Source organism: Oncorhynchus keta, chromosome 28 (genome assembly GCF_023373465.1).
Source record: "Oncorhynchus keta strain PuntledgeMale-10-30-2019 chromosome 28, Oket_V2, whole genome shotgun sequence".
In the NCBI taxonomy this organism is placed as follows: domain Eukaryota; kingdom Metazoa; phylum Chordata; class Actinopteri; order Salmoniformes; family Salmonidae; genus Oncorhynchus; species Oncorhynchus keta.
The window spans coordinates 9,353,960-9,426,048 of NC_068448.1; the positions used below are offsets into that span (position 1 = coordinate 9,353,960).

The 72,089-nt window shown below is 42.7% G+C and overlaps 3 protein-coding genes and 4 long non-coding RNA genes across 14 annotated transcripts; 2 read left to right on the forward strand and 5 right to left on the reverse strand.

Moving 5' to 3' along the window:
- Window positions 1-17,718: 17,718 nt before the first annotated feature.
- LOC127912996 (uncharacterized) lies at window positions 17,719-20,595 on the reverse strand. 3 transcript variants are annotated; one of them, XR_008084331.1, is made up of 5 exons: window positions 20,533-20,595; window positions 19,250-19,376; window positions 18,969-19,045; window positions 18,017-18,152; window positions 17,719-17,812 (listed from the first exon to the last, which is right to left on the reverse strand). It is a non-coding gene; the product is annotated as an uncharacterized LOC127912996 (long non-coding RNA). The 3 variants fall into 3 exon arrangements; XR_008084333.1 differs by lacking the exon at window positions 18,017-18,152; XR_008084332.1 differs by lacking the exon at window positions 17,719-17,812 and having other exon boundaries at window positions 17,999-18,152.
- Window positions 20,596-24,416: 3,821 nt separating this feature from the next.
- On the forward strand, window positions 24,417-32,420 carry LOC118374215 (protein-L-isoaspartate O-methyltransferase domain-containing protein 2). The gene is made up of 7 exons (XM_052484743.1): window positions 24,417-24,561; window positions 25,070-25,141; window positions 25,358-25,700; window positions 27,399-27,501; window positions 27,635-27,806; window positions 28,452-28,581; window positions 29,470-32,420. Exons 3-7 carry the CDS (start codon window positions 25,394-25,396, stop codon window positions 29,940-29,942), a joined length of 1,185 nt encoding a protein of 394 aa, XP_052340703.1. The 5' UTR covers window positions 24,417-24,561; window positions 25,070-25,141; window positions 25,358-25,393; the 3' UTR covers window positions 29,943-32,420.
- A 134-nt stretch (window positions 32,421-32,554) lies between these two features.
- On the reverse strand, window positions 32,555-34,091 carry LOC127913169 (uncharacterized). The gene is made up of 2 exons (XR_008084955.1): window positions 33,357-34,091; window positions 32,555-33,313 (listed from the first exon to the last, which is right to left on the reverse strand). It is a non-coding gene; the product is annotated as an uncharacterized LOC127913169 (long non-coding RNA).
- Window positions 34,092-34,109: 18 nt separating this feature from the next.
- Window positions 34,110-34,585, forward strand: LOC127913170 (uncharacterized). Its single transcript, XR_008084956.1, has 3 exons — window positions 34,110-34,246; window positions 34,332-34,389; window positions 34,440-34,585. It is a non-coding gene; the product is annotated as an uncharacterized LOC127913170 (long non-coding RNA).
- Window positions 34,586-35,242: 657 nt separating this feature from the next.
- Window positions 35,243-44,347, reverse strand: LOC118374214 (kinesin-like protein KIF3B). Of its 3 annotated transcripts, none has more exons than XM_052484744.1 (9): window positions 44,190-44,347; window positions 40,842-42,360; window positions 39,387-39,488; window positions 38,290-38,412; window positions 37,976-38,094; window positions 37,296-37,412; window positions 37,014-37,119; window positions 36,208-36,416; window positions 35,243-35,955 (listed from the first exon to the last, which is right to left on the reverse strand). In XM_052484744.1, the coding sequence occupies exons 2-9, from the start codon at window positions 42,264-42,266 to the stop codon at window positions 35,850-35,852; spliced, it is 2,307 nt and encodes a 768-aa protein (XP_052340704.1). In that variant the 5' UTR covers window positions 42,267-42,360; window positions 44,190-44,347; the 3' UTR covers window positions 35,243-35,849. The 3 variants fall into 3 exon arrangements, with proteins under 3 accessions (XP_052340704.1, XP_052340705.1, XP_052340706.1); XM_052484745.1 differs by lacking the exon at window positions 44,190-44,347 and adding an exon at window positions 43,938-44,098; XM_052484746.1 differs by lacking the exons at window positions 35,243-35,955; window positions 36,208-36,416 and adding an exon at window positions 36,514-36,617.
- On the reverse strand, window positions 38,541-39,378 carry LOC127913171 (uncharacterized). Of its 4 annotated transcripts, none has more exons than XR_008084958.1 (3): window positions 39,233-39,378; window positions 39,059-39,110; window positions 38,541-38,805 (listed from the first exon to the last, which is right to left on the reverse strand). It is a non-coding gene; the product is annotated as an uncharacterized LOC127913171 (long non-coding RNA). The 4 variants fall into 4 exon arrangements; XR_008084961.1 differs by having other exon boundaries at window positions 38,541-38,754; window positions 39,009-39,136; XR_008084959.1 differs by lacking the exon at window positions 39,059-39,110 and adding an exon at window positions 39,111-39,187 and having other exon boundaries at window positions 38,541-38,779.
- A 2,053-nt stretch (window positions 44,348-46,400) lies between the features above and the next one.
- On the reverse strand, window positions 46,401-56,016 carry pofut1 (protein O-fucosyltransferase 1). The gene is made up of 7 exons (XM_035760586.2): window positions 55,834-56,016; window positions 55,504-55,625; window positions 55,164-55,346; window positions 54,629-54,741; window positions 54,198-54,390; window positions 53,794-54,036; window positions 46,401-47,504 (listed from the first exon to the last, which is right to left on the reverse strand). The coding sequence occupies exons 1-7, from the start codon at window positions 55,970-55,972 to the stop codon at window positions 47,310-47,312; spliced, it is 1,188 nt and encodes a 395-aa protein (XP_035616479.1). The 5' UTR covers window positions 55,973-56,016; the 3' UTR covers window positions 46,401-47,309.
- Between the last annotated feature and the right edge of the window lie 16,073 nt (window positions 56,017-72,089).

Genomic DNA, 72,089 nt, shown 5'->3' on the forward strand with positions numbered 1-72,089 from the left:
GACCATACAAGGGGAAGCAGAGTTTGGCTCGCAGGTTACTGGAAAGAACTGACTAAATCTGCATAATAATATGATACTGGGGCATTAGCCAAAGCCTGCGGCGATAGCAGGGATTGGATCAAGCCCTCCAAGTGAAAAGAGAGGAACGTGTGGGAGTGGAGATTGAATTGCTGCATTAGAGGTCTCCCTCTTGGTTTGGAAGAGGTGTTTGTTGCATAAATATGTGTCCATTACTCAGAATGGCAAAACCTGTTTAATGGCTTCTCCTCTTCTGTAGTGTGTAACCTTTACTCAGGAAGGAGTTCTTGATGCATTTAGTTAAGAAAGTAGCGTATTCTTCCCCCAACCCTTTAATGCATGAGTGTACAACACTACGAGAGTATGAAGGTTGTGATTATTATCCTATCTTTTTTGATATGGCATGACCCCTTTTAAACTAGTTGAACAGCACTGAGATACTGAGATTAAATAGCAAAATGACAGTCCAACGCATTTCTAAAGATTAGGTACAGAACTCAATGTAATCAAGAGTGTTATCAACAACAGCTTGTCCGTTTGATAGGGAGTGATGGACATATTCTTCATATTAAGGAGTTTATGTCTTCCGTATTCGTAATGGTTCAGTATTTTCTAAATGGTCGATTGGGATGGGATAGAAGCACTGAAGCTGGACTGTGTTCCATTGGCAGGGACCAGGGTGTTTGACTGGTCGGTTAAATGCATGGTCATGTGTTAACGTTCATGACTGCTGATGAAATGTGATGGAGGAACATGGATGGTATGTGATTGTACCATGGTATGTGATTGTACCATGGTATGTGATTGTACCATGGCATGTGATTGTACCATGGCATGTGATTGTACCATGGTATGTGATTGTACCATGGTATGTGATTGTACCATGGCATGTGATTGTACCATGGTATGTGATTGTACCATGGTATGTGATTGTACCATGGTATGTGATTGTACCATGGTATGTGATTGTACCATGGTATGTGATTGTACCATGGTATGTGATTGTACCATGGTATGTGATTGTACCATGGCATGTGATTGTACCATGGTATGTGATTGTACCATGGTATGTGATTGTACCATGGCATGTGATTGTACCATGGTATGTGATTGTACCATGGTATGTGATTGTACCATGGTATGTGATTGTACCATGGTATGTGATTGTACCATGGTATGTGATTGTACCATGGTATGTGATTGTACCATGGCATGTGATTGTACCATGGCATGTGATTGTACCATGGCATGTGATTGTACCATGGTATGTGATTGTACCATGGCATGTGATTGTACCATGGTATGTGATTGTACCATGGCATGTGAAAATGATCCTTTTCAGTTGATAGTTGTGAATGATGTGGTCTCATGTAGTGGTTGTAAAAACACAGTGTGTCTGTTTGCTCTGATAAACAATGATCACATAGCTGTGAATCTCCCTGAATAATGGTACATATATTTAAAAAATATTTAAAAAACAATGACCTAATATGTTAGTCTGTGACAGGCCAGGATACACAGAGATCCCGTGTCTTCTCTTTCCAGGCCTGCTTCACCAGTTAAAGGGAGGACAGGCAAGGCCACATTCGAGTACCCTGTGAACACGAGGGAAGATAGCCCAAAGTTCCCTATTCCGAGCTAGGTGCTGTACACACCTGGAGGCCCCTGAGAATGGTCCCCTGATTCTGTTCTCTTCAGGGAAAGACAAGGGAGGGACCCAATCGTTAGGTGCCTATACTTCAAAACATTCTCATCCAATTCAGAAACTCAAAAATAAAAAATCTATTTTAAAAAATCAAAGTAGATCACATGAAAGGCAGAAAAGCATGTCTAGTAGAATGGTATAACATGTAATTGAGCTAATCAAACCAAAACCAAACTCCCTCTGTAGGTACTGTAGCTTAAAGCTGTGTGCTTTTATCATGTGTGCCTTTCTCTCTCCACTCATTGCAGGCAAATGTATGTTTACATTTAAAGAAGCTGGTACAAAATCCTGCTCAAAAGGTTGGCAGGGGTGAAGACGGCTTTTTCAGGGGATAAGGGAGGGTTTGGGTGGCTATTCTAAAAAAGCTGATTAAATATGTCTTTGACAGGCAGGAAGGCCTGTTGCCGTGGTGACACATTCACACTGTTACAGAGACACAAAACATCAATATGTTATAATGGTAAAGAAACTGTGACCTAATTACGACGATTCAGGTACCAAACTGCATGGACAGTTTCTGTGAAGGAAAAAAATGTAATGAAAATCAACTTTATTATAGACAATGCATTAGTGTGTAGGGCATTATTTTTGAAACAAGTTGAAACCTCTGTATATATTTGTATTAAAGAACAGTGTTATTGTTGTTGTATTAAAGAAAAGTTCAACAAAAAAAAAGTACATAGAGTTAGTGACAAAATGCACAGCCAAGGGTTGTCCTGCGAGCCCATTTTTACAGAGAGATTTCTACTGGCCATTTTCTAGGCATTCATATTATTAATATCCTTTTGGAAATTACAAACTTCCAAAATTACAAGCACTTCCACAATGATAGATAGTAAGGATTTTTGTTACTTTTGTAGAGGCGGTTGTTCCTTTGCTACCAGACAACTCTTGGCTATGTGTTCTCTGGTTCTCCTGTTATGTTTTGGAAGTTAACTCTGTAGTTGGGCTGAAATTGTGACTCGGCGTTTGTTCCCATGTTCCTGTGTCAATGTCATAAACTAGAGAAGTGATGTCAGTTATTGTGGGCGTTTTAATGTTATCAATAATAAAAATAAAATAAAAAACATTAATAAAGAATTATAGACAATAGTATCTGTCGCTTTCATTTATTTGTGTGTGTGTGTGTGTGTTTGGTTTCACTATTCTTGTGGGGACCAGAAGTCTGTCTTCACACAAATAGTAAAACAAGAAGAATTCAGACAACTGGGGAAATTTCGCAGGTCCCCACAAGGAAAAATACTATTTTAGGCTAAATCGTCTATCTAAATCCAAAACGTGTACGCACAGGAGTGTTTTAGAATATTGGACCGTTGGCTTTCATACTTTTCGAATTCTCAGCGTAGCTCAAGCCATTTCTCTAACTGTCAACACATTCAAATGACAAGAGGAAGTTTACCGGATTGTGGGGAATTGCGGGTTCGGGCTGTATGTCCCCTTGGATAATGATCTCAGAACCCAGTAGCTATGTCACAATGGGACTCCGGCCTTTCGCGCTCTAGCATCTGTGGACTATGACTTACGCTTAACGGGGTTAGGTTTAGGGTTAGAATTAGGGTTAGAATTAGGGTTAGGGTTAGGGTTAGAATTAGGGTTAGGGTTAGGATTAGGGTTAGGGAAAATAGGATTTTGAATGTGAATCAATTGATTGGTCCCCACAAGGGTAGTAAAACAAACGTGTGAGTGTCTATGTCTATATGTCTGTAGGTGCCATACACTATATTCTATGTCTATATGTGTGTAGGTGCCATACACTGTGTTCCATGTCTGTGTCTATATGTGTGTAGGTGCCATACACTGTATTCTGTGTCTATATGTGTGTAGGTGCCATACACTGTATTCTGTGTCTATATGTGTGTAGGTGCCATACACTGCATTCTATGTCTATATGTGTGTAGGTGCCATACACTGTATTCTATGTCTATATGTGTGTAGGTGCCATACACTGTATTCTATGTCTATATGTGTGTAGGTGCCATACACTGTATTCTATGTCTATATGTGTGTAGGTGCCATACACTGTATTCTATGTCTATATGTGTGTAGGTGCCATACACTGTATTCTGTGTCTATATGTGTGTAGGTGCCATACACTGTATTCTATGTATGTGTCTATATGTGTGTAGGTGCCATACACTGTATTCTATGTCTGTGTCTATATGTGTGTAGGTGCCATACACTGTATTCTATGTCTATATATGTGTGTAGGTGCCATACACTGTATTCTATGTCTATATGTGTGTAGGTGCCATACACTGTATTCTGTGTCTATATGTGTGTAGGTGCCATACACTGTATTCTGTGTCTATATGTGTGTAGGTGCCATACACTGTATTCTGTGTCTATATGTGTGTAGGTGCCATACACTGTATTCTATGTCTGTGTCTATATGTGTGTAGGTGCCATACACTGTATTCTGTGTCTATATGTGTGTAGGTGCCATACACTGTATTCTGTGTCTATATGTGTGTAGGTGCCATACACTGTATTCTGTGTCTATATGTATACACTGTGTCTATATGTGTGTAGGTGCCATACACTGTATTCTATGTCTATATGTGTGGTGCCATACACTGTATTCTATGTGCCATACACTGTATTCTATATGTGTGTAGGTGCCATACACTGTCTATGTCTATATGTGTGTAGGTGCCATACACTGTATTCTGTGTCTATATGTGTGTAGGTGCCATACACTGTATTCTATGTATGTGTCTATATGTGTGTAGGTGCCATACACTGTATTCTATGTCTATATGTGTGTAGGTGCCATACACTGTATTCTGTGTCTATATGTGTGTAGGTGCCATACACTGTATTCTATGTCTGCGTCTATATGTGTGTAGGTGCCATACACTGTATTCTGTGTCTATATGTGTGTAGGTGCCATACACTGTATTCTATGTCTGCGTCTATATGTGTGTAGGTGCCATACACTGTATTCTGTGTCTATATGTGTGTAGGTGCCATACACTGTATTCTATGTCTGTGTCTATATGTGTGTAGGTGCCATACACTGTATTGTATGTCTGCGTCTATATGTGTGTAGGTGCCATACACTGTATTCTGTGTCTATATGTGTGTAGGTGCCATACACTGTATTCTATGTCTGCGTCTATATGTGTGTAGGTGCCATACACTGTATTCTGTGTCTATATGTGTGTAGGTGCCATACACTGTATTCTATGTCTGTGTCTATATGTGTGTAGGTGCCATACACTGTATTGTATGTCTGTGTCTATATATGTGTGTAGGTGCCATACACTGTATTCTGTGTCTATATGTGTGTAGGTGCCATACACTGTATTCTATGTCTGTGTCTATATATGTGTGTAGGTGCCATACACTGTATTCTGTGTCTATATGTGTGTAGGTGCCATACACTGCATTCTGTGTCTATATGGTTGTAGGTGCCATACACTGTATTCTGTGTCTATGTGTGTGTAGGTGCCATACACTGTATTCTATGTCTATATGTGTGCAGGTGCCATACACTGTATTCTATGTCTATATGTGTGTAGGTGCCATACACTGTATTCTATGTCTATATGTGTGTAGGTGCCATACACTGTATTCTGCGTCTATATGTGTGTAGCTGCCATACACTGTGTTCTATGTCTATATGTGTGTAGGTGCCATACATTGTATTCTATATCTGTGTCTATATGTGTGTAGGTGCCATACACTGTATTCTATGTCTATATGTGTGTAGGTGCCATACACTGTATTCTGTGTCTATATGTGTGTAGGTGCCATACACTGTATTCTATGTCTATATGTGTGTAGGTGCCATACACTGTGTTCTATGTCTATATGTGTGTAGGTGCCATACATTGTATTCTATATCTGTGTCTATATGTGTGTAGGTGCCATACACTGTATTCTATGTCTATATGTGTGTAGGTGCCATACACTGTATTCTATATCTGTGTCTATATGTGTGTAGGTGCCATACACTGTATTCTATGTCTATATGTGTGTAGGTGCCATACACTGTATTCTATATCTGTGTCTATATGTGTGTAGGTGCCATACACTGTATTCTGTGTCTATATGTGTGTAGGTGCCATACACTGTATTCTGTGTCTATATGTGTGTAGGTGCCATACACTGTATTCTTTGTCTATATGTGTGTAGGTGCCATACATTGTATTCTATATCTGTGTCTATATGTGTGTAGGTGCCATACACTGTATTCTGTGTCTATATGTGTGTAGGTGCCATACACTGTATTCTATGTATGTGTCTATATGTGTGTAGGTGCCATACACTGTATTCTATGTCTGTGTCTATATGTGTAGGTGCCATACACTGTATTCTGTGTCTATGTGTGTAGGTGCCATACACTGTATTCTATGTATGTGTCTATATGTGTGTAGGTGCCATACACTGTATGCTATGTCTGTGTAGGTGCCATACACTGTATATGTGTGTGTAGGTGCCATACACTGTATTCTATGTCTATATGTGTGTAGGTGCCATACACTGTATTCTGTGTCTATATGTGTGTAGGTGCCATACACTGTATTCTGTGTCTATATGTGTGTAGGTGCCATACACTGTATTCTGTGTCTATATGTGTGTAGGTGCCATACACTGTATTCTGTGTCTATATGTGTGTAGGTGCCATACACTGTATTCTGTGTCTATATGTGTGTAGGTGCCATACACTGTATTCTATGTCTATATATGTGTGTCGGTGCCATACACTGTATTCTGTGTCTATATGTGTGTAGGTGCCATACACTGTATTCTATGTATGTGTCTATATGTGTGTAGGTGCCATACACTGTATTCTATGTATATATGTGTGTAGGTGCCATACACTGTATTCTATGTCTGTGTCTATATGTGTGTAGGTGCCATACACTGTATTCTATGGCTATATGTGTGTAGGTGCCATACACTGTATTCTATGTCTATATGTGTGTAGATGCCATACGCTGTATTCTGTGTCTATATGTGCGTAGGTGCCATACACTGTATTCTTTGTCTATATGTGTGTAGGTGCCATACACTGTATTCTTTGTCTATATGTGTGTAGGTGCCATACACTGTATTCTTTGTCTATATGTGTGTAGGTGCCATACACTGTATTCTGTGTCTATGTGTGTGTAGGTGCCATACACTGTATTCTGTGTCTATGTGTGTGTAGGTGCCATACACTGTATTCTATATCTGTGTCTATATGTGTGTAGGTGCCATACACTGTATTCTGTGTCTATATGTGTGTAGGTGCCATACACTGTATTCTATGTATGTGTCTGTATGTGTGTAGGTGCCATACACTGTATTCTATGTCTGTGTCTATATGTGTGTAGGTGCCATACACTGTATTCTATGTCTATATATGTGTGTAGGTGCCATACACTGTATTCTATGTCTGTGTCTATATATGTGTGTAGGTGCCATACACTGTATTCTATGTCTATATGTGTGTAGGTGCCATACACTGTATTCTGTGTCTATATGTGTGTAGGTGCCATACACTGTATTCTGTGTCTATATGTGTGTAGGTGCCATACACTGTATTCTTTGTCTATATGTGTGTAGGTGCCATACACTGTATTCTATGTCTATATGTGTGTAGGTGTCATACACTGTATTCTATGTATGTGTCTATATGTGTGTAGGTGCCATACACTGTATTCTGTGTCTATATGTGTGTAGGTGCCATACACTGTATTCTATGTCTATATGTGTGTAGGTGTCATACACTGTATTCTATGTATGTGTCTATATGTGTGTAGGTGCCATACACTGTATTCTATGTATATATGTGTGTAGGTGCCATACACTATATTATATGTCTGTGTCTATATGTGTGTAGGTGCCATACACTGTTTTCTATGTCTATATGTGTGTAGGTGCCATACACTGTATTCTATGTCTATATATGTGTGTAGGTGCCATACACTGTATTATGTGTCTATGTGTGTGTAGGTGCCATACACTGTATTATGTGTCTATATGTGTGCAGGTGCCATACACTGTATTTTATGTCTATATGTGTAGGTGCCATACACTGTATTCTATGTCTATATGTGTGCAGGTGCCATACACTGTATTCTATGTCTATATGTGTGTAGGTGCCATACACTGTATTCTATGTCTATATGTGTGTAGGTGCCATACACTGTATTCTATGTCTATATGTGTGTAGGTGCCATACACTGTATTCTGTGTCTATATGTGTGTAGGTGCCATACACTGTATTCTATGTCTATATGTGTGTAGGTGCCATACACTGTATTCTATGTCTATATGTGTGTAGGTGCCATACACTGTATTCTGTGTCTATATGTGTGTAGGTGCCATACACTGTATTCTTTGTCTATATGTGTGTAGGTGCCATACACTGTATTCTGTGTCTATATGTGTGTAGGTGCCATACACTGTATTCTGTGTCTATATGTGTGTAGGTGCCATACACTGTATTCTATGTCTATATGTGTGTAGGTGCCATACACTGTATTCTATGTCTATATGTGTGTAGGTGCCATACACTGTATTCTGTGTCTATATGTGTGTAGGTGCCATACACTGTATTCTGTGTCTATATGTGTGTAGGTGCCATACACTGTATTCTATGTCTGCGTCTATATGTGTGTAGGTGCCATACACTGTATTCTGTGTCTATATGTGTGTAGGTGCCATACACTGTATTCTGTGTCTATATGTGTGTAGGTGTCATACACTGTATTCTATGTCTGCGTCTATATGTGTGTAGGTGCCATACACTGTATTCTGTGTCTATATGTGTGTAGGTGCCATACACTGTATTCTATGTCTGCGTCTATATGTGTGTAGGTGCCATACACTGTATTCTATGTCTATATGTGTGTAGGTGTCATACACTGTATTCTATGTATGTGTCTATATGTGTGTTGGTGCCATACACTGTATTCTATATCTGTGTCTATATGTGTGTAGGTGCCATACACTGTATTCTATGTCTATATGTGTGTAGGTGCCATACACTGCATTCTATGTCTATATGTGTGTAGGTGCCATACACTGTATTCAGTGTCTATATGTGTGTAGGTGCCATACACTGCATTCTATGTCTATATGTGTGTAGGTGCCATACACTGTATTCAGTGTCTATATGTGTGTAGGTGCCATACACTGTATTCTGTGTCTATATGTGTGTAGGTGCCATACACTGTATTCTGTGTCTATATGTGTGTCGGTGCCATACACTGTATTCTATGTATGTGTCTATATGTGTGTAGGTGCCATACACTGTATTCTGTGTCTATATGTGTGTAGGTGCCATACACTGTATTCTATATCTGTGTCTATATGTGTGTAGGTGCCATACACTGTATTCTGTGTCTATATGTGTGTAGGTGCCATACACTGTATTCTATGTATGTGTCTGTATGTGTGTAGGTGCCATACACTGTATTCTATGTATGTGTCTATATGTGTGTAGGTGCCATACACTGTATTCTATGTCTATATGTGTGTAGGTGCCATACACTGTATTCTATGTCTGTGTCTATATGTGTGTAGGTGCCATACACTGTATTCTATGTCTATATATGTGTGTAGGTGCCATACACTGTATTCTATGTCTGTGTCTATATATGTGTGTAGGTGCCATACACTGTATTCTGTGTCTATATGTGTGTAGGTGCCATACACTGTATTCTGTGTCTATATGTGTGTAGGTGCCATACACTGTATTCTATGTCTGTGTCTATATGTGTGTAGGTGCCATACACTGTATTCTATGTCTATATATGTGTGTAGGTGCCATACACTGTATTCTATGTCTGTGTCTATATATGTGTGTAGGTGCCATACACTTTATTCTGTGTCTATATGTGTGTCGGTGCCATACACTGTATTCTTTGTCTATATGTGTGTAGATGCCATACACTGTATTCTATATCTGTGTCTATATGTGTGTAGGTGCCATACACTGTATTCTATGTCTATATGTGTGTTGGTGCCATACACTGTATTCTATATCTGTGTCTATATGTGTGTAGGTGCCATACACTGTATTCTGTGTCTATATGTGTGTAGATGCCATACACTGTATTCTATATCTGTGTCTATATGTGTGTAGGTGCCATACACTGTATTCTTTGTCTATATGTGTGTAGATGCCATACACTGTATTCTATATCTGTGTCTATATGTGTGTAGGTGCCATACACTGTATTCTATGTCTATATGTGTGTAGGTGTCATACACTTTATTCTGTGTCTATATGTGTGTCGGTGCCATACACTGTATTCTTTGTCTATATGTGTGTAGATGCCATACACTGTATTCTATATCTGTGTCTATATGTTTGTAGGTGCCATACACTGTATATGTGTGTGGTGCCATACACTGTATTCTATATGTGTGTAGGTGCCATACACTGTATTCTATGTCTGTGTCTATATGTGTGTAGGTGCCATACACTGTATTCTGTGTCTATATGTGTGTAGGTGCCATACACTGTATTCTATGTATGTGTCTATATGTGTGTAGGTGCCATACACTGTATTCTATGTCTGTGTCTATATGTGTGTAGGTGCCATACACTGTATTCTGTGTCTATATGTGTGTAGGTGCCATACACTGTATTCTGTGTCTATATGCGTGTAGGTGCCATACACTGTATTCTATGTATATATGTGTGTAGGTGCCATACACTGTATTCTATGTATGTGTCTATATGTGTGTAGGTGCCATACACTGTATTCTGTGTCTATATGTGTGTAGGTGCCATACACTGTATTCTGTGTCTATATGTGTGTATGTGCCATACACTGTATTCTGTGTCTATATGTGTGTATGTGCCATACACTGTATTCTGTGTCTATATGTGTGTATGTGCCATACACTGTATTCTGTGTCTATATGTGTGTATGTGCCATACACTCATTGCCGATTTTAGCATGTAAACCTTGGTGGGGCGAACTAAAAAAAAAGATAAAGTTTTAGATGCATGCCAGCAAAGCCACTACACAACAACATTAAACAATACATGAATTGTACTATAACGGTGACAAGTGGTTCCCACAAACTGGGCCTACATAAATCTGTCCCAACAGCAGAGCTAGATTTTCAGCGGAGTGAATCCTTACCACCGCTACACCTGGCTATCAGCGGAGCCTTGTCTGGCAGCGAAACAGTTCATTCCTCCTCATTTACTGCCTTTTTAAAAACATAGCTGATATGGCCGCCCATTTCTCCCTGGTATATTACATAAATTCTGCAGCAGCATTTAAGACCTTTTTGGTCTCACCTCGTTGTGCGCCGCGGTCCTTCGTCTGCAAATTTTGTCATCAAAGAAAAAGATTTACAATTCCGAGTTGGATGACTGTCACCAAACCACTCAATGTTGAATTTGCGTTACACAACTTGTTGTGTAATGTTTATGTCTAATGGCCGATGAGCACCGATACATTTGAGCTATAATTTATCTTCATTATTTATCTTCATATGACAAGGATTAAAAAGGATTTGCAGGTAGATTGTCAACTTGATTCATGATGATGACTGCTAGCTAAGATTTAAAAAGTATGATGTTGACATGATCAGTCCAATCAAAGCTACTGTAGATATAACGTGATTTGACGTCATTTTATCTGTGGCCAATGGCCTTCTTGGATGGGCATTCTAATGTAACTCTATGGCAGCACCCAAAGGGCTCACATTCTTGATGTCTACCCTTACTAAAGGCGGGAGACAGTGTCCCCATGAGTGACAGAACACTGAGCCAATCACGGTGCAATGCTGAGCCAATCACAGTGCAATGCTCCTATTTTCTGCTGGCCTGCCCCACCACCACTGAAAGCACTAAGCTAAGCTGAAACACCTGCATTTTGGAGCTGTACGCGGCTTTATTAACTCAATGATATATCATTGTTTTACATTGTTTACAAACTGATATGTGACACGTATTAAAGCCAAAATAACATGCAAAACAGGCAAGCCCCCCCCCCCCCAAAAAAAAAATATATATAATGTGGGGCTCTGCCCTGCCCTGAATGACAGGTCGCCACTGCACACACTGTATGCTGCCTGTGTCTATATGTGTGTAGATGCCATACACTGTATGCTGCCTGTGTCTATATGTGTGTAGATGCCATATGCTGCCTGTGTCTATATGTTGTAGATGCCATACACTGTAGGCTGCCTGTGTCTATATGTGTGTAAATAAAACAATTTAAAAACTCTCTCTTTCTTTGTTGATTGCCAAAATGGAGGACTATATGTTTTAGATGTCACTGTATGCTGCCTGTGTCTATATGTGTGTAGATGCCATACATTGTAGGCTATGGGTTGCCAGAAATAAAACAATTTAAAAAACTCTCTCTTTCTTTGTTGATTGCCAAAATGGAGGACTGTTTTTGATGTCATGTTGCGCACTGACCTGAATGAGCACTGAAGTGGATGAGCACTGACGTGGATGAGCACGGACGTGGATGAGCACTGACATCTGCTGGGCTACATGGATTCTACAAGTAGTAGAATCTCAAATGATGTGTGAACTGGGATATTTGAATCAGATATTTGAGTCAGCGGTAGAAATCATTTAGGATCTATAAAAATAGAAATGACCATAGGCAATTTTTCTTAGGCTGCTATATATAAAACAGGACATCATACATACTGTAATCTTGGGGTAGAGGTAGCCTACGACATCATTCAGCTCTTATATGATGTCCTAACTAACAACCCTAACCCTCTATGTCAAGCTGTGTCAGAGGTAGGCTCTCTATATCAGGAGGTGTCAGAGGAAGGCCCTCTATACCAGGCTGTGTCAGAGGAAGGCCCTCTATATCAGGCGGTGTCAGAGGAAGGCCCTCTATATCAGGCGGTGTCAGAGGAAGGCCCTTCTATATCAGGCGGTGTCAGAGGAAGGCCCTCTATATCAGGCGGTGTCAGAGGAAGGCCCTCTATATCAGGCGGTGTCAGAGGAAGGCCCTCTATATCAGGCGGGGTCAGAGGAAGGCCCACTATATCAGGCGGGGTCAGAGGAAGGCCCTCTATATCAGGCGGTGTCAGAGGAAGGCCCTCTATATCAGGCATCAGGCTGTGTCAGAGGAAGGCCCTCCATATCAGGCAGTGTCAGAGGAAGGCCCTCTATATCAGGCGGTGTCAGAGGAAGGCCCTCTATATCAGGCGGTGTCAGAGGAAGGCCCTCTATATCAGGTGATGTCAGAGGAAGACCTCTATATCAGGCGGTGTCAGAGGAAGGCCCTCTATATCAGGCGGTGTCAGAGGAAGGACCTCTATATCAGGCGGTGTCAGAGGAAGGACCTCTATATCAGGCGGTGTCAAAGGAAGGACCTCTATATCAGGTGATGTCAGAGGAAGGCCCTCTATATCAGGCGGTGTCAGAGGAAGGCCCTCTATATCAGGCGGTGTCAGAGGAAGGCCCTCTATATCAGGCGGTGTCAGAGGAAGGACCTCTATATCAGGCGGTGTCAAAGGAAGGACCTCTATATCAGGTGATGTCAGAGGAAGGACCTCTATATCAGGCGGTGTCAGAGGAAGGCCCTCTATATCAGGCGGTGTCAGAGGAAGGCCCTCTATATCAGGCATCAGGCTGTGTCAGAGGAAGGCCCTCCATATCAGTCAGTGTCAGAGGAAGGCCCTCTGTATCAGGTAGTGTCAGATGAAAAGGCCCTCAATTTCAGGCTGTGTCAGAGGAAGGCTTAGGAAGATTGAGGTGAAGCCACGCCCACACGTCTGGAACACCTGTAACCAGCCCAGGTGACAGACCCAGGTGACAGACCCAGGTCGATAGTAGTCAAGTTCCTAAGATTCAAGAACAAGATGGCTGTTCTGGAAAGAGCCAAGAACTCCGATATGACAAGCTTGTTGTCCACCTTGAGTGAGAGCCAAACTTCAGGTTCAGTAGCTTCAGCCAAACATCACACGCACGCACGCACACATACATAAACTAACTGACACTCACAAGTACCTGACTGACTGACTGACTGGATTAGCTAATATTGGGCCTAAATTAATTTAAAATGTCTTCTCAGGACACTTGTTGAAGACGTAAAGAAATGCATGTTGGTCTGATGTGAATGAGGAAGTCAATCCAGATGTGTATGAGGAAGTCAATCCGGATGTGAATGAGGAAGTCAATCCGGATGTGAATGAGGAAGTCAATCCGGATGTGAATGAGGAAGTCAATCCAGATGTGAATGAGGAAGTCAATCCAGATGTGAATGAGGAAGTCAATCCAGATGTGCATGAGGAAGTCAATCCAGATGTGCATGAGGAAGTCAATCCAGATGTGCATGAGGAAGTCAATCCAGATGTGCATGAGGAAGTCAATCCAGATGTGAATGAGGAAGTCAATCCAGATGATGGAAGTCAATCCAGATGTGAATGAGGAAGTCAATCCAGATGTGCATGAGGAAGTCAATCCAGATGTGCATGAGGAAGTCAATCCAGATGTGCATGAGGAAGTCAAACCAGATGTGAATGAGGAAGTCAATCCAGATGTGAATGAGGAAGTCAATCCAGATGTGAATGAGGAAGTCAATCCAGATGTGAATGAGGAAGTCAATCCAGATGTGAATGAGGAAGTCAATCCAGATGTGCATGAGGAAGTCAATCCAGATGTGCATGAGGAAGTCAATCCAGATGTGAATGAGGAAGTCAATCCAGATGTGAATGAGGAAGTCAATCCAGATGTGCATGAGGAAGTCAATCCAGATGTGCATGAGGAAGTCAAACCAGATGTGCATGAAGAAGTCAAACCAGATGTGAATGAGGAAGTCAATCCAGATGTGAATGAGGAAGTCAAGCCAGATGTGAATGAGGAAGTCAATCCAGATGTGAATGAGGAAGTCAAGCCAGATGTGAATGAGGAAGTCAAGCCAGATGTGAATGAGGAAGTCAATCCAGATGCAGCACTGGAAGGATTTGTAAAATTATTCATGCCACTTGTTGACAAGCAAGCAGCTGTTAAGAAATTAGCTGTGAAAACTGTGAGAGCCCTCTGTTTTGATGATTAATAAAAAAATAAAAATAAAAGAGAGATGGATCAAAGAAATTATGCAAAAGAGATGACAAACAAGTCAGGCTGCTCAGCTGATTGGTTGACATACTATAAAGTGAGAAACGGTGTGACTAAACCTAACAAAAAAGAATAATAAATTATATTCCCAAACCAAGATAATTGACATAAAACACAATGGAAAAATACTTTGGAGTACCCTGTAACTGATTTCATGGGCAGAAAACCCAATTCAGCTCCATCGTTCGTTGAAGTTAATGTTTCATTTATAACAAGACCTTCAAATATTGCCAATCATTTCAACGATGATTTCACTAGTAAAGTGGACAAATGCAGAAGTGAAATGACCACGTTGAACAGTGAACCATACTATTTTGTATGAAAGATCTAAGATCATATACCACAAACCTGCGGTGCCTTATTACCATTATAAACTGGTTACCAACGCAATTAGAACTAAAAATAAATGTTTTGTCTCAAATAAAAGGAAGGATTTCTGTTTTGAATTTGTTCAAACTAATGTGGGAGAGGTGCTAAACTGTTGTTATCCATCAATAATGATAAGCCACCAGGTATAGACAACCTAGATAGAAACTATTGAGAATGGGAGCAGGCTGTATTGCCACCCATATTCGCTATGTCTTTAACCAAAGACTAAAGGAGTGGCGTGGAAGGAAGCTGAAGTACTTCCACTGCTTAAAATAGTAAAGCACCCTTTGCTGGCTCCAACAGCCACCCAATCAGTTTGAGTATTTTATTTGTATTTTATTTAACGGGGCAAGCTTACCCCGGGCCAAACCCAGACAACACTGGGTCAATTGTACGCCACCCTATGTGACCCTGATGTGATGCAGCCTGGATTCGAACCAGGGACTGCAGTGACACCTCTAGCACTGAGATGCAGTGCTATAGACCGCTACACCACTCAGGGGCCCAAGTTTATTTATTCTTGCTCACAGATGAAACTGAAGAAATGCATAATTTACATGACTAATAATTGCAAAACACTCATTTAAAACACATAACACACAATACGTGACATAAATAGAATATTGAACAATTGTAAACATGAAATTTTAAAATGTGATTTAAAAAAAATAGAATTAACTGTTGAAGTTGAGACTGGTGTTTTGTGGGTAATGTTTTAATGAAGCTGCCAGTTTGTGAGGCTTGTGAGGCATCTGTTCCTCAAACTAGACACTAATGTACTTGTCCTCTTGCTCAGTTGTGCACCGGGGCCTCCCACTGCTCTTTCTATTCTGGTTAGAGCCAGTTTGCGCTGTTCTGTGAAGGGAATAGTATACAGCGTTGTACGAGATCTTCAGTTTCTTGGAAATTTCTCTCATGGGAATAGCCTTCATTTCTCAGAAAAAGAATAGACTGACGAGTTCCAGTAGAAAGTGCTTTGTTTCTAGCTGTTTTGAGCCTGTAAACGAACCTACAAATGCTGATGCCCCAGGTACTCAACTAGTCTAAAGAAGGCCAGTTTATTGCTTCTTTAATCAGAACAACAGTTTTCAGCTGTTGTTTTCTAATGATCAATTATCCTTTTAAAATGATAAACTTGGATTAGCTAACACAACGTGCCATTGGAACACAGAAGTGATGGTTGCTGATAATGGGCCTCTGTACAATTCCATTTTTAAAAATCTGCTATTTCCAGCTACAATAGTCATTTACAATGTCTACACTGTATTTCTGATCAATTTGATGTTATTTTAATGGACAGAAAATGTGCTTTTCTTTCAAAAACAAGGACATTTCTAAGTGACCCCAAACTTCTGACCGGTAGTGTATGTATGCAGAGGATTCCACACTCTACATGTCAGCACCCAAAGCCAGTGAGCTCATTGAAATTTTAAATAAGTATTTAGAGTCAGTGTCAGAATGGGTGATTCATAATAAACTGGTCTTAAATACATCTACAACTAAAAGCACCGTATTTGGTTTCAAAAACATTCTCGAAGACCTCAGTTTTTTTTTATTTTTTAAATATTTGGACAATTAAAAGGCTGACACGTTACTTTTAGCTACATAATATTTCACCACTGTGAGTTTCCATCAAATCAAAGTTTATTTGTAACGTGTGCCGAATACAACAGGTGTTGTACAGTGAAATGCTTACTTACAGGCTCTACAAAAACGGTATTAGGTGAACAATAGGTAAGTAAAGAAATAGGGTTAGGGTTAGGGTTAGGGTTAGGGTTAGGGTTAGGGTTATTTGGGCTGATTGAGGTAGTATGTACATGTAGATATGGTCAAAGTGACTATGCATATATGATGAACAGAGAGTAGCAGTAGCGTAAAGAGGGGTTGGCGGGTGGTGGGACACAATGCAGATAGCCCTGTTAGCCAATGTGAGGGAGACTGGTTGGTCGGGCCAATTGAGGTAGTATGTACATATGTACATGAATGTATAGTTAAAGTATAGTTAAAGTGACTGTGCATATATGACTGTGATGAAGAATCCACATTGTCTGCATAATCAAATAACATTCAGCTCAGACACCCGTACATACGCCACAAGACATGCCACCAGGGGTCTCTTCACTCACAGTATCATACAGAGCCGTGGTCCCATGGAACTCCCTTCCATTTACAGTTACTCAGCAAACAGAAGAATTACCGTTATTTTTTTAAAACAGATTAAACAGCATCTCATGGAATAAAGGAGACTGTGAGGTGACACACACACACTAAGACACACTCCAACACACAGACACACCGACAACACGCACGCCGACAACACACACACCGACAACACGCACGCCGACAACACACACACCGACAACACACACGCCGACAACACACACGCCGACAACACACACGCCATTTGCTGCTGGTCCGCTGTTCTTTAAGAAGAAACTTCACCCTGCCTTCATGTACATATCTACCTCAAATACCTTATTATTATCTATCCTGATGTCTAGACACTTCACCCTGCCTTCATGTACATATCTACCTCAAATACCTTATTATTATCTATACTGATGTCTAGACACTTCACCCTGCCTTCATGTACATATCTACCTCAAATACCTTATTATTATCTATCCTGATGTCTAGTCACTTTACCCTGCCTTCATGTACATATCTACCTCAAATACCTTATTATTATCTATCCTGATGTCTAGTCACTTCACCCTGCCTTCATGTACATATCTACCTCAAATACCTTATTATTATCTATCCTGATGTCTAGTCACTTCACCCTGCCTTCATGTACATATCTACCTCAAATACCTTATTATTATCTATCCTGATGTCTAGACACTTCACCCTGCCTTCATGTACATATCTACCTCAAATACCTTATTATTATCTATCCTGATGTCTAGTCACTTTACCCTGCCTTCATGTACATATCTACCTCAAATACCTTATTATTATCTATCCTGATGTCTAGTCACTTTACCCTGCCTTCATGTACATATCTACCTCAAATACCTTATTATTATCTATCCTGATGTCTAGTCACTTCACCCTGCCTTCATGTACATATCTACCTCAAATACCTTATTATTATCTATCCTGATGTCTAGTCACTTCACCCTGCCTTCATGTACATATCTACCTCAAATACCTTATTATTATCTATCCTGATGCCTAGTCACTTTACCCTGCCTTCATGTACATATCTACCTCAAATACCTTATTATTATCTATCCTGATGTCTAGACACTTCACCCTTCCTTCATGTACATATCTACCTCAAATACCTTATTATTATCTATCCTGATGCCTAGACACTTCACCCTGCCTTCATGTACATATCTACCTCAAATACCTTATTATTATCTATCCTGATGCCTAGTCACTTTACCCTGCCTTCATGTACATATCTACCTCAAATACCTTATTATTATCTATCCTGATGCCTAGTCACTTTACCCTGCCTTCATGTACATATCTACCTCAAATACCTTATTATTATCTATCCTGATGCCTAGTCACTTTACCCTGCCTTCATGTACATATCTACCTCAAATACCTTATTATTATCTATCCTGATGCCTAGTCACTTTACCCTGCCTTCATGTACATATCTACCTCAAATACCTTATTATTATCTATCCTGATGTCGAGACACTTTACCCTGCCTTCATGTACATATCTACCTCAAATACCTTATTATTATCTATCCTGATGTCTAGACACTTCACCCTGCCTTCATGTACATATCTACCTCAAATACCTTATTATTATCTATCCTGATGTCTAGACACTTCACCCTGCCTTCATGTGCATATCTACCTCAAATACCTTATTATTATCTATCCTGATGTCTAGTCACTTTACCCTGCCTTCATGTACATATCTACCTCAACTACCTTATTATTATCTATCCTGATGTCTAGACACTTCACCCTGCCTTCATGTACATATCTACCTCAAATACCTTATTATTATCTATCCTGATGTCTAGACACTTCACCCTGCCTTCATGTACATATCTACCTCAAATACCTTATTATTATCTATCCTGATGCCTAGTCACTTTACTCTGCCTTCATGTACATATCTACCTCAAATACCTTATTATTATCTATCCTGATGCCTAGTCACTTTACCCTGCCTTCATGTACATATCTACCTCAAATACCTTATTATTATCTATCCTGATGTCTAGTCACTTTACCCTGCCTTCATGTACATATCTACCTCAAATACCTTATTATTATCTATCCTGATGTCTAGACACTTCACCCTGCCTTCATGTACATATCTACCTCAAATACCTTATTATTATCTATCCTGATGCCTAGTCACTTTACCCTGCCTTCATGTACATATCTACCTCAAATACCTTATTATTATCTATCCTGATGTCTAGACACTTTACCCTGCCTTCATGTACATATCTACCTCAAATACCTTATTATTATCTATCCTGATGTCTAGACACTTCACCCTGCCTTCATGTACATATCTACCTCAAATACCTTATTATTATCTATCCTGATGCCTAGTCACTTTACCCTGCCTTCATGTACATATCTACCTCAAATACCTTATTATTATCTATCCTGATGTCTAGACACTTTACCCTGCCTTCATGTACATATCTACCTCAAATACCTTATTATTATCTATCCTGATGTCTAGACACTTCACCCTGCCTTCATGTACATATCTACCTCAAATACCTTATTATTATCTATACTGATGCCTAGTCACTTTACCCTGCCTTCATGTACATATCTACCTCAAATACCTTATTATTATCTATCCTGATGTCTAGACACTTCACCCTGCCTTCATGTACATATCTACCTCAAATACCTTATTATTATCTATCCTGATGCCTAGTCACTTTACCCTGCCTTCATGTACATATCTACCTCAAATACCTTATTATTATCTATCCTGATGCCTAGTCACTTTACCCTGCCTTCATGTACATATCTACCTCAAATACCTTATTATTATCTATCCTGATGCCTAGTCACTTTACCCTGCCTTCATGTACATATCTACCTCAAATACCTTATTATTATCTATCCTGATGTCTAGACACTTTACCCTGCCTTCATGTACATATCTACCTCAAATACCTTATTATTATCTATCCTGATGTCTAGACACTTCACCCTGCCTTCATGTACATATCTACCTCAAATACCTTATTATTATCTATCCTGATGCCTAGTCACTTTACCCTGCCTTCATGTACATATCTACCTCAAATACCTTATTATTATCTATCCTGATGCCTAGTCACTTTACCCTGCCTTCATGTACATATCTACCTCAAATACCTTATTATTATCTATCCTGATGTCTAGACACTTCACCCTGCCTTCATGTACATATCTACCTCAAATACCTTATTATTATCTATCCTGATGCCTAGTCACTTTACTCTGCCTTCATGTACATATCTACCTCAAATACCTTATTATTATCTATCCTGATGCCTAGTCACTTTACCCTGCCTTCATGTACATATCTACCTCAAATACCTTATTATTATCTATCCTGATGTCTAGTCACTTTACCCTGCCTTCATGTACATATCTACCTCAAATACCTTATTATTATCTATCCTGATGTCTAGACACTTCACCCTGCCTTCATGTACATATCTACCTCAAATACCTTATTATTATCTATCCTGATGCCTAGTCACTTTACCCTGCCTTCATGTACATATCTACCTCAAATACCTTATTATTATCTATCCTGATGTCTAGACACTTTACCCTGCCTTCATGTACATATCTACCTCAAATACCTTATTATTATCTATCCTGATGTCTAGACACTTCACCCTGCCTTCATGTACATATCTACCTCAAATACCTTATTATTATCTATCCTGATGCCTAGTCACTTTACCCTGCCTTCATGTACATATCTACCTCAAATACCTTATTATTATCTATCCTGATGTCTAGTCACTTTACTCTGCCTTCATGTACATATCTACCTCAAATACCTTATTATTATCTATCCTGATGTCTAGACACTTCACCCTGCCTTCATGTACATATCTACCTCAAATACCTTATTATTATCTATCCTGATGCCTAGTCACTTTACCCTGCCTTCATGTACATATCTACCTCAAATACCTTATTATTATCTATCCTGATGTCTAGACACTTCACCCTGCCTTCATGTACATATCTACCTCAAATACCTTATTATTATCTATCCTGATGCCTAGTCACTTTACCCTGCCTTCATGTACATATCTACCTCAAATACCTTATTATTATCTATCCTGATGCCTAGTCACTTTACCCTGCCTTCATGTACATATCTACCTCAAATACCTTATTATTATCTATCCTGATGCCTAGTCACTTTACCCTGCCTTCATGTACATATCTACCTCAAATACCTTATTATTATCTATCCTGATGTCTAGACACTTTACCCTGCCTTCATGTACATATCTACCTCAAATACCTTATTATTATCTATCCTGATGTCTAGTCACTTCACCCTGCCTTCATGTACATATCTACCTCAAATACCTTATTATTATCTATCCTGATGTCTAGACACTTCACCCTTCCTTCATGTACATATCTACCTCAAATACCTTATTATTATCTATCCTGATGTCTAGACACTTTACTCTGCCTTCATGTACATATCTACCTCAAATACCTTATTATTATCTATCCTGATGCCTAGACACTTTACCCTGCCTTCATGTACATATCTACCTCAAATACCTTATTATTATCTATCCTGATGTCTAGACACTTCACCCTGCCTTCATGTACATATCTACCTCAAATACCTTATTATTATCTATCCTGATGTCTAGACACTTCACCCTGCCTTCATGTACATATCTACCTCAAATACCTTATTATTATCTATCCTGATGTCTAGTCACTTCACCCTGCCTTCATGTACATATCTACCTCAAATACCTTATTATTATCTATCCTGATGTCTAGTCACTTCACCCTGCCTTCATGTACATATCTACCTCAAATACCTTATTATTATCTATCCTGATGTCTAGTCACTTCACCCTGCCTTCATGTACATATCTACCTCAAATACCTTATTATTATCTATCCTGATGTCTAGTCACTTTACCCTGCCTTCATGTACATATCTACCTCAAATACCTTATTATTATCTATCCTGATGCTTAGTCACTTTACCCTGCCTTCATGTACATATCTACCTCAAATACCTTATTATTATCTATCCTGATGTCTAGACACTTCACCCTGCCTTCATGTACATATCTACCTCAAATACCTTATTATTATCTATCCTGATGTCTAGACACTTCACCCTGCCTTCATGTACATATCTACCTCAAATACCTTATTATTATCTATCCTGATGTCTAGACACTTTACCCTGCCTTCATGTACGTATCTACCTCAAATACCTTATTATTATCTATCCTGATGTCTAGACACTTTACCCTGCCTTCATGTACATATCTACCTCAAATACCTTATTATTATCTATCCTGATGTCTAGACACTTCACCCTGCCTTCATGTACGTATCCACCTCAAATACCTCGTACCTCTGCACATTGATCTGGTACTGGTACTCCCTGTATATAGCTCCACATTGATCTGGTACTCCCTGTATATAGCTCCACATTGATCTGGTACTCCCTGTATATAGTTCTGATTTACTATTTGTATTTATACTTAAATTGTTTAACTATGCATCATTGGGAAGGCTTGTAAGAAAGCGTTTCACAGTTTAGACTACACCCGTTGTATTCAGGTTGATAAACCTAACCCTAGTTTAATGTCCACATCCCAGCTCAACCCTAAACCTAGTTTAATGTCCACATCCCAGCTCAACCCTAAACCTAACCCTCATTTAATGTCAACATCCCAGCTCAACCCTAAACCTAACCCTAGTTCAATGTCCACATCCCGGCTCAGCCCACCAGTGCTAAGCTTACGCTTCATCTCTTCTCCGGCCTGTGTCTGGCCACAATACTTTGTCCACATCACAAGTTTAGTTCTCTTGCCAAACATCGAGGGAAGTATCTCCTAGCATGGCGTATCCAACCTTGGACAGAGGCAACCTCTTTGTCCCCACATGGAGGAAAGTATCTCCTAGCATGGCATATCCAACCTCTATGTCCCCACATGTAGTACAGTATGATAACCAACCTCATTCATTCAATGCAGTGCAGTAAATGGATGGCTTAGAGTCACAAATGTTTATACAATACTATGCAGTCATACGTATTTTACAGTACATTACTGTAATGCTAAAAATTGTCATTATATATTTGCATACCTGGTCTTATTATCTTTTGTTTCTGAAATATTGACGCCATTGTAAATCGACTCAAGTTGGGCTGGACTCTCAGTCCAGTCTCTCTCATGGTCAAACCGGGGTTGATCACATGATCAACAAGTGTTGCCCTAATCTCATCAGAGATGGCTCTCCTTCCTTCTCTTCTTTGCCCTCATCCTCTTCTTCATCTTCCTCTTGCTCTCTGTCCATTGTTGGCATCCATTGTTCAAAACAGGTCATCCTTTGACTATTTATAGGCCTATGCTACAGTAAAGCAGTGATTGGTTAGTGATCAGTTAAGCTATTATTGTTTGCACATGTGAGGAGTGTGTGTGTAACCTGGTGAATAAGTGTAGCATTTTGATTGGTTGTGTTTGGAAAAGGAAAGCAAGTCACTTCCTGTTAGATTTTTGTGTTTTAGGTAGAGAATTGTGTGTAGTGTTTTGAAAAATGTGTTTTATGTAATTGACAACTGAGTCAAAGGCTGAGAAATAGCTTATGGTTTTGGATATTTGGTGTGTAGTTTTGCACTTTGAGTGAGAGGTTTCAAAAATTGTGACATGAAAATATTTTGTGTGTAAGCAGTTGGAAAAAACTGTAATGTCCACATCCCAGCTAAACCCTAAATCTATAGCTTCATGTCCACATCATCCCAGCTCAACCCTAATCCTAAAGTTAAGTACAAAAATCGTATTCAACTGATTGGTGTGCTATATTAATCAGGAGTGATGAAATGTGAGCAATCATATAGCACTACAATATACTGATGCTCCTTCTGGAAAAAAAAAGTTATTCTCTATCACATTCACTTTAGTAATGTGCTTGTTTAATTACTATTTTATGTTTAGGCCAATTATTTTCAGAAATGGTATTAATCAATAACCAATCAGAACGTTTATTCGATTGTAAAAATATATTTTTTAAAGTAAAAATGTGTCGGATTTACATAACGTACGTGTGACGTAAGTACGTCGGCTGGTTGAACGTTTACGTGTAGCTAGCGGTGCACACTGTGTGAGCGTTTCCGAACAAAAGCCTGAAGACAAACAAATCAATAGCAGCAATCGGCATTTTAAAACAAAACAATTGATTATCAAATTGTAGGTAATTATATATTAGAGTTATTTTGGTGGCTGTATGTGTATTGTCTGTCGTCCTTGCCTTGTACCGAATCTTTGTTTTGCTGTCTGCGTGCGTGGAAGACTCAGATTACGATTGTTGTTGCCTGTTTTGTCTTTTTTCAGATTTCCAATGTGACAACCAATTTTTAAAAAACTATGTAGATAGTAACTAAGCGATTTAAATGACATGGGTTCGCGCATATGTTATTGATATATTCTGGTCAGAGTTGGATTGGGTAAGACTTTTCTCTTGACCCAAGGCACAGGTCCGTCAGGTTCTACAGCGCCATCCTATGGTCGTGTTTTTTTTTTCATATCTGAAAAATTCGTACCGAATGTTATTCTGAAATAGTTATTACCATCGAGGAAAATATTCTCCTACATTTCACACTTTATTTATTGTGCTTGCATGAGTCATTTGGCAATCAAACACAATGTCTCGTGGGCATCATCAAGCTCCTTTCTTCTCTATTGCTTTATGACACAGCAGGCCCAGTAAACATTTGGCTGGTAGTCCTATCATCTCCCCATTGGCGTCGTTCACAGGTACAAGCCACAGGTACGGCGATCACACCTAATGTGTTGAGGAAGACTTTTTAGGTAGCTCTTTCAGTATTGGTCATTCTAATGCAAAAGGGGATGGCTGGTTTAATCTGAAATGTACAAGATATGACAAGGAGGCGGTTTTGTTGAAGTTTTTATTTAGTTAGTCGTCGCAATGCAAGAGACACTTTTGAATTCAATTGCAGATAACTTAAAAATGTCTCTTCTTCAGATAAAGGCCCAGAAGTGACCCTTCTCTCCAGCTAAGATGGGAGGAGCTGTGAGCGCTGGGGAGGATAATGACGAGTTGATTGACAACCTGAAGGAGGCACACTACATCCGTTCGGACCTGGTGGAGCGGGCCTTCAGGGCCATCGACCGGGCCGACTACTACCTGGAGGAGTACCGTGACAGCGCCTACAAGGACCTGGCCTGGAGGCACGGCAACATCCACCTATCAGCACCCTGCATCTACTCTGAGGTGATGGAGGCCCTGGACCTGCACCCGGGCCTGTCCTTCCTCAACCTGGGCAGTGGGACGGGGTACCTCAGCACTATGGTGGGACTCATACTGGGTGAGTTACTGTAGCAGGTGGTACAACCACTCTGGGCCTCATACTGGGTGAGTTACTGTAGCAGATGGTACAACCACTCTGGGCCTCATACTGGGTGAGTTACTGTAGCAGATGGTACAACCACTCTGGGCCTCATACTGGGTGAGTTACTGTAGCAGATGGTACAACCACTCTGGGCCTCATACTGGGTGAGTTACTGTAGCAGGTGGTACAACCACTCTGGGCCTCATACTGGGTGAGTTACTGGTACAACCACTCTGGGCCTCATACTGGGTGAGTTACTGGTGGTACAACCACTCTGGGCCTCATACTGGGTGAGTTACTGTAGCAGGTGGTACAACCACTCTTGGCCTCATACTGGGTGAGTTACTGTAGCAGATGGTACAACCACTCTGGGCCTCATACTGGGTGAGTTACTGTAGCAGATGGTACAACCACTCTGGGCCTCATACTGGGTGAGTTACTGTAGCAGATGGTACAACCACTCTGGGCCTCATACTGGGTGAGTTACTGTAGCAGATGGTACAACCACTCTGGGCCTCATACTGGGTGAGTTACTGTAGCAGGTGGTACAACCACTCTGGGCCTCATACTGGGTGAGTTACTGTAGCAGATGGTACAACCACTCTGGGCCTCATACTGGGTGAGTTACTGTAGCAGGTGGTACAACCACTCTTGGCCTCATACTGGGTGAGTTACTGTAGTAGATGGTACAACCACTCTGGGCCTCATACTGGGTGAGTTACTGTAGTAGATGGTACAACCACTCTGGGCCTCATACTGGGTGAGTTACTGTAGTAGACGGTACAACCACTCTGGGCCTCATACTGGGTGAGTTACTGTAGCAGGTGGTACAACCACTCTTGGCCTCATACTGGGTGAGTTACTGTAGCAGATGGTACAACCACTCTGGGCCTCATACTGGGTGAGTTACTGTAGCAGATGGTACAACCACTCTGGGCCTCATACTGGGTGAGTTACTGTAGCAGATGGTACAACCACTCTGGGCCTCATACTGGGTGAGTTACTGTAGCAGGTGGTACAACCACTCTGGGCCTCATACTGGGTGAGTTACTGTAGCAGGTGGTACAACCACTCTGGGCCTCATACTGGGTGAGTTACTGTAGCAGATGGTACAACCACTCTGGGCCTCATACTGGGTGAGTTACTGTAGCAGGTGGTACAACCACTCTTGGCCTCATACTGGGTGAGTTACTGTAGTAGATGGTACAACCACTCTGGGCCTCATACTGGGTGAGTTACTGTAGTAGATGGTACAACCACTCTGGGCCTCATACTGGGTGAGTTACTGTAGTAGACGGTACAACCACTCTGGGCCTCATACTGGGTGAGTTACTGTAGCAGGTGGTACAACCACTCTGGGCCTCATACTGGGTGAGTTACTGTAGCAGATGGTACAACCACTCTGGGCCTCATACTGGGTGAGTTACTGTAGCAGATGGTACAACCACTCTGGGCCTCATACTGGGTGAGTTACTGTAGCAGGTGGTACAACCACTCTGGGCCTCATACTGGGTGAGTTACTGTAGCAGGTGGTACAACCACTCTGGGCCTTATTGGGACTGGAAATGGGGAAATCAGCAGGCCAGCTGATTGGAAAAGTGTATTTTCTTTATTAAAATTCATTGTGGATTGTACAAAACTCGCATGGTTGTTCTGTTGTTATCCTGGTTCCAGGTCCATTTGGTGTGAACCATGGGGTGGAGTTATATGCTGATGTGATTGAGTATGCCTACCAGAAGCTAGACTACTTCATCAAAACCAGTGAAAGCTTTGACAAGTGAGACACTTTACCTCTGATTTCCTTCCCCATCTAGAGCAGTCTTGTCTGTCTGTCGACATCAGTGACTTCATGTGTAGCCTGCATAAGAATTTTTTTGTCTCTTTGTTTATGCTGTATTTGTGTTTTTTAGGTTTGAGTTCTGCGAGCCTTCCTTTGTGGCGGGGAACTGCCTGGAGATCCCCTCTGAGTGCAGACAGTATGACAGGGTGTATTGTGGGGCGGGGGTGCAGAGAGACCACGAGGAATACATGATGAACCTGCTGAAGGTGGGGGGTATTCTGGTACTGCCCCTAGAGGAGAAGGTGTGTATAAACACCAACACACTCACGCTGAAATGCATACATGTTAAATGAGTGCTATTACCTGACCCTTACACAAAAAGGATGTACCCTAATATAGGGGTTACCAAACTGTTTTACTCAGGCCTCCTTTCTAGCATTGGGGAACCCCCCACACACACACACACATGTCTAATTCTACAGGCACAAGCACTGTTCATGACACAAACTGTTCACACCCCTCTTGTTGGTAGAGAGAAGTTTCAGGTTTAAATCCCATTGTCTTCCAATTCTATACATTTGACCATGTCTAATGTTTATTCATGTGATGATATCCGAGTGACTCACACATTACAACAACATTTAAGGGTTAAAAAAAATGAAACAGCTGACATGGGCTTGTTGATCTGGACATTTCTCTAATGGTCTGTAATGACTGACATAACAAGAGGAACTGATGATGTAATACCCAACTACAAAATGTCACCTTGTGCATTCTACTATTACAACTTTCAACAGTAAATTGAAAGCCGGGGCTGAGTTCCTTTTTTGAAAATACATGTTTTTATTATTTTTTGAAACCATTTGGGAGGTGGCACAGTTTGAGAACCACTGCTGTGATGTACCCTCTTGTATTGCACTCATAACCTCTTGTTTTCCCCTTTCTAGCTAACCAAGATCACTCGTACAGGCCAGAGCAGCTGGGAGACCAAAAAGATCATTGCTGTGTCCTTCGCTCCCCTGGTGCTCCCCAAAGATTACACCAGTAACATCAAAACATCAAAGACCGCCCCACTACGTGAGTGCCTCATCAGTTTGTTGTACATGGGAGTCAGTTCAAAGGACATGACTCGCCAGACCGATTGTCGCTCTGCACAGTCCGGGTCCGTTCGCTTGCTTTCCGGTGCGGCGCGTTATAAGGACTGACAGCCCTCATTTCGCCCATTTCTACATGTAGAATCAGTCTGCAAATTTCTACCGGCACTGTTTAGCGGTGATAAGTACTGTTTAGCGGTCGATAAGTACTGTTTAGAGGTGCTAAGTACTGTTTAGCGGTGATAAGTACTGTTTAGCGGTGATAAGTACTGTTTAGCGGCGATAAGTACTGTTTAGCGGCGATAAGTACTGTTTAGCGGCGATAAGTACTGTTTAGCGGCGATAAGTACTGTTTAGCGGCGATAAGTACTGTTTAGCGGCGATAAGTACTGTTTAGCGGTGATAAGTACTGTTTAGCGGTCGATAAGTACTGTTTAGAGGTGCTAAGTACTCTCTACCGGCGCTGTTTAGAGGTGCGAGTTACTCTCTACCGGAGCTGTTTAGAGGTGCTAAGTACTCTCTACCGGAGCTGTTTAGAGGTGCTAAGTACTGTTTAGAGGTGCTAAGTACTCTCTACCGGAGCTGTTTAGAGGTGCTAAGCACTGTTTAGAGGTGCTAAGTACTCTCTACCGGAGCTGTTTAGAGGTGCTAAGTACTGTTTAGAAGTGCTAAGTACTCTCGTCCGGCAGACACTGCCATTCTAGTGGTCTGTTTGTACCTTCTTTTTTTTTAAAGAGTTGAGTGACGATAGAAAACCCCCAAAATAACTTTTTGTCACCATGGAAACAATTCTCATGTTAACCGTTTTCTAACTTTCCCATCATTCTCTGTGTCCTTTCCTTTCGATCATCTCTGGTGACCCACGGAGCAGCCACGTTTGAGGTGCGGACGCTGCAAGAGCTGGCTCGTATAGCCATCCGCCACACCCTGAGAGTGACCACGGACAACAGGGGGGGTCAGCAACGAGGCCGGGGCTCTTTTGGAGGAGGCAGGGGCCTGGGGGTCAGTGGGCTCCACAAGTACGGCCCGCGCTTTAAACGTCGGCGCATTCATCGGCGCCACTGTAACTCTGTGGTACTGAGCAGTGCCCTCCCTACCTCCGCCCCCCTGGACAACAACAATAACCGCGGGGGCCAGAAGGAGGAGGAGCAGGGAAGGGCAACCCGGGGAGCGGGAGAGGAGGCTGCGGCGGAGGAGGAGGAGGAAGCAGAGGAGGAAGCAGAGAGGGAGACAGGGGAGCTTCTCCGGGCAGAGCCACCTATAAACATCCTGAGAGAGAGGATTCTCTGCCTGCCCCTCCCGGAGCCTCTGAAGATGTACCTGCTGTACTACCGGGAGAAATGACTTCTCCACAGATAGAACTAACAGCAGAAAACTACCAAGCAACCAGCCTTGGCATCTACAACCCCTGACCCCTACCATTCTTCTAGGCAGGGCAACAGGCCCCCTGTTACTGACTTAGTGACTGGGTCTGTATCCCTCTTGTCCTCTACATCATCCTCTCTCTCTCTGTGTTTTTCTTACTCAATGCCTTTTCTGTATGTGTAAGAAGCATATATATTTGACCAGTGTAATGGTAAGAGTTTCACCTCTGTGATAGAACGGCTCCCTGTGAATCTGAAGCTTAGCTTTCTCAATGGCACAGATATCTTTCTCTGACAGCCAAACAGATCCATTTTAACTCAGAGTTGGGTGGGTGTGAGTTTGTGATCTATCATTCTGTGCTGTGATTGAGCCCTGGACATATGGTGGTGTGTTATCTTGTTGGAAGACTTCTTATTGGTCGTTACGTGCAGCCACAGGTTCCAGAACACGTTGGTTCAGGTCTTCAATAAAGGTAAACCACTGGATATTGCTTTAGAGCCTTGTGCTTCATAAATGGCATAGCGTCCGAGCCGGAGGGGAAATAGTTTGTAATTTCAGTCGTGTCCAGAAGCCAGAGAGACTTTGTTTGGTATAGTGGACAGGGATTTGAGACCACACAGCTTGGATTTTCCCTATTAGACCCCCCCCAAGACATCATAGATCTGTTCAGGGGAGCTGTTTGTGTGGAGTTGGAACTCTGTAAATCAACAGAGCTTGCACAATGAGTATCATGTAGGATTCCACAGTGAGGCCGTTTTGTTTTTGATATTGCACATCGTAACATTGGTCTGATCTGGTGTGGCTGAGTGGAGCTGGTAGAGCTGCCTGTTGAAGACGTGTGGGTGTGGAGCTGGTAGAGCTGCCTGTTGAAGATGTGTGGGTGTGGAGCTGGTAGAGCTGCCTGTTGAAGACGTGTGGGTGTGGAGCTGCCTGTTGAAGACGTGTGGGTGTGGAGCTGCCTGTTGAAGACGTGTGGGTGTGGAGCTGCCTGTTGAAGACGTGTGGGTGTGGAGCTGCCTGTTGAAGACGTGTGGGTGTGGAGCTGCCTGTTGAAGACGTGTGGGTGTGGAGCTGCCTGTTGAAGACGTGTGGGTGTGGAGCTGCCTGTTGAAGACGTGTGGGTGTGGAGCTGCCTGTTGAAGACGTGTGGAGCTGCCTGTTGAAGACGTGTGGGTGTGGAGCTGCCTGTTGAAGACGTGTGGGTGTGGAGCTGCCTGTTGAAGACGTGTGGGTGTGGAGCTGCCTGTTGAAGACGTGTGGGTGTGGAGCTGCCTGTTGAAGACGTGGTATGTCTGAAACTGTTGACCTACATTATGATGAGTGTGGTTTAGAGACATATATATCTAAAGTGATGCTATTGGTTGACTCTATTCTGTTAGCAGGTTGACCTTGGTAGACTGGCAGTGAAGACTTGGTGTGTTTTTGAGAGTCAACATTCCAGAGAATAACTGTAGTCGACACTATGATATGATTAAGTCCAGAAGACGTTTCAGATTCAACATGATCATGAGACTAAGGTTGGCGATGCCTCTTCAATTGTTATGACGGATTCTGCTCATTTCCAGATTCAAAAGCACCTACTAGAGATCAAATTCTCTTTTTATGTTTAGTAGATTTATTTTCCAAGAGGTCCTATGAATATTTCTTTGCTCGTCCGTGTTGGGACATTTTTAATTGTCAATTCGGGGGGGGAAAGTAATTTTTAAATTGGATTCATAGGTGGATTTAAATTTGAGTTGAATTGCATTAGCTTCGGAATTTATTGGATAAAGTTGAAATTGACTCTAACCCTGGCATGTACGTTGATCTAAATATGTTAATTTGGTTTACTTCATAATCAATAGTGAAAGGATCATGTTTTTTTCCCCTACATACTAGTTGTGTTTTCCTATTGGTCGAAAACAGCATGAAATTGTAAACATTTTTTTTACTGGTTGATGATGCCAATTAATTTTGTTGATGTGTGAAGGGTTGCTTTTCTTTTCTCCTGTCATTCAAAACTAACATTTGAAGTGGAGTTGTGGTGTTCATCAACACATGGGACATTTGTGTGTAGATTTTGGTTTGTAATGCAACAGGAAAATTAAAAACGGACTAAAATATATATTTTTTTAGCTCTTAATCGCTACAGATATTCCTTAAGTTAGACTGGATGTTTTACCGTTTTTCGTCTCGACTCAAACTTTCACCCTTCAGTGCCAAACCTACAGTATGTCGCATGAAACTTGCATTCTAGTTAAACTATTCTGATTTGTCCTTTTTTTAGATATGCTTTCTCATTGATCAAATTATCGATAAATCTTTATAGTGACTTGGTCGTCCGACTGTGTAACAGTACAAGTCTTGAGTTTTGTCATGTTCATTTTCAATATTGTGGTAGATGAAAGGCTTAAAGTCTTTCCCAATCTGCCTTTTATTCTGTGCTGTAGGTCAAAGGTTATCATTTTGTGAATTTATTTGTTGTACTTCTGCAGTTTTGTAAGGATGTTTTGGAATTTGAGCTGTACTATTGAATGCTGTTAATAAAATCCTTTATGCAAAGTTGAGAATGTATAGCACTTTAGTGATTTAAACACCAGATTCACATGGAACAATTTGTAATTAAGTCTTTAATAAAAGAAATGTACAAGGAAAAAGAGGACTTCTGCATTCCCAGTCAGCACCAGCACACTTCGCTAAAACAATATCAGAGATTCATCTCGGTCAAACGTCTTCTACACAGATACATGAGTCTGGGTGTGGTGCGGTAAAATTTAGGGATTATCAAGCAAATTGAACATTCACATTTACCAAATTCTATGGCTTGGTGACAATTTTCTAAAATCATGCAATATGTAGTGTAATTGTTAGCTTTCATAAGTAATTTAATCAGGGGCTAACCATATGTATAAAGACTCATGGCAAATGTACACAGTGTACAAAACCATTAGGAACACCTGCTCTTTCCATGAGACTGACCAGCTGAACGCTATGATAAATCCACTTCAGTGTAGATGAAGGGGAGGAGACAGGTTAAAGAAGGATTTTTAAACCTTGAGACATGGATGGTGTGTGAATGGGAAAGACAAGAGCCTTTGAACAGGGTATAAGGTAGTAGGTGCCAGGCACACCGCTTTGTATCAAGAACTGCAACGCTGCTGGGTTTCACACAACAGTTTCCCGTGTGTATCAAGAATGGTCCACCGCCCAAAGGACATCCAGCCAACTGGACAACTGTGGGAAGCATTGGAGTCAACATGGGCCAGCATCCCTGTGGAACGCTGTCAACATGGGCCAGCATCCCCGTGGAACGCTTTCAACACCTTGTAGAGTCAACACGGGCCAGCATCCCTGTGGAATGCTTTCAACACCTTGTCAACACGGGCCAGCATCCCTGTGGAATGCTTTCAACACCTTGTAGAGTCAACACGGGCCAGCATCCCTGTGGAATGCTTTCAACACCTTGTAGAGTCAACACGGGCCAGCATCCCTGTGGAATGCTTTCAACACCTTGTAGAGTTCATGCCCCGACGAAGTGAGGGATGGCTGCAACCCAATAAGTGTTCCTAATATTGGATATACTCTGTGTACACATGTCCCAACATATGCTTTCACACACACACACACACAATCTGAGTGAACATCACATTAAGAGCGCATATAAAACATTGCAGTTGAGCCAACCTTAATTTATATTTAAGTTAACCTAAAGATTTGAACTAGAGCCATTTATTAAGTGTCAGATTAAAACAAAAAGTATAAACCAATGAAACAAAATGTGTACATAAAGTTGAAATTATACAAATCCAAAAATAAAAACTTTAATCTACACTTGTCTATAAAAATGAAAAGTGGTAATAAGTTAACTTCACAAAATATTGAGACCTATTTACTTGTATCATTTCTACAACTGTGAAAAGGTGCCGCAGGATTATCTATGGACATGTTGCTCTCTATATATCTTTGTATATACTATGTCACGGGGTAGTAGAACCCAGTAGTAGCAGCAGCAAGCGGCAGCACAGCCCTCACAGTGACAGGAGGTGCAGCACAGCCCTCACAGTGACAGGAGGTGCAGCACAGCCCTCACAGTGACAGGAGGTGCAGCACAGCCCTCACAGTGACAGGAGGTGCAGCACAGCCCTCACAGTGACAGGAGGTGCAGCACAGCCCTCACAGTGACAGGAGGTGCAGCACAGCCCTCACAGTGACAGGAGGTGCAGCACAGCCCTCACAGTGACAGGAGGTGCAGCACAGCCCTCACAGTGACAGGAGGTGCAGCACAGCCCTCACAGTGACAGGAGGTGCAGCACAGCCTCACAGTGACAGGAGGTGCCCCCTCACAGTGACAGGAGGTGCAGCACAGCCCAGCCCTCACAGTGACAGGAGGTGCAGCACAGCCCTCACAGTGACAGGAGGTGCAGCACAGCCCTCACAGTGACAGGAGGTGCAGCACAGCCCTCACAGTGACAGTGACAGCCCTCACAGTGACAGGAGGTGCAGCACAGCCCTCACAGTGACAGGAGGTGCAGCACAGCCCTCACAGTGACAGGAGGTGCAGCACAGCCCTCACAGTGACAGGAGGTGCAGCACAGCCCTCACAGTGACAGGAGGTGCAGCACAGCCCTCACAGTGACAGGAGGTGCAGCACAGCCCTCACAGTGACAGGAGGTGGGGACAGTAGTCACGCCGTGCAGGTTTCAACCGTGTGAAATAAGACTGCATATTTATCCAAAACACGGAAAGATACCTTCATTGTCCACACCAGGTCTATTTCATTTTGATGTAGTAGGTAGAAGAGCTGCTTTTTTTGTACAGTATTTCAGCCTGCTCTTGTTAACCTATAAAATGTCTTACGGACAAGTATGTTTTACATTAGTTATTAGTCCCAACATTCAACTCCATTCAACCCCTCCAATCTCTCTCAAGTACAAGAAATGGGTTGATTCCAAGGAACACAGCCAGACGGGAGGTTGATAAAGATGAGGCTGGGGAAACGATACAACCCCTCCATCCTCTCCTTTAGCCTGTCCCTGTAGGAGAATATAAAGGCACCTTGGAACCCTGATAGATTTGGTTTGTGTTGACCTCTAGTTCCCCACTATCCTCTCGTCATCCTCCCCCGTCGTCATCCTCCCCCCCGCCCCCCCCGTCGTCATCCTCATCCCCGCGTCGCGTCGTCCTCCCGTCGTCCTCATCCTCCCCCGTCGTCATCCTCATCCTCCCCCCGTCGTCGCGTCGTCCTCATCCTCCCCCCGTCGTCATCCTCATCCCCCCGTCGTCGTCGTTCCCGTCCCCCCCTGTAGTCATCCTCTCCTTGTCGTCGCGTCATCCATCATGTGCGCCAGAAAGAACAGCATCTATTGATTCCAGCAGCAACCGGTCCCCACCGCGCGACAGAAACGTGTTGTAGTGTGCTTCACCCTCCGGCCTGTACACTTGCACCATGCAGTACAGACAGTACCGACACTTATCTAGGGCAACAGACAAAGCTCAGACAGACCTCCTGGATAACAGCATTCCATTGTAAACCTAAAGTAGGAAGCACAACCACTTCTGAACAGACATGCAGCACAGAAACACAGCATGTCAATGACATGTAACAGCTGTCATGTGCCCCATCATGTCAACCCCCCATGTCCACATCCCATCATACTGCAGACCTGGGAGGGGCCCAGGAGGAAACGTACAGCTCAGAAAAGTATTGGTCCAGAAACCATTTGGGATGGTAAGATTGTAACAAATCTCTTTAAAACGCAAACATAAACAGCTACTTTCTCAGGTAAAATAAAATGAGCTTGAATCTGAGTGTCCTTCACTTTCTCTGCAAATCAGTCTGCAAGACTCAGCAGAAAAACTAAACAAAAAGCAGTCTTCGGGGTCCCAAAACAGAAAGGTGTGGGGTGATCACTTGGGCACCAGCCCACGGGATTGTGGGTATAAAGGATGTCCTGGGCTGGAGGGGCTGTATGGAGAGGTGGGGGTGACAGTCTTCTTACCCGTTTTAGGTCGGCTGGAGGAGATAGGAAGATCAATATTTTGTTGGGGGGGGTTGATGTGGAAACATTAGTTTTTAAATCATGATTATTGCTTTATACCCCTGTGGTATTGAGTGTAGCATTTCACTACAGACATTAACATCTGCTAACCATGTGCATGTGACTAATACAATTTGATCTGTGACACAAAACAGGCAGAAACACTCCCTACTGAAAAAACTGACAAAACCCAGTGCTGATTTGTACAGAACAGGACAGACTCTTACCCAGACTTTGGTTTCCTTCCGGCCCCGGTGCTGGTGGTCTGGGTGGGTCCGAGACTGCTGTGGAACCCGGAGGCGTCCACCTGAATCTCATCTTCTTCACGCAGAGCATCCTCCAACGCAGCTGCTACCATGGGAGCTATGACCGGCTCCTCGTACTCCTTAGTGGTCCGCGCAGGAAGGTCCATCTCCAGCATCAGGATATTCTCAGCCTGGGGAAGAGACAGAGAGAAAGGAGAGGTCAGGAAGGTCCATCTCCAGCATCAGGATATTCTCAGCCTGGGGAAGAGACAGAAAGAAAGGGGAGGTCAGGCAGGTCCATCTCCAGCATCAGGATATTCTCAGCCTGGGGAAGAGACAGAGAGAAAGGGGAGGTCAGGCAGGTCCATCTCCAGCATCAGGATATTCTCAGCCTGGGGAAGAGACAGAAAGAAAGGGGAGGTCAGGCAGGTCCATCTCCAGCATCAGGATATTCTCAGCCTGGGGAAGAGACAGAGAGAAAGGGAGGTCAAAGGGTCCATCTCCAGCAGGATATTCAGCCTGGGGAAGAGACAGAGTCCATCTCCAGCATCAGGATATTCTCAGCCTGGGGAAGAGACAGAGAGAAAGGAGAGGGTCAGGCAGGTCCATCTCCAGATATTCTCAGAGAAAGGTCCATCTCCAGAGGTCAGGCAGGTCCATCTCCAGCATCAGGATATTCTCAGCCTGGGGAAGAGACAGAGAGAAAGGGGAGGTCAGGAGACTGCTACTGCCCAGAGGACAAGGACTAAGTCACCTTCACCGAGGAGAGAGAGGACAGAACATCATACCTTGTATCTGACGTCAGCCTTCATCACCATGGAGGTGCGGGCGTGCTGACTCAGGGGTCTTCTGTAGCCCACCGCTGACACTGGCCTGGTCATCATCCGCTGGTCACTGTGATAGGAGACAGAGAGAGACAGTTATTAAGAAGACAATCTGTGTGTGTTCCTACACACACACACAAGGGATTTACCAACCACTTCTTCCAAACCCTGCGTTTGTATTCAGGATGGTTTTCAGCATGTTTGTATGTCTAAATGTCTCTACTGGATAATTAAATGCGAATATACTCCTCTATGCGTGTGATGGGACGCATCTTCCAGTGGTCGTCCTCCTCGTCGAACAACGCCCTGTTCACAATCTTATTCTTCTCCTCCATGGGGATGAAGTTCTCAATGATGAGATGCCTGGCAGACAGAACAACAAGGTCAGTTCTGCTGTGCAGCTGACAGGGGACCTCTTAACAGCTTGAGGGTACTATCATTGATAATAGGAGGTAGTCTAGGCAGTCATGGGGGATGAGGGAACTACAGTACAGTCTGCTAATCTGGACCAATCAATAACTAGATCTGACAGCTAAGTTAGAGGAACAATGCACTTAGTATGACTGATGTGTGGGTGTCTCACCGAGCTATCTGAAGACGAACGCACTAAGTAAGTCTCTGGATAAGATCGTCTGCTAAATTACTCAGAAGTAAAAACGGGGCGCATGCGCTCCTCGTCACAACGGGGCGCATGCGCTCCTCGTCACAACGGGGCGCATGCGCTCCTCGTCACAACGGGGCGCATGCGCTCCTCGTCACAACGGGGCGCATGCGCTCCTCGTCACAACGGGGCGCATGCGCTCCTCGTCACAACGGGGCGCATGCGCTGCTCATCAGAGGGCAACAACCAAAATACACTATATTGATTGTTTGTTTTCTTTTTCCTGCGTGTGAGAAATGCGAGGTGCGGCCGGGCGGCTCCATACTTGAGTTTGAGCTCTCTGGTCAACTCGTTCTGGGTCTGCTCCAGCTCCTGTCTCTCCTTACTGTGCAGCTCCTGGACGTCATGGATCTCTGTTTTCACTGCCTGCAGCTTCGCAAACAGCTGAGGAGAGAAAAACAGGGTAGTGAGGCAAAGAGAAGAGACAAAAACACCTTGATTCAGTGCAGCAAACACATTTACAAGGAAAAAGTTATGCACAATTTCCTTTGAACTTTTTGTAAGCTAAACTGACAACGTAAAGGACTGCTTTCTAAGGAATCATATACAGTCGTTTGTTATGGTTTTCTAATGTCCTACCTTTTTCAGCTTCTTGGTCTTGATGTCTACTTCCTGTTGTAGAGAGCTGTATGTCTCCTTCAATTCCAGGGTCTCCTCGTCACGATTCTCCACCTGCTGTTTCATCTCTCTCTCTCTGCGTTTCTGCACACAAACACAGAGCGTCACGGTAACAAGGGCAAGGCTGTGTAAATCACACAAATTAGTCAAATGTTTGTGTCGGCGAATCAATATTATTAGATAGAGAAATAAACACTCAATAGAATGTCTAAACACAAACGTTACCTGCCCAGTCTAACACAAACGTTACCTGCCCAGTCTAACACAAACGTTACCTGCCCAGTCTAAACACAAACGTTACCTGCCCAGTCTAACACAAACGTTACCTGCCCAGTCTAACACAAACGTTACCTGCCCAGTCTAACACAAACGTTACCTGCCCAGTCTAACACAAACGTTACCTGCCCAGTCTAACACAAACGTTACCTGCCCAGTCTAACACAAACGTTACCTGCCCAGTCTAAACACAAACGTTACCTGCCCAGTCTAACACAAACGTTACCTGCCCAGTCTAAACACAAATGTTACCTGCCCAGTCTAAACACGTTACCTGCCCAGTCTAACACAAACGTTACCTGCCCAGTCTAACAAACAAACACAAACGTTACCTGCCCAGTCTAAACACAAACGTTACCTGCCCAGTCTAAACACGTTACCTGCCCAGTCTAAACCAACGTTACCTGCCCAGTCTAACACAAACGTTACCTGCCCAGTCTAACACAAACGTTACCTGCCCAGTCTAAACACAAACGTTACCTGCCCAGTCTAAACACAAACGTTACCTGCCCAGTCTAAACACAAACGTTACCTGCCCAGTCTAAACACAAACGTTACCTGCCCAGTCTAACACAAACGTTACCTGCCCAGTCTAACACAAACGTTACCTGTCTAACACAAACGTTACCTGCCCAGTCTAACACAAACGTTACCTGCCCAGTCTAAACACAAACGTTACCTGCCCAGTCTAAACACAAACGTTACCTGCCCAGTCTAAACACAAACGTTACCTGCCCAGTCTAACACAAACGTTACCTGCCCAGTCTAAACACAAACGTTACCTGCTCAGCGATTTCCTGTCTCTTCTGTTCCAGGATCCTTTGTTGTTCGTTGGTGTGGTCCACTATGTTCTTCCCGCCCATCAGAAGCTTACTCTCCATCGCCTGGGAGACGACACAATCGTGAGGCGCGAGGGGGAAACACAATCGTGAGGCGCGAGGGGGAAACACAATCGTGAGGCGCGAGGGGGAAACACAATCGTGAGGCGTGAGGGGAAACACAATCATGAGGCGTGAGGGGGAAACACAATCATGAGGCGCGAGGGGGAAACAATCGTGAGGCGTGAGGGGAAACAATCATGAGGCGCGAGGGGGAAACACAATCATGAGGCGCGAGGAGGAAACACAATCGTGAGGCGTGAGGGGAAACACAATCATGAGGCGTGAGGGGAAACACAATCATGAGGCGTGAGGGGGAAACACAATCATGAGGCGCGAGGGGAAAACAATCATGAGGCGTCATGAGGCGTGAGGGGGAAACACAATCATGAGGCGTGAGGGGAAACAATCATGAGGCGTGAGGGGGCGTGAGGGGAAACAATCATGAGGCGCGAGGGGTGAGAAACAATCATGAGGCAATCATGCGTGAGGGGAAACAAATCATGAGGCGCGAGGGGGAAACAATCATGAGGCGTGAGGGGGAACAATCATGAGGAGCGAGGGGGAAACAATCATGAGGTGCGAGGGGAAACAATCATGAGGCGTGAGGGGGAAACAATCATGAGGCGTGAGGGGAAACAATCATGAGGCGTGAGGGGAAACAATCATGAGGCGAGGCGCGGGGAAACAATCATGAGGCAATCATGAGGCGTGAGGGGGAAACAATCATGAGGCGCAATCATGAGGCGTGAGGGGGAAACAATCATGAGGCGTGAGGGGGAAACAATCATGAGGCGTGAGGGGGAAACAATCATCATGAGGCAATCATGAGCGTGAGGGGAAACAATCATGGGGGAAAACAATCATGAGGCGCGCAATCATGAGGCGGGGGAAACAATCATGAGGCGCGAGGGGGAAACAATCATGAGGCGCGAGGGGAAAACAATCATGAGGCGCGGGGAAACACAATCATGAGGCGCGAAAACAATCATGAGGCAATCATGAGGCGCGAGGGGAAACAATCATGAGGCGCGAGGGGAAACATCATGAGGCGGGGGAAACAATCATGAGGCGTGAGGGGAAAACAATCATGAGGCGCGAGGGGAAAACAATCATGAGGCGCGAGGGGGAAACACAATCATGAGGCGCGAGGGAGGCGCGAAACAGGTCATGAGGCGTGAGGAGGAAACACAATCGTGATGAAACACAAAAATGGTTTGGGTAAAGGGGAAACACAATCGACCATCAAAAGGGGAAAACAATCATGGAGGGGAAACAATCATGACAACAGGTAGAATGAAACACAAAAATGGTTTGGGTAAAAGACCATGAAAAAGGACGACAACGTAGTCTCCTCACCTTGACTTTGGCAGTCAGCATCTCGCCTGCCTCCTGCTCCTTTTTGAGGGCGTCCATCTTCCTCTCCTTCTCCTTTAGCAGCCTCTGTTTCTCCTCCGCCACCAGGCTGTGATCCTCCATGATGGCCTTTCTCTCCCTCTCCAACTTCTCCTGCTGTACACGCCAATAATCTGCACCCACTTTATCAGCTGGTTCTACACCATCATCCTCCTCCTCCTCCGTCGTCTCTCCATCCTCAGTGTCCTCTTCGAGTTCATCCCCAGCTTCTCCAACCCCCTTCTTCCTCCTCCTCTTCTTCTTCTTCTTCCCTGAGCGTTTCTCTAACTGTTCTTTGAGTCGAGCAATCTCTTCCTGGAACTCCCTGAGCAGAGCATCTTTAGGGTCCTCGTTGACGCGGGGCTTGTTCTTAATGTTCTTGGCCCGGTTTGAGTAGCGTAATGTGGTCAGTGTCTCCTCCACGTTGTAAGATGCTGGTCCGATGTTAGCCACCATGACTGTGCGGGCATTGCCCCCCAGGGAGTCCTGTAGCAGGCGGGTGAGCTTGGAGTCGCGGTAGGGGATGTGGGTGCTCCTGCCATCCACCAGGGCAGAGATGACATTCCCCAAGGCTGACAGCGACAGGTTGATCTTGGTGGCTTCCTTCAGGCGCTCTCCTTGGGCTCCTGTCTTGGTCTGCCTCTCACTGCCAGCCAGGTCCACCAGGTTCAGTTTGCCCACTCGAATGTGGTTCTCTCCGTCGACGCCCAGCTCGCTACACTCGACGGTAATAAGAAATATGGCATGTGATCGGGAGCTGTGCTCGTTCATATTGGTGGAGCCCACAGAGCGGTTCTGGTTCCCCACGTTCATCACGTGCTCTATTTCTCGTACACTCTTAGTGACGAAGGAGGAGAGGTCTTTGACATATACACCTGTGTCTGGCCTCTCTTTCAGCTCCAGCCGGCCGGACTGGTCCTTGGACAGCAGGTCCCTGATCTCCTCCTGGTAGATCTCCAGGTACGAGGCCCTCACCAGGTACTGCTGGTTCTGGGAGCGGGAGATGTGTGTGAAGACGTGCTCAAAGGAATTGGGGATTACACCCCTTCTCTCTGGGTCATTGCGCACCCCCTCCATAGTGTAGGTCTTTCCTGTACCCGTCTGGCCATACGCAAATATGGTCCCATTGAAACCAAGCAAAACGGAGTCTACCAGGGGCCTGAAGGTTTCATCATAGAGATCCACCTGTTTGGAGTTCCAGTCGTACACAGAGTCAAATGTAAAGACCTTGGGGTGTTCGTGGGCTGCAGCCCCCCGGGGGTTTCGCACAGCCACCTGGCCCAGCTTCACATCCACCTGCACCACCCTCTCAAAGTTAGCTGCTCGCTCCTTCTCATTCATGGGTCGACAGCGAACCACCACCTTGACCGACTCTCTGGTCTTAGACATCGTGAGGATTCTCAGACAAACTGGCCTTGTGTCTATGTCCTTCAAGTACTGTACAAGTCTGAGTTCACAATATCAGACCCGCCAGCATCAGAACCTGTAAAAAGATAAAGAAATTATCATATGCTGATGTTCAAATAGCTATTCCCAACACGTTTAGTTACTGTTTTCTTATGAAGACCTTAGTTTGTGCACTGTGCCTCAAACTAGCTTACTGACTACAGTGGTGTTAGATACTGTAGCAGCTAGCTAGCAAGCTAACATTAACAAGACCAGCTACCTAGGTTAACGACAGAGTACAAGATCAAAGATACTGCTGGTAACTAGCTAAGCCGTCATCTGAGACAGAATTAAAGTTACCTAGCTACATGACCAAAAGTATGTGGACACCTGCTCATCAAACATCTCCTTCCAAAATCATGGGCATACACATGGAGTTGGATCCCCCTTTGCTGCTATAACATCCTCCACTCTCCTGGGAAGGCTTTCCAATAGATGTTGGAACATTGCTGCTATAACATCCTCCACTCTTCTGGGAAGGCTTTCCAATAGATGTTGGAACATTGCTGCAGGGGACTTGCTTCCATTCAGCCACAAGAGCATTAGTGCAGAATCAGCTAGAATGTCATTGTATGCTGTAAAGTTAAGATTTCCCTTCACTGGAACTAAGGGGCCTGAACCATGAAAAACAGCCCCAGACCATTATTCCTCCTCCACCAACTTTACAGTTGGCACTATGCATTGGGGCAGGTAGCGTTCTCCTGGCATCCGCCAAAACACCCAGATTCGTCCGTCAGAATGCCAGATGGTGAAGCGTGATTCATCACTCCAGAGAACACGTATCCACTGCTCCAGAGTCCAATGGCAGTGAGCTTTACACCACTCCAGCCGACACTTGGCATCGCGTATGGTGATCTTAGGCTTGTGTATGGCTGCTCAGCCATGCAAACCCATTTCATTAAACTCCCCACAAACAGTTATTGCGCCGACATTGCTTCCAGAGGCAGTTTGGAACTCGGTAGTGAGTGTTGCTATGCTCTCAGTACTCCCGTTCTGTGAGCTTGTGTGGCCTACCACTTAGCGGCTTAGGCGTTGTCTCTCCTAGACGTTTCCACTTCACAATAACAGCACTTACAGTTGACCAGGGCAGCTCTAGCAGACCAATCATTGATTTACTGACTTGTTGGAAAGGTGGCATCCTATAACAGCAACACGTTGAATGTCACTGAGCTCTTCAGTAAGGCCATTCTACTGCCAATGTTTGTCTATGGAGATTGCATGGCCGTGTACTCTATTTGAACACACATATCAGCGATGGGTGTGGCTGAAATAGACGAATACAGTCATTTGAAGGGGTGTCCACATACTTTCATATATATAGCGAGGCTAGGCCATTTCGCCAGCAAAACGTTGTAAATGTATGGGCTACGAACTTAGCTAAAAATGTCACATTCTTTGGCAAGCTATCTAGGTATTTATCAGTCAGTACTGCCTAGCGATAGCTACGAAACAGACCTAATGCCATTTCCAGTGCTACTCTAGCGAGTTGGCTAACGTTAGTTGATTGATGCAAATGAAAAATCAATGGTTACAGGTTTTCGGTTTGCTAATTGTGACAATTAGCAATATTTACGAGAACACAGCAAGCAAACTGGATAAATATGTTCACGTCACCCAACACGATGTTAGATTTAGTTATCCGGCTGGTTTACAAAGACCCGGGACAGCAACCCATCAGACGGCCTAGCAACGGCAAAAAAAAAACAGCCATCCTCAGAGGACAAGTTCGGTGTATTTTGGATGATGGAGGCGTCTCCTTGTCCAGTTTACAAGAACAAGCACACAATTCTGGCGAAACTCATTTTTTCCCGGATATTATTAAAACGGCAACATCCGTGACAAAAGTAAACGTTGTCAGCTAGTTACCATTTAATCCAGTACTTCCATCCAGTCAGCCATTACCGCAGCCGTCAACCGCATCCCAGAAAACTATCCCGGATGGAACGGAGAGATGCGTTCAACGTCACAGCCAATCTTCTTCTTCTTAGGTATAATGGCATTCACAACAATTATACGTGCATTCTGCCACCTTCTGTGCGGGTGGATAATAAAGATCCCTAAAATGAAATAATGCGGTGTAAATAATAAGAAATATATACAGTACCAGTCAAAAGTTTGGACACACCTACTCATTCAAGTTTTTTTTTTTTTTAACTATTTTCTACATTGTAGAATAATAGTGAAGACATCAACACTATGAAATAACACATATGGAATCATGTAGTAACCAAAAAAAAGTGTTATACAAATCAAAATATATTTGAGATTCTTCAAAGTAGCCACCCGTTGCCTTGATGACAGCTTTGCGCACTCTTGGCATTCTCTCAACCAGCTTCACCTGGAATGCTTTTCCAAGTCTCAAAGAAGTTCCCACATATGTTGAACACTTGTTGGTTGCTTTTCCTTCACTATGCGGCCCAACTCTTCCCAACCATCTCAACTGGGTTGAGGTCAAGTGATTGTGGAGGCCAGGTCATCTGGTGCAGAACTCCATCACTCTCCTTATTGGTCAAAAAGCCCTTACACAGCCTGGAGGTGTGTCAAATCAGATCCAATTTTATTGGTCACATACAAATGGTTAACAGATGTTAATGTGAGTGTAGTGAAATGCTTGTGCTTATAGTTCAGACAGTGTAATACTTTTTTTTTTTTAAATACTGCATAGTTTCCTAAGGACTCGAAGTGAGGCAACCATCTCTGTCAGCGCCATCTTGCTGGGTCATTGACCTGTTGAAAAACAAATGATAGTCCCACTAAGCACAAACCAGATGGGGTGGCATATTGCTACCGAATGCTGTGGTAGTCATGCTGGTTAAGTGTGCCTTGAATTCTAAATAAATCAGTGTCACCAGCAAAGCACCCCCACACCTCCTCCTCCATGCTTCACGGTGGGAACCACACATGTGGAGATCATCTGTTCACCTACTCTGCTTCTCACAAAGACACGGCGGTTGGACCCAAAAATCTCAAATTTGGACTCATCAGACCAAAGGACAGATTTCCACCAGTCTAATGTCCATTGCTCGTGTTTCTTCGCCCAAGTAAGTCTCTTCTTATTGGTGTCCTTTAGTAGTGGTTTCTTTACAGCAATTCAACAATTAAGGCCTGATTCACGCAGTCTCCTCTGAACAGTTGATGTTGAGATGTGTCTGTTACTTAAACTCTGTAAAGCATTTATTTGGGCTGTAATTTCAGAGGCTGGTAACTCTAATGAACTTATCCTCTGCAGCAGAGGTAACTCTGGGTCTTCCTTTCCTGTGGCAGTCCTCATGAGAGCCAGTTTCATCACAGCGCTTGATGGTTTTTGCAACTGCACTTGAAACTTTAAAAGTTCTTAATATTTTATGGATTGACTGACCCTGTCTTAAAGTAATTATGGACTGTCATTTCTCTTTGCTTATTTGAGCTGTTTTTGCCACAATATGGAATTGGTATTTTACCAAATATGGCTATCTTCTGTATACTACCCCTACCTTGTTACAACACAACTGATTGGCTCAAACGCATTAAGAACAAAATAAACTCCCCAAATTAACTTTTATCAAAGCACACCTGTTCATTGAAACGCATTTCAGGCGTCTACCTTGTGAAGCTGGTTGAGAGAATGCCAAAAGTGTGCAAAGCTGTCAAAGGGTGGCTACTTTAAAGAATATTAAATAAAATCTATTCGATTTGTATAACACTTTTTTGGTTACTACATGATTCCATGTGTTATTTCATAGTTTTGATGTCTTCACTATTATTCTACAATCTAGAAAATTGTAAAAATAAAGAAAAACCCTTGAATGAGTAGGTGTGTCCAAACCTTTGACTTGTGCTGTAAGTATTCAGACCATTTACTCAGTACTTTGTTGAAGCACCGTTGACAGTGATTACAGCCTCAAGTCTTCTTGGGTATGAAGCAACTACTCCTGGAATGTTCAGCCTAAGATATTGACATCATAGCCAATCAGTGTCTTTGTCCTGCTACTGTATGGAGTAGCCTAGCAACATGTTCCTAGGTAACAGCTGAAGACCAATCATAATAAATAGGGAGCAAATGTCTCTTACAAAATTGGATCAATATAACTTTGAAAATGTTATTCAAAGAAATGTATTGAAAAATGTAACATGTCAAAAGCGAGAATATGCATTAACTGGTTTCATTCAAGGCTACAGACATGTAATTCACCAGTGAAGCCTGAATCTTCTCCATTTATCTAACCGAGGAAGCTCAGTCATCACATTTTAGGGTTAATTTGCATAAATGTCATGTTCCCAGTCATTTTCATCACAGAGCAATAATACAACTAGCTAGCAGGTACAACTCTTCAAAAATATCAGAAACCGATTACAAAAGCTGATACAGTAATCATTTACATACGTACATTAGAAAAATGTAGGAGGAGGACTGTCAACCTCCCCTTTATAACTAGTATCTGCAGGATGAGTTACTACACTCCTGAGAGGGATATTTCCCACCCTCATCCACCAGGTCACCTTTACATAGGAGGGAGGGAGAGCAACACGTAAGAGCTGGAGCACAGGATCAGACAGGGACACTGGAAGTCTTACCCACCCAGGGTTCAACAGGGTGATCTGAGCTCCTGCTAACTTGGCTGCTATGCAAATTGAGACATATGTAGCTGTGGCTATAGAAAGTATTGTGTACATTGAACACCCTCTTGATGCTCTGAAGAGTTATGTAATAGTGTAACTGATTGTTTAATAGCAGTGGTGTACTAGAGGCTAAACCCAAGGAAACGCAGTTTACGCAACTTTTTTATTTTTTACCTACCTTTTGCAGGTAACATGCATTGAAAGTGTTACTTTATTCACAGCGAACGGCGATCTGAGTCCCCCCCTAAAAAAGTATTACTACACCACTGTGTAATATGAGGATGGAGTAGATCACATTCCCACAATGCACTGTCCAAGTCCTCACCCAAGATTGAAAAGCCATTTGTCATCTTTCTTCAGAATGGACGACCCAGAAACGGAAAATCTTCACAGCTCCTGTTTCTTGTACATTTTTCCAGCGTGGTCCATTCCGAAGAAAGACGTCGGACGGGAATGGACATCCCGGTCTCGTTTGACAAAAGCAGAGAACGAGGACACACAATTCCCAACGAAGTGGTCAGCTTGGCTTAGGATGTACAGGTCCAACTGGGCAGAGTCCGGCTTGAGGCTCACCACCTTCACCTGGGCATGGACAGACAAACAGACGACACACTGAACATGCAGTATACAAACACACGATACACTGAACATGCAGTGGACAAACAGACGATACACTGAACATGCAGTAGACAAACAGACGATACACTGAACATGCAGTGGACAAACAGACGATACACTGAACATGCAGTAGACAAACAAAGCATGTTTACCAACAGTGTAACACGTGCGAAAAACAGATGTCCTGTGTGCATCCGGAAAGTACTCAGAGACGCCTTGACTTTTTCCAGTTACGTTACAGCCTTATTCTAAAATTGATTACATAGTTATCTACACACAATACCCCATATTGACAAAGCAAAAACAGTTGTTTTTTTGCACATAAAAAATAAATAAAAAATACTGAAATATTACATTTACATACATGTTAATTGAAATGCATTCCAGGTGACTACCTCGTGAAGCTAGTTGAGAGAATGCCAAGAGTGTGCAGAGCTGTCATCAGGGCAAAGGGTGGCTACTTTGAAGAACCTCAAATATATTTTGATTTGTATAACACTTTTGGTTACTACATGATTCCATATGTGTTATTTCATAGTTTTGATGTCTTCACTATTATTCTACAATGTATGAAATTGTAAAATTATGGAAAAACCCTTGAATGAGTAGGTGTGTCCAAACCTTTGACTTGTGCTGTAACTATTCAGACCATTTACTCAGTACTTTGTTGAAGCACCTTTGGCAGTGATTACAGCCTTGAGTCTTCTTGGGTATGATGCTACAAGCTTGGCACACCATTCTGTATTGGCACACCATTCTGTATTGGCACACCATTCTGTATTGGCACACCATTCTGTATTGGCACACCATTCTGTATTGGCACACCATTCTGTATTGGCACACCATTCTGTATTGGCACACCGAACATATTTTATTTAATCCATTTTAGAATAAGGCTGTAACATAACAAAATGTGGAAAAGGGTCAAGCGGTCTGAATATTTTCCGAATGCATGTATGTATGCATGTCTTCATGTATGTATGCATGTCTTCATGTATGTATGTATGCATGTCTTCATGTATGTATGTATGCATGTCTTCATGTATGTATGTATGCATGTCTTCATGTATGTATGTATGCATGTCTTCATGTATGTATGTATGCATGTCTTCATGTATGTATGTATGCATGTCTTCATGTATGTATGTATGCATGTCTTCATGTATGTATGTATGCATGTCTTCATGTATGTATGTATGCATGTCTTCATGTATGTATGTATGTATGTATGTCTTCATGTATGTATGCATGTCTTCATGTATGTATGTATGCATGTCTTCATGTATGTATGTATGTCTTCATGTATGTATGTATGCATGTCTTCATGTATGTATGCATGTCTTCATGTATGTATGTATGCATGTCTTCATGTATGTATGTATGTCTTCATGTATGTATGCATGTATGCATGTCTTCATGTATGTATGTATGCATGTCTTCATGTATGTATGTATGCATGTCTTCATGTATGTATGTATGCATGTCTTCATGTATGTATGTATGCATGTCTTCATGTATGTATGTATGCATGTCTTCATGTATGTATGTATGCATGTCTTCATGTATGTATGTATGCATGTCTTCATGTATGTATGTATGTCTTCATGTATGTATGTATGCATGTCTTCATGTATGTATGTATGCATGTCTTCATGTATGTATGTATGTCTTCATGTATGTATGTATGCATGTCTTCATGTATGTATGCATGTCTTCATGTATGTATGCATGTCTTCATGTATGTATGTATGCATGTCTTCATGTATGTATGTATGTATGCATGTCTTCATGTATGTATGCATGTCTTCATGTATGTATGTATGCATGTCTTCATGTATGTATGTATGTCTTCATGTATGTATGTATGTATGCATGTCTTCATGTATGTATGCATGTCTTCATGTATGTATGTATGCATGTCTTCATGTATGTATGTATGTCTTCATGTATGTATGCATGTCTTCATGTATGTATGCATGTATGCATGTCTTCATGTATGTATGCATGTCTTCATGTATGTATGCATGTATGTATGTATGCATGTATGTATGCATGTCTTCATGTATGTATGCATGTCTTCATGTATGTATGCATGTCTTCATGTATGTATGTATGCATGTATGTATGTATGCATGCATGTATGTATGTATGCATGTATGTGTGTATGTATGCAAGCATGTATGAATGTATGTATGCATGTATGTGCGCATGTGTGCGTGTATGTATGTATGCATGTATGTATGTATGCATGTATGTATGTATGCATGCATGTATGTGCGCATGTGTGCGTGTATGTATGTATGCATGTATGTATGTACGCATGCATGTATGTATGTATGCATGTATGTGCGCATGTATGTGTGTATGTATGCATGTATGTATGCATGCATGCATGCATGTATGTATGCATGTCTTCATGTATGTATGCATGTCTTCATGTATGTATGTATGTATGTATGTATGTATGTATGTGTGTATGTATGCAAGCATGTATGAATGTATGTATGCATGTGTGCGTGTATGTATGTATGCATGTATGCATGTATGTATGTATGTATGCATGTATGTATGTATGCATGCATGTATGTGCGCATGTGTGCGTGTATGTATGTATGCATGTATGTATGTACGCATGCATGTATGTATGTATGCATGTATGTATGTATGCATGTATGTATGTATGCATGTATGTATGTATGTATGCATGTATGTGCGCATGTATGCGTGTATGTATGCATGTATGTATGCATGTACGTATGTATGTATGTATGCATGTATGTATGTATGTATGTATGTGCGCATGTATGTATGTGCGCATGTATGTATGTATGTATGTATGTATGTATGTATGTATGTATGCATGTATGTGCGCATGTATGCATGTATGTATGTATGCATGTATGTGTGTATGTATGCATGTATGTATGTATGTATGTATGTGTGCATGTATGCATGCATGTATGCATGCATGTATGTATGTATGTATGTATGTATGTATGTATGTATGCATGCATGTATGCATGCATGTATGTATGTATGTATGTATGTATGTATGTATGTATGTATGTGTGTATGTATGTATGCATGTATGTGCACATGTATGCGTGTATGTATGCATGTATGTATGCATGTATGTATGTATGTATGCATGTATGTATGTATGTGCGCGTGTATGTATGTATGTATGTATGCATGCATGTATGCATGCATGTATGTATGCATGCATGTATGTATGCATGTATGTATGCATGTATGTATGCATGTATGTATGCATGTATGTGCGCGTGTATGTATGTATGTATGTATGCGTGCATGTATGCGTGCATGTATGCGTGCATGAATGTATGTATGTGTGCATGAATGTATGTATGTATGTATGTATGTATGTATGCATGTATGCGTGCATGAATGTATGTATGTATGTATGTATGCATGTATGTATGCATGCATGTATGCATGTATGTATGCATGCATGTATGCGTGCATGTATGCGTGCATGAATGTATGTATGTATGTATGTATGTATGTATGTATGTATGCGTGCATGAATGTATGTATGTATGTATGCATGTCTTCATGTATGTATGTATGCATGTCTTCATGTATGTATGCATGTCTTCATGTATGTATGCATGTATGCATGTCTTCATGTATGTATGTATGTCTTCATGTATGTATGCATGTATGCATGTCTTCCCATGTATGTATGCATGTCTTCATGTATGTATGCATGTCTTCATGTATGTATGTATGCATGTATGTATGTATGCATGTATGTATGCATGTCTTCATGTATGTATGCATGTCTTCATGTATGTATGTATGCATGTATGTATGCATGCATGTATGTATGTATGCATGTATGTGTGTATGTATGCAAGCATGTATGAATGTATGTATGCATGTATGTGCGCGTATGTATGTATGCATGTATGTATGTATGCATGTATGTATGCATGCATGTATGTATGCATGTATGTATGTGCGCATGTGTGCGTGTATGTATGTATGCATGTATGTATGTACGCATGCATGTATGTATGTATGCATGTATGTGTGTATGTATGCATGTCTTCATGTATGTATGCATGTCTTCATGTATGTATGTATGCATGTATGTATGTATGCATGCATGTATGTATGCATGTATGTGTGTATGTATGCAAGCATGTATGAATGTATGTATGCATGTGTGCGTGTATGTATGTATGCATGTATGCATGTATGTATGTATGCATGCATGTATGTATGTGCGCATGTGTGCGTGTATGTATGTATGCATGTATGTGTGTATGTATGCAAGCATGTATGAATGTATGTATGCATGTGTGCGTGTATGTATGTATGCATGTATGCATGTATGTATGCATGTATGTATGTATGTGCGCATGTGTGCGTGTATGTATGTATGCATGTATGTATGTACGCATGCATGTATGTATGCATGTATGTATGTATGTATGTGCGCATGTATGTGTGTATGTATGCATGTATGTATGCATGTATGTATGCATGCATGTATGTATGCATGCATGCATGCATGTATGTATGTATGTATGTATGCATGTATGTATGCGTGTATGTATGCATGTATGTATGCATGTATGTATGTATGTATGTATGTGCGCATGTATGTATGTGCGCACGTATGTATGTATGTATGCGCGCATGTATGTGCGCATGTATGCGTGTATGTATGCATGTATGTATGCATGTATGTATGTATGTATGCATGTATGCGTGTATGCATGTATGTATGTATGTATGTATGTATGTATGTATGTATGTATGTATGTATGTACATTTACATTTAAGTCATTTAGCAGACGCTCTTATCCAGAGCGACTTACAAATTGGTGCAAACACCTATGACAACCAGTGGAACAGCCACTTGCATCTAAATCTTGTTGGGGGGGTGAGAAGGATTACTTACCCTTACTTACCCTATCCTAGGTTTTCCTTGAAGAGGTGGGGTTTCAGCTGTCTCCGGAAGGTGGTGATTGATGTATGCATGCATGTATGTATGTATGTATGTATGTATGTATGTATGTATGTATGTATGTGTGTATGTATGTATGCATGTATGTGCGCATGTATGCGTGTATGTATGCATGTATGTATGCATGTATGTATGTATGTATGTATGTATGCATGCATGTATGTATGCATGCATGTATGTATGCATGTATGTATGTATGCATGTATGTATGCGTGTATGTATGTATGTATGTATGTATGTATGTATGCATGCATGTATGCATGCATGCATGCATGTATGTATGCATGTATGTATGCATGTATGTATGCATGTATGTATGCATGTATGTGCGCATGTATGTATGTATGTATGCGTGCATGTATGCGTGCATGTATGCGTGCATGAATGTATGTATGTATGTATGTATGTATGTATGTGTGTATGTATGTATGTATGCGTGCATGAATGTATGTATGTGTGCATGAATGTATGTATGTATGTATGTATGTATGTATGTATGTATGTATGCATGTATGTATGCATGCATGTATGCGTGCATGTATGCGTGCATGTATGCGTGCATGAATGTATGTATGTATGTATGTATGTATGTATGCATGTATGTATGCATGCATGTATGCGTGCATGTATGCGTATGTATGTATGTATGTATGCGTGCATGAATGTATGTATGTATGTATGTATGTATGTATGCGTGCATGAATGTATGTATGTATGTATGCATGTATGTATGCATGTATGTATGCATGTATGTATGTGCGCATGTATGTGTGTATGTATGTATGCATGTATGTGCGCGTGTATGTATGCATGTATGTATGTATGTATGTATGCATGTATGTATGCATGTATGTATGCATGTATGTATGCATGTATGTATGTATGTATGTGCGCATGTATGTGTGTATGTATGTATGCATGTATGTGCGCATGTATGCGTGTATGTATGCATGTATGTATGTATGCATGTATGTATGCATGTATGTATGTATGTATGCATGTATGTATGTATGCATGTATGTATGCATGTATGCATGTATGTGCGCGTGTATGTATGTATGTATGTATGTATGAATGTATGTATGCATGCATGTATGTATGTATGTATGTATGTATGTATGCGTGTATGTATGCGTGCATGTATGCGTGCATGTATGCGTGTATGTATGTATGTATGTATGTATGTATGTATGTATGTATGTATGTATGTATAGAAAACTGACAAATAAAATCAATAAATCAAACAAAGCTCACCTTATCCTTGAAGAGTTTTTGGATCTCAGCGAGGTGGGACTCTGAGTCCGTGGCGATGTAAACAGAACGGGCAGAGGTTTTCTTGACCCAGAGCTTGAGGGCCCGGCGGATCTCAGCCAGGTCAGGGAGGCACATGGTCATGGTGAGGGGCAGAGCGGTGTGACGGTTATAACCCACACACTGAGGAGAGGCCATGAAGTGAGGCCCAGTATCCCCACTCTGGAGCAGCTTACAGGCATTAACCTAAAAGGACAATTAAATCAGGGAATAGAACAGGTAAACAGAATGGGTCTGGGCAGCCAAAAAAAAGTATTGAAAATGTCAATAAATAATCATTTTTTATTCTGTCGACTATGTGTGTATGTGTCTCTATCCATGTGTGTATGTGTGTGTTCCCTGCTCACCCAATCAGAGCCGATCCTTAGATGTATGGCCACGTATGGCCTGGGCAGCAGAGCAGCAATGTGTTCCTGTCCCTCCTGCACCATCCTCTCCGTCCAAACTACATACCGCTGTAGACCCACATATTCCTCTATGACAGGGAACTGGGCCGGGGCACCAGGCAGGGCCAGGACAGGGTGCTCTGACGGAGGAAACCTGCACAGGGGAAACCACAGAGCCAAGGAATTTGGGACTGCAGATGAAAATTAGCTGGCTGGCTAAAACTTGCACTTCTACAGTGATGTTCATTAATGGGCACCGTCCCTGTAAAACTACATTCAATGTAATAGATTGGTTATGGTAATACGAGGTGTAATTATTCTGTTATATCACCAGTAAGTTGAGCAAAAAAAACATGCTTATGTTTCACTCACAGTAAAACACAAAGACTTACTTGTTGAGCCAATGAGGTTGGTGGTAGGAACTGAAGGACAGACCGTCAAACAGGACAGACCTGTCAAACTCCACTCCTACGTGGTCCCAAAACGGACCAAAAGGATTCCCGTCCTGATAATGACAGCATGTGATGGTTCATAACACCCCATGAGCAAGGCTTGACATGACATTTATACCAGATCTTATGATTTTTCACCACTAAGGTGGTAAACATGAGAAATAGATGATATGGAAGAGATTTTAATGTAAAATACAGTTATAGTAATATTCCAGCAGGGGGCAGTGTTCTGCTCTGCCATGGCATTCTTTTCATTAACATTAACAACACTAAATCAATTCATTTCTTATAAGTAATTTAACTATATAAAAGACAATAGAGCCAAAGCTATGGCCTCTGTTCCAGGACCTGGCTTTTATATAATCTTTCTTGACCAGTTTCAACGTTTTTTTTTCTTCTTTCACTAACCAGGCTCAATACCTGAGCAACTGGCTCAGTTATCTCCGACTCTCTGAACCTCAATCACAACACTCACCTTCATGGGGCAGGACTTCTTGTCCACGCTCCTCTGGGCAGCTGACTCAAAGCAGTAGGCTGCCCTCTGTCCCTTAGGCCAGTGTGTTGGGGCAAGCTGCTCCATGAAATCCTCCAGGCTTACCACACGGTGGTAGTGGGTCAGGGCTTCCAGCTGGAAGAACTCACTGTAGGGGACATGTACCTGTTGAGGGGGAGACACAGCTGTGAGTGTGAGATGTGATCATCTCTGCATCACAATTCTCTGTCCTTTCTCCCAAAGTGTGCTCTTGTTCACTTCGTGGATTAAAAAAAAAGGGACTGGTGAGATCAACACCAGGAAACATGATTCATACACTTACATTTGAGTATGGTGGCGCGTGGTGCCGGTACACTATGAAGGGGGGAACTGCCAGTGTGCGATTCAGGATTTTTGCGAATGCCAAAGAACCCAGAAAGTGGTCGGCTTGGTTTCCAAATCGACCTGAGTAACGAAAATTGGTCCCATTAGCAACGAACTTTAAACACTACATTTATTTGTGGAAAATACAAATCTAGATAGATAAATACATAACACCTGCGTTAATAAATTAACTGCAAGGAAAACGAAGCCGGGCTAGTTACACATCAGACATCAAGGACACCAGAGTATCTAACGTTAAAATGCTTCCGATTAAAGTTGATCAAATTACCCATGCAAGGACAATATAAAATGTAGCCATTGTCGTCCCACGTTAACTTTGTAGCACACGTTAGACTAATTTGTAGCAATATTGCTATAAGCGAATAATAAACCACAAAAAGTTGCAAATGATTGAGTTTCGCCGCCATTGTGTTTCATGCTACATCCCAGAATGCATTGGATGTTGAAAAACGTTTAACCCCCGAGGTGCTGCTTCCGCTTGTATACGCGGGTCTGCTACATCACTCTGAAACCTCCAATGAATTTGGAATTGGAACTTCATATGATCTTGGAAAATTTATGGAATATTTAGACATAAATCTATTTCATTGAATCTTTAGACATGTGTTTGAGGAAAGTGAGAAGTGAGGGAGTTGGGAGAGAGAGAGAGAGAGAGAGAGAGAGAGAGAGAGAGAGAGAGAGAGAGAGAGAGAGAGAGAGAGAGAGAGAGAGAGAGAGAGAAAATAATATATGATCTGTTCTTTTAATTTCAGATTCATATGTGAGGCAATCAGTCTTCATGAAATGTGAATTTATTAGCCAAAGAAATGTGTGGTTCTCTATTTTTAGTAGTCACAGAATTGACTCATTTGTCTAGCATGAACTGCTTTTATACAAAAACTTTTGGGAATAGACTATATCACAAAACTGCGATGTGTAAACGACACACAGAAGCTGATGACAGAAGTATTGTACTTTTTTCTTTTTAAATCAGAGTATTCTGATGAAAAGTTAAATGAAAGAGTGTGAACAGATTCAAATAGTCATCCAATATGCCTATACAAATCCCACAAATCAAATCCCACAAATCAAATCCCACAAATCAAATCCCACAAAACCCACGCATATTGCTCACACACATCTTGTAGTTTAGTTTGGGGGGGGGAAAACAACAACATCATGCTTTTAAACCAAACCGCAAGTGAGTTCATCATCATAGATGTACTAGTATTTGATTGTGTTTCTTCATTAATTAACAACAGGGTCCTCATGAAATCTTCAGCCGTGACAGAGAGGACCATGAGTAACTGGCTTCCTGACCATAGTGCCTTGAACTGGAATGGAGTCAATCAAAATGGAGTCAATGTTATTTTCACTGATAAAGACCCAGAAGAAACAAGTACTAAGATTGAACCCAGAGTTCTGTGATTAAACTCTTCAATAAAAGCAAAATCTGTGTGCAACATGCCTCAACCCAAAAAACACTTTGTTTGGGTGTGGCCTCAACCCAAAAAAACACTTGGTTTGGGCGTGGCCTCAACCCATATAAACACTTGGTTTGGGTGTGGCCTCAACCCATATAGGTGTGGCCTCAACCCATATAAACACTTGGTTTGGGTGTGGCCTCAACCCATATAAACACTTGGTTTGGGTGTGGCCTCAACCCATATAAACACTTGGTTTGGGTGTGGCTTGAACCCATATAGGTGTGGCCTTAACCCATATAAACACTTGGTTTGGGTGTGGCCTCAACCCATATAAACACTTGGTTTGGGTGTGGCCTCAACCCATATAAACACTTGGTTTGGGTGTGGCTTGAACCCATATAGGTGTGGCCTCACCCCATATAAACACTTGGTTTGGCCTCACCCCATATAAACACTTGGTGTGGCCTCAACCCATATAAACACTTGGTTTGGGTGTGGCCTCAACCCATATAAACACTTGGTTTGGGTGTGGCCTCAACCCATATAAACACTTGGTTTGGGTGTGGCTTGAACCCATATAGGTGTGGCCTCACCCCATATAAACACTTGGTTTGGCCTCAACCCATATAAACACTTGGTTTGGGTGTGGCCTCAACCCATATAAACACTGGGTTTGGGTGTGGTCTCAACCCATAGAAACACTGGGTTTGGGTGTGGCCTCAACCCATATAAACACTGGGTTTGGGTGTGCCCTCAACCCATATAAACACTGGGTTTGGGTGTGCCCTCAACCCATATAAACACTGGGTTTGGGTGTGGCCTCAACCCATATAAACACTGGGTTTGGCCTCAACCCATATAAACACTTGGTTTGACCTCAGCCCATATAAACACTGGGTTTGGGTGTGGCCTCAACCCATATAAACACTGGGTTTGGGTGTGGCCTCAACCCATATAAACACTTGGTTTGGCCTCAACCCATATAAACACTTGGTTTGGCCTCAACCCATATAAATACTTGGTTTGGGTGTGGCCTCAACCCATATAAACACTTGGTTTGACCTCAGCCCATATAAACACTGGGTTTGGGTGTGGCCTCAACCCATATAAACACTTGGTTTGGGTGTGGCCTCAACCCATATAAACACTGGGTTTGGCCTCAACCCATATAAACACTTGGTTTGACCTCAGCCCATATAAACACTGGGTTTGGGTGTGGCCTCAACCCATATAAACACTGGGTTTGGGTGTGGCCTCAACCCATATAAACACTTGGTTTGGCCTCAACCCATATAAACACTTGGTTTGGCCTCAACCCATATAAACACTTGGTTTGGGTGTGGCCTCAACCCATATAGGTGTGGCCTCAACCCATATAAACACTTGGTTTGGGTGTGGCCTCAACCCATATAAACACTTGGTTTGACCTCGGCCCATATAAACACTTGGTTTGACCTCAGCCCATATAAACACTGGGTTTGGGTGTGGCCTCAACCCATATAAACACTGGGTTTGGGTGTGGCCTCAACCCATATAAACACTTGGTTTGGCCTCAACCCATATAAATACTTGGTTTGGGTGTGGCCTCAACCCATATAAACACTTGGTTTGACCTCAGCCCATATAAACACTGGGTTTGGGTGTGGCCTCAACCCATATAAACACTTGGTTTGGGTGTGGCCTCAACCCATATAAACACTGGGTTTGGCCTCAACCCATATAAACACTTGGTTTGACCTCAGCCCATATAAACACTGGGTTTGGGTGTGGCCTCAACCCATATAAACACTGGGTTTGGGTGTGGCCTCAACCCATATAAACACTTGGTTTGGCCTCAACCCATATAAACACTTGGTTTGGCCTCAACCCATATAAACACTTGGTTTGGGTGTGGCCTCAACCCATATAGGTGTGGCCTCAACCCATATAAACACTTGGTTTGGGTGTGGCCTCAACCCATATAAACACTTGGTTTGACCTCAGCCCATATAAACACTGGGTTTGGGTGTGGCCTCAACCCATATAAACACTTGGTTTGGGTGTGGCCTCAACCCATAGAAACACTTTGTTTGGGTGTAGCCTCACCCCATATAAACACTTGGTTTGGGTGTGGCCTCAACCCATAGAAACACTTTGTTTGGGTGTGGCCTCAACCCATATAGGTGTGGCCTTAACCCATATAAACACTTTCTTTGGGTGTGGCTTGAACCCATATAGGTGTGGCCTCAACCCATATAAACACTTTGTTTGGGTGTGGCTTGAACCCATATAGGTGTGGCCTTAACCCATATAAACACTTGGTTTGGGTGTGGCTTGAACCCATATAGGTGTGGCCTCAACCCATATAAACACTTGGTTTGACCTCAGCCCATTTAAACACTGGGTTTGGGTGTGGCCTCAACCCATATAAACACTGGGTTTGGGTTTGGGTGTGGCCTCAACCCATATAAACACTGGGTTTGGGTGTGGCCTCAACCCATATAAACACTGGGTTTGGGTGTGCCCTCAACCCATATAAACACTGGGTTTGGGTGTGGCCTCAACCCATATAAACACTGGGTTTGGCCTCAACCCATATAAACACTTGGTTTGGGTGTGGCCTCAACCCATATAAACACTGGGTTTGGGTGTGGCCTCAACCCATATAAACACTGGGTTTGGGTGTGGCCTCAACCCATATAAACACTGGGTATGGGTGTGGCCTCAACCCATATAAACACTTGGTTTGGCCTCAACCCAATTTGTCTTAATTAATTGATAGATCATTTTATCATGTCTTATAACAATTTTAATTTAGACAGCAGAAAGGTCGATTGGGCAGGTTCCTGAGGTGGCTTGAACTTTAGAATGCTAATTGTAGGTTGACAGACCCATCATGAGCGGTTGATATCTTCATAGGGTAACTCTCCCATTCCCCTCCTCCCATAACCACGTACTCATGCACACACACACACACACACACACACACACACACACACACACACACACACACACACACACACACACACACACACACACACACACACACACACACACACACACACACACACACACACACACACACACACACACACGCAAGTACAGACATTCCTCAAAATACTACCCCTGTTCTATGTGTGTGTGAACCTTTCTTACTCTGAATGTAGTTCATTCATAGAGGTCCATGACATGCATGTGACTGTGCAGAATACCTCGTGAAGTATGTGCTGTAATGAGCTCTGGTCAGTTACTAGCAGGTTATGGAACTTGATGGATTGGCTGTTCATCCCATTGCCTGAGAGGAAAACCCCACCGCTCACAGGTTCAAATTCAGTCAATGTAATTTAAGGTGTTTTCTCAGTCTTTATTTCATGTGTTTTCTTCTGTCTCTGCTCAGGCCTCTCTTTCCCTCTTTTCCTGTCTGGCTCTGCTCCACCCCCATTCACTGTTTTTCATTGTCAGAGATGACAGCGATGATAACGAAGCAGAGATGACAGCGATGATAACGAAGCAGAGATGACAGCGATGATAACGAAGCAGAGATGACAGCGATGATAACGAAGCAGAGATGACAGCGATGATAACGAAGCAGAGATGACAGCGATGATAACGAAGCAGAGATGACAGCGATGATAACGAAGCAGAGAGCCACATCTCACCAGCCTGAGACTTCCTCCAGGTGGATAACGGAAATAGATTAACAAACGGAGGGTGGAAACAAAAACTAACTGTGCAATATAGTAGGTGAACTTCAAAATAAAGGTGCTTTCTAGAACCTAACAGGGTTATTTAGCTGTCCTTATATGAGAACCCTTGGAAAACCTATTTTTGGTTCCAAAGTAGAACCCTTTACCCTTCCATGTAGAACTTTTCGGAGTTACGTTGAGAACCCTTTCCACAGTGGGTTCTACATGGAACCCAAAAGAGTTCTACATGGAACCAATAAGGGTTCTACCTGGAACCAAGAAGGGTTCTTCTATGGGGACAGCCAAAGAAGCCTTTTGGAACCCTTTTTTCTAAGAGTGTGTATGAGTGTTCCACAGATGAATGTTTTTATATTTATCTCTATTTCCCTGTCTCTTTCTCTCCTTCAGCCTCACTGTATCTCTCTTTCTCTCCTTCAGCCTCACTGTATCTCTCTTTCTCTCCTTCAGCCTCACTGTTTCTCTCCTTCAGCCTCACTGTATCTCTCTTTCTCTCCTTCAGCCTCACTGTTTCTCTCCTTCAGCCTCACTGTATCTCTCTTTCTCTCCTTCAGCCTCACTGTTTCTCTCTTTCAGCCTCACTGTTTCTCTCCTTCAGCCTCACTGTATCTCTCTTTCTCTCCTTCAGCCTCACTGTTTCTCTCCTTCAGCCTCACTGTATCTCTCTTTCTCTCCTTCAGCCTCACTGTTTCTCTCCTTCAGCCTCACTGTATCTCTCTTTCTCTCCTTCAGCCTCACTGTTTTTCTCCTTCAACCTCACTGTATCTCTCTTTCAGTCTCACGGTTTCTCTCTTTCAGCCTTCAGCCTCGCTGTTTCTCTCCTTCAGCCTTCAGCCTCACTGTTTCCTTCCTGCAGCCTCACTGTTTCTCTCCTTCAGCCTCACTGTTTCTCTCCTTCAACCTCAATGTTTCTCTCCTTCAGCCTCACTGTTTCTCTCTTTCAGCCTTCAGCCCCACTGTTTCTCTCTTTCAGCCTTCAGCCTCACTGTTTCTCTCCTTCAGCCTCACTGTTTCTCTCCTTCAGCCTCACTGTTTCTCTCTTTCAGCCTTCAGCCCCACTGTTTCTCTCTTTCATCCTTCAGCCTCACTGTTTCTCTCTTTCAGCCTTCAGCCTCACTGTTTCTCTCTTTCAGCCTCACTGTATCTCTCTTTCAGCCTCACTGTTTCTCTCCTTCAGCCTTCAGTCTCACTGTTTCTCTCCTTCAGCCTTCAGCCTCACTGTTTCTCTCTTTCTCTCCTTCAGCCTCACTGTTCAAGGACAGAACTACCTACATTTAAAACAAGGACAGTTCAAGGACAGAACTACCTACATTTAAAACAAGGACAGAACTACCTACATTTAAAACAAGGGCAGTTCAAGGACAGAACTACCTACATTTAAAACAAGGACAGAACTACCTACATTTAAAACAAGAAAAGTTCAAGGACAGAATTACCTACATTTAAAACAAGGACAGTTCAAGGACAGAACTACCTACATTTAAAACAAGGACAGCTCAAGGACAGAACTACCTACATTTAAAACAAGGACTGAACTACCTACATTTAAAACAAGGACGGTTCAAGGACAGAACTACCTACATTTAAAACAAGGACAGCTCAAGGACAGAACTACCTACATTTAAAACAAGGACAGCTCAAGGACAGAACTACCGACATTTAAAACAAGGACAGCTCAAGGACAGAACTACCGACATTTAAAACAAGGACAGCTCAAGGACAGAACTACCTACATTTAAAACAAGGACAGCTCAAGGACTGAACTACCTACATTTAAAACAAGAACAGCTCAAGGACAGAACTACCTACATTTAAAACAAGGACAGCTCAAGGACGGTACTACCTACATTTAAAACAAGGACAGCTCAAGGACAGAACTACCTACATTTAAAACAAGGACAGCTCAAGGACAGAACTACCTACATTTAAAACAAGGACAGCTCAAGGACTGAACTGCCTACATTTAAAACAAGAACAGCTCAAGGACAGAACTACCTACATTTAAAACAAGGACAGTTCAAGGACAGAACTACCTACATTTAAAACAAGAACAGCTCAAGGACAGAACTACCTACATTTAAAACAAGGACAGCTCAAGGACAGAACTACCTACATTTAAAACAAGGACAGCTCAAGGACAGAACTACCTGCATTTAAAACAAGGACAGCTCAAGGACAGAACTACCTACATTTAAAACAAGGACAGCTCAAGGACAGAACTACCTACATTTAAAACAAGGACAGCTCAAGGACAGAACTACCTACATTTAAAACAAGGACAGCTCAAGGACAGAACTACCTACATTTAAAACAAGAACAGTTCAAGGACAGAACTACCTACATTTAAAACAAGGACAGCTCAAGGACGGTACTACCTACATTTAAAACAAGGACAGCTCAAGGACAGAACTACCTACATTTAAAACAAGGACAGCTCAAGGACAGAACTACCTACATTTAAAACAAGGACAGCTCAAGGACAGAACTACCTACATTTAAAACAAGGACAGCTCAAGGACAGAACTACCTACATTTAAAACAAGAACAGTAATATAATATAATAATATATTATATATGCCATTTAGCGGACGCTTTTATCCAAAGCGACTTACAGTCATGTGTGCATACATTCTACGTATGGGTGGTCCCGGGAATTGAACCCACTACCCTGGCGTTACAAGCGCCATGCTCTACCAACTGAGCTACAGAAGGACCGTTAATGGTGTGTAGAACCGTTAATGATTCTACACACCTACCCACTGTACATTGGTACTTACACACATACCTATGAGTTATTTAGGTCAGATAGGGGAGAGGGGTTGTGTTGGGAGGTGTTGTTTTATTTATTTATTTTTTAAAGCAAATTTGACTGCTTGCATTATTTGAGATGGAAGGGAGTGCCGTGTGATCATGGCTCTGTATAATACTGGGATTGTGAAGAGACCCCTGGTGGCATGTCTGGTGGGGTAAAGTATGTCTGTCAGAGCTATGTGTACGTTGATTATACAGACAATTTGGACATTTCAATGCATCAATATTTCTCACAAAAACAAGAATCGATGCAGTCAAGAGAAAGACATTCTGCTCTTTTCTTGACCAGCTGCACCTTTACTAGTGCCTGTGAGGTACACTGTCAGAGGACCAGAAAGGACCACATGTAGACTGAATAAATGTTAAAGCTATACTTGTGCTCAACAAACGACAAACTACATTGCTAGCATGGAAAGAGATTGAGGGACACGGAAACAGAGGAAATCAAAGGTATTTAAGAGAATGTTATTTCAGTGTTGTTCTCTACAGACTGTCAGGGCTGGTATCCCCTCTGGCAACATGACAAGGTTATGATGTATTTCTGGTTTGACAGGCAATACTGGGTCCACCCTTCTGCCTTATCAACCTACTGCAGACTGCTGGTGTAGACTGTCTATTGCTGATACCACACCTCATCAAAAGTACTCCGTCACTGCTAACCTCTCTCACGACACCTCCCTACCTATGTTAATACCAGCCCAACTCAACAAATAAACGGGTATCTAGGCAGGATTCTGTTTTTATTGCGACTAACTATAACTTGTCACCATACTACCACTATGTTATTAAATCTTCATTCGGTGCTGTCATTTAACGTGCTACACTTCCATAGTGTGTAACATTCATTCAATCTATCATCAAAACAATGTCTCAAAACCTGTTTAAAAAATAAAAAACGGAATAATCCTATGTTTTATATATAAATAAACAAGGTCAGTTATGAACATGTGTATCCTGAGTTTAAATGAAGAGACCATATGATGGCAGCACACAATACATGGAACATCCTTGAGTATCAAAAAAACATCCACGGGATTAGAAAATTAAATCAGAATTTGTACATTTCCATTGAAGCTCTCCTATTTGGGGCATTTGCATTCATTTACAATAGCAGAAAGGCTGTGTTTCTAATAGCACCTATTGAAAAGTATAGGAAACAGCAAGCTCACATAGAAAACATCAGACAAGCAGACAGAGTCATGAATACATGTGCTGTAAAACAACATATGGGGGCGTCTCCCACATCGCACCCTATTCCCTCATATAGCGCACTACGCTTGACCATAGCCCTATGGGTCCCGGTCCAAAGTAGTGCAGTGCATAGGGATCATAGGGAGCCATTCAGGACACGCCGTCTTGGGTTAGGAAATTAAAGCTGTATAGTCACACGTATCAAGAGAGGACTGCATCTCAGTCTTAATACGTTTGCTTTTTTAAAATGTGCTGAGAACGCACAAAACGTTGATGACGCTCGACAGTAGCAACACAAACTTCAGGAAGTCTCCACAGAACATGACCGACTGGTTGATGGCTGCCATCATCTTTAATATAGTACTCTAATGGTAAAATGGCATTACTTTCACACACTGTCTGTGAGAAAACTAAATTGGTCAAGTGGTTAGAAAAATAGGATTATAAATGTATATCGTTTAACCAGGAAATAAAATGTACATGAAATGCCAGAAGAGACCGTTTCCATCAACCGTTGGGTAAAACAGGTCCATACTGTCTGAGACAGGTCCCAAATGACACCCTGTTCTCTATGTAGTGTTCCAAATGACACCCTATTCCCTATGTAGTGTTCCAAATGACACCCTATTCTATATCCAGCGCACTACTTTTGACCAGATCCCACTACTTTTTACCAGATCCCACTACTTTTGACCAGATCCCACTACTTTTTTTACCAGATCCCACTACTTTTTACCAGATCCCACTACTTTTTTTTACCAGATCCCACTACTTTTGACCAGATCCCACTACTTTTGACCAGATCCCACTACTTTTGACCAGATCCCACTACTCTTTACCAGATCCCACTACTTTTGACCAGATCGCACTACTTTTGACCAGATCCCACTACTCTTTACCAGATCCCACTACTTTTGACCAGATCCCACTACTTTTGACCAGATCCCACTACTTTTGACCAGATCCCATTACTTTTTACCAGATCCCACTACTTTTGACCAGATCCCATTACTTTTTACCAGATCCCACTACTCTTTACCAGATCCCACTACTTTTGACCAGATCCCACTACTTTTGACCAGATCCCTACAGACACTATAAAGGGTATAAGGTGCTATTTGAGACAGTGTCCCTGTAGAACACAGACAGGTGTCCCACAGACAGGTGTCCCACAGACAGGTGTCCCACAGACAGGTGTCCCACAGACAGTTGACCAGGTTGTCCCTCTCCTCTATCTGCTTGTCCACTGCTAGGTCCATCAAAACCTGTTTTTTTAACAGTCACTCCTAAAAGTGACTGAGTAGGTTATTTCGCCACCTCTCCTGAGTGTGACCAAGAGGTGCTGTGGAGAGACCTGTAGCTGGGCTGTTATCATTTCAAACGGGTCTTCCCTTTAGCGACTTGCAATGTTTATGTGTCTCTGTTGTATTGGGTAGTGTCACTCAAAGGAGCAAAAAAAAAGCAAAGTTGCTGGCGTTCCACTGCTGGTATTTATAGCTTTTTAACCTAAGTTGTGTGTATGTTGTATATTGTTAAGACTTGAATTAAAGTGATTTGTGGGCCTGACTTGTTCCCTATACAATCACAGCCAACATGCTGTCATTCTGCCAATGGAAAACCATTGTCTAAACACGAAGCTGATACTAATGTGTTGATTGGTGGAGGGATGGGAGAGAAGGTTGAAGGGGAAAAGAAACTGCATCAATATCACTCTAAAAGTGTAACACTATGTCTTAATACTTACTGTACATGGTGCAGTGTACATTATCTTACTGTACATGACGTCGTGTACATTAACCTCCTGTACATGACACAGTGTACAATATCTTACTGTACATGGCACAGTGTACATTATCTTACTGTACATGGCACAGTGTACATTATCTTACTGTACATGATGTCGTGTACATTATCCTCCTGTACATGACACCGTGTACATTATCTTACTGTACATAACACCGTGTACATTATCTTACTGTACATGGTGCAGTGTACATTATCTTACTGTACATGACACAGTGTACATTATCTTACTGTACATGATGTCGTGTACATTATCCTCCTGTACATGACACAGTGTACATGATCTTACTGTACATGGTGCAGTGTACATTATCTTACTGTACATGACACAGTGTACATTATCTTACTGTACATGACGTCGTGTACATTATCCTCCTGTACATGACGTCGTGAACATTATCTTACTGTACATGACACAGTGTACATTATCTTACTGTACATGGCACAGTGTACATTATCTTACTGTACATGACGTCGTGTACATTATCCTCCTGTACATGACACAGTGTACAATATCTTACTGTACATGGTGCAGTGTACATTATCTTACTGTACATGGCACAGTGTACATTATCTTCCTGTACATGGCGTCGTGAACATTATCTAATTGTACATGACACTGTGTACATTATCTTACTGTACATGGTGTTGTGTACATTATCTTCATGTACATGCAGTCGTGTACATTATCTTACTGTACATTACACAGTTTACATTATCTTCCTGTACATGCCGTTGTGTATATTATCTTCCTGTACATGGCGTTGTGTACATTATCTTACTGTACATGACACGGTGTACATTATCTTACTGTGCATGCCGTTGTGTACATTATCTTCCTGTACATGACGTCGTGTACATTATCTTACTGTACATGACACAGTGTACATTATCTTACTGTGCATGATTCAGTGTACATTATCTTCCTGTACATGATCATAAACATGATTATCAAGCACTAGAATTCTACAACCACATCTCTCTCCAAGACGATCAAGTGAAATGTCTTACCAAGACATAGAAATCAAACATACTAATATGAGCTGAGGAAATACATTTCTCCCATCCCGACTAGCATAAGCAGGGATGGGAACACAGTTACTCAAACTGTGGGATAGAAAAACCAGGGCAATTAGCTGATGATCGGAGCATCCAAACACTTCCCCTCTCACAGTATCCCTCCCAACATCTCTGGCGCTGGCAGGCTGTGATGGCTCTGTTGGGTGGTTTTGCATCTGCGTTGTTTATCGCCAGCCTCTGGTAGCATTAACCAGCCATCTGTTTTAAACCAAACACATACAAACTCTATAATCTGTGCCTGGAAGAAGGGATTTCTGAGTGTCCTAGTGGTGAGGAAATACTCTCCAGATGTGAACAAATCGTCCAGTTGTAGTTTATCGTCTGTAACCTGCCCTCCATCAAGGACCTGCACACCTCCAGGACAAGGAAGCAGGTAAGATCATCGCCAACCCCTGCCCACTCTGGACACCCAGCCCACTCTGCCCACTCTGGACACCCAGCCCACTCTGGACACCCTGCCCACTCTGGACACCCTGCCCACTCTGGACACCCAGCCCACTCTGGACACTCTGCCCACTCTGGACACCCTGCCCACTATGGACACCCTGCCCACGCTGGACACCCAGCCCACTCTGGACACCCAGCCCACTCTGGATACCCTGCCCACTCTGGACACCCTGCCCACTATGGACACCCAGCCCACTCTGGACACCCTGCCCACTCTGGACACCCAGCCCACTCTGGACACCCAGCCCACTCTGGACACCCTGCCCACTCTGGACACCCTGCCCACTCTGGACACCCAGCCCACTCTGGATACCCTGCCCACTCTGGACACCCTGCCCACTCTGGACACTCTGCCCACTCTAGACACCCTGCCCACTCTGGACACTCTGCCCACTCTAGACACCCTGCCCACTCTGGACACTCTACCCACTCTAGACACCCTGCCCACTCTGGACACTCTGCCCACTCTAGACACCCTGCCCACTCTGGACACCCTGCCCACTCTAGACACCCTGCCCACTCTGGACACCCAGCCCACTCTGGACACCCAGCCCACTCTAGACACCCTGCCCACTCTGGACACCCAGCCCACTCTGCCCACTCTGGACACCCAGCCCACTCTGGACACCCAGCCCACTCTGGACGACCCAGCCCACTCTGGACACCCAGCCCACTCTGGACACCCTGCCCACTCTGGACACCTTGCCCACTCTGGACACCCCATATTTTAGAGATCCCATTCCACTGATTCTGCTCCAGTCATTGCCATGAGTCCGTTCTCGTCAATTAAAGTGCCACCAACCTTCTGTGATGTACACCTCCACAAAACACTGTTGATGCCAGTGCTCTCCAACCCTGTTCCTGGAGAGCTACCTTCCTGTAGATTTTCACTCCGATCCCAATCTAGCGCACCTGATTCTAATAACTAGCTGGTTGAAAAGATTCATCTGGTTAGTTACAACTGCATTTGAAGAGAGAGAGAACCTACAGAGAGAGAACCTACAGGAGGGTAACTCTCAGGAACAGGGTTGGAGACAGAACCTACAGGAGGGTAGCTCTCATGAACAGGGTTGGAGACAGAACCTACAGGAGGGTAGCTCTCAGGAACAGGGTTGGAGACAGAACCTACAGGAGGGTAGCTCTCAGGAACAGGGTTGGAGACAGAACCTACAGGAGGGTAGCTCTCAGAACAGGGTTGGAGAGGTGTATCCATTGTATATATTCACCACGGCAGCATCCCTCCCTCTGCTTATATAGCTATAGCTCCTCTGTAAATTGTATATCCTCTCTGTAATCAGCCTATACTCTGTATGGTGTATATGTGGACTGTCTGTATTCTGTTTGTGTTGTCTATTGTTGGCAGCACCTTCTCACTGTGGCAAATTCTGGGCATGTGTAAATGGGCTTGGTGAAAAAAAGGTGGTTCTGATTCAATGATGCCTGGTTTTCTGGCTTTTTAATCTGAGTTGGCAGGGGGAGTGGGTAGAAGGAACTCAAAGTAGAAGGTGAGGAAGAGGTAAAATTAAAATAGAACCAGTTTGGAATTAGAACACTGCATGGCTTCTTATCCATAAACAGACACAGAGGTTCTCGATGCCCCACAACTCTGAGTTTATTTAGGCAAGTCCCTTTCTTCTTTCGTGTCATCATTGCATTTGAAAGCCTAAACTGCCGGCATCCCATCCCCCAACTTGAATCAGAGTTTTAATTGTGGTATAGGTTGAAACTGGACTGAGACTGGGTTGAGACTGGGCTTAAACTGGGCTGAGACTGGGCTGAGACTGGGTTGAGACTGGGCATAAACTGGTCTTAAACTGGGCTGAGACTGGGCTTAAACTGGGCTGAGACTGGGTTGAGACTGGGCTTAAACTGGGCTGAAACTGGGCAGAGACTGGATTGAGACTGGGCTTAAACTGGGCTGAGACTGGATTGAGACTGGGCTTAAACTGGGCTGAGACTGGGCTTAAACTGGCCTGAGACTGGTATGAGACTGGTCTTAAACTGGGTTTAAACTGGATTGAGACTGGGCTTAAACTGGGCTGAGACTGGATTGAGACTGGGTTTAAACTGGGCTGAGACTGGGTTGAGACTGGGCTTAAACTGGGCTGAGACTGGGTTGAGACTGGGCTTAAACTGGGCTGAGACTGGGTTGAGACTGGGCTTAAACTGGGCTGAGACTGGACTGAAACTGGGTTGAGACTGGGCTTAAACTGGGTTGAGACTTGGCCTTTCTAGGGAGTTTTTCCTAGCCACCGTGCTTCTACACCTGCATTGCTTGCTGTTTGGGGTTTTAGGCTGGGTTTCTGTACAGCACTTTGAGATATCAGCTGATGTACAAAGGGCTATACAAATACATTTGATTTGATTTGATTCGATTTAAACTGGGGAGTGTCTGCCTGGCTTTGAAACTCACTCTACTCTTGTTGTTCATGGTGGTTTGTATGAGCAGTTTTGGAATGGAGAAAGGAGGGAGGAAGAGGAGCTAGCTACCATGCCAGGCACTATGTGGCGTTCCATAGGGTACTTTAAAATCAATCTACAACTCTAAATGACAGGCCCCAACTGCAATCAACCTGAATGTGGCCCAACCACACAGTAATCCAAATAAATAAACAGTTGGCTAATGAAAGTAGACCATTCTGCTGGGAAATCGTTTCCCTCTTCCTCCTTACCCACACTCTCTCGTGTATTCTTGTAGGCTACACTTTCTATTCGGTCTTTAGATTTTTGAAGGGGAAAGTAGCACAAACATTTTCACTAAGTGATGTGGGGATCTTTATATAACACAACAGCAGCAGTAGCAGATGTTTGATGCAGACCACAGGAGGCTGTTGAGGGGAGGACGGCTCATAATAATGGATGGAAAGGAGCAAATGGAATGGCATCAAACACATGGGAACCATAAGTTTGTCGTATTTCATACCATTCCACTCACTCTGCTCCAGCCATTACCACCAGCCCGTCCTCCCCAATTAAGGTGTGCCACCAACCTCCAGTGATACACAGACATAAACTACTTGTTTCTGTCTACACTCTTAGAAAGAAAAGAGTGCAATGTGACAACATTTGTCCCTGTAGGAAAACCCCTGAAAAAAAGCTCCAGATTAGAACCCTTTTCATGTCCAGATAGAACCCTCTTCAGCTCCAGATAGAACCCTTTTCATGTCCAGATAGAACCCTTTTCATGTCCAGACAGAACCCTTTTCATGTCCAGATAGAACCCTTTTCATGTCCAGATTAGAACCCTCTTCAACTCCAGATAGAACCCTTTTCATGTCCAGATTAGAACCCTATTCATGTCCAGATTAGAACCCTCTTCAGCCCCAGATAGAACCCTTTTCATGTCCAGACAGAACCCTTTTCAGTTCCAGATAGAACCCTTTTCATGTCCAGATAGAACCCTTTTCATGTCCAGACAGAACCCTTTTCATGTCCAGATTAGAACCCTCTTCAGCTCCAGATAGAACCCTTTTCATGTCCAGACAGAACCCTTTTCAGTTCCTGATAGAACCCTTTTCATGTCCAGATAGAACCCTTTTCACATCCAGATAGAATCCTTTTGGGTTCCAAATAAAACCCCTTTTGGTTCCACATAGAACCTGTTAAAGGAACTTTTTTTTCAAAGGGTTCCCCCTTCAAGGACAAAATGAGAGGGTGTTGTGAGTGACACTTTCCCTGTCCTCACTCATCACCCATCGCCAGAACATGTCAGTCTCACAGTTGATCAAAATCAAAAAATTGTGCTGAGGGGTTAGATTTGTATTGTCCTTTTTCCAACTACAGCTATCAGAATGTATGACATTTTGAAGCCCTTTACAGAGATATTAATATCTATATTCATATATGTCTATGTTCCTGAAACAAATGTTTAGGATAAAACGATTTGTGGAATGGAGGAAACTTCCATGTTTTCCGAACAGTTGCGGGTTTCAACCTCCTATCATTTATTTGTTTACGAGACGTTTATTTGTTTTAATTAGAATTGTTTTGTAATAAAAAAAAATCTGTCTTGATGTGATTTCATATACCATTCCATTACCTTTTTAAGGTTTAAATGGCTAATGGTAGGTTGTGAATTTCTTCATCCACACTATAATCTCACT

Coding starts and splice junctions, on each gene's coding strand:
- LOC118374214 (XM_052484744.1), bottom strand. CDS start 42,266: ATGTCTAAGACCAGAGAGTCGGTCAAGGTGGTGGTTCGCTGTCGACCC. Junction 38,095..38,289: donor AGACCAAGAAGCTGAAAAAG/GTAGGACATTAG, acceptor TTCTCTCCTCAG/CTGTTTGCGAAGCTGCAGGC. Junction 37,413..37,975: donor ACCAGAGAGCTCAAACTCAA/GTATGGAGCCGC, acceptor TCTGTCTGCCAG/GCATCTCATCATTGAGAACT.
- pofut1 (XM_035760586.2), bottom strand. CDS start 55,972: ATGGCGGCGAAACTCAATCATTTGCAACTTTTTGTGGTTTATTATTCG. Junction 54,742..55,163: donor AGAAGTCCTGCCCCATGAAG/GTGAGTGTTGTG, acceptor TGTCATTATCAG/GACGGGAATCCTTTTGGTCC. Junction 54,391..54,628: donor CAACCTCATTGGCTCAACAA/GTAAGTCTTTGT, acceptor TCCCCTGTGCAG/GTTTCCTCCGTCAGAGCACC.
- LOC118374215 (XM_052484743.1), top strand. CDS start 25,394: ATGGGAGGAGCTGTGAGCGCTGGGGAGGATAATGACGAGTTGATTGAC. Junction 27,807..28,451: donor TACTGCCCCTAGAGGAGAAG/GTGTGTATAAAC, acceptor TCCCCTTTCTAG/CTAACCAAGATCACTCGTAC. Junction 28,582..29,469: donor ATCAAAGACCGCCCCACTAC/GTGAGTGCCTCA, acceptor CCCACGGAGCAG/CCACGTTTGAGGTGCGGACG.